This window comes from Gouania willdenowi, chromosome 7, assembly GCF_900634775.1.
Source record: "Gouania willdenowi chromosome 7, fGouWil2.1, whole genome shotgun sequence".
Taxonomy (NCBI): Eukaryota; Metazoa; Chordata; class Actinopteri; order Blenniiformes; family Gobiesocidae; genus Gouania; species Gouania willdenowi.
In genome coordinates, this window is record NC_041050.1 from 28,927,936 (window position 1) to 28,987,093 (window position 59,158).

Genomic DNA, 59,158 nt, shown 5'->3' on the forward strand with positions numbered 1-59,158 from the left:
AAGTGAGTTAAGACCGTCATTAGACCTTAAAAACTACTACAACTATGATGCATGTACTTAAAATGGGTTAAGAAGACATTAAGGCACAAAAAATTACAAAAATCAAAAAATCACGCAAAATTGGAAATAAGGCTTTAGTAAGACATATTTTTCAAAAATTTCAAAAAATAAAAAAGTGAGTTAAGACCATCATTAGACCCCTAAAACTACTGCAATTATAATGCACATACTTAAAATTGACTAAGAAAGCAGAAAGGCAAAAAAAATGACAAGAATCGATTCAAATCGATATCAATAGTAATTCCGATGTAGTCATACCTGTACTCCAATACCACAGTTCGATACCACTTGCATAACTGTAGCCTCAACTAATAAAATTGAAAGTGTCTATTGGTACGGTTCCCGTACAGACAACCCCCGGTGCTATTGGTACGTTTACCGAAGTACACGTCTTAGGGTTAGGGCTAGAATTAGGGTTAGGTTATAACCCCATATCGCAACAATTTTTAGGGTTAGGGTTAAGTTTACGGTTAGGTTTTGTCCTAAACTGGCCAATGACTGACTTTATCACGTGACCTAAACTGGCCAATGAGGGGTGCTGCGCATGGATAGTATGTAGGTATATTGATACGGCAACCGTACAAATAGCTACTGCCAATTAGATTTGATTGATCATTTATGGCAGTTTGGCTGTGTAAAAAGTTAGATGTTAATAGCACCATGGGTGTGTACAATAACTTTACTGTATTAGACACACTGTATTTGAAGTTGTTGATTTAACTGTGGTAGCTGCATTTTTTTTATTATTTATTTTTACAAAATATGTATTGTTCTATGCATCTGTATGACTCTGCGTTAATGTTTTGAATATTTGTGTCATTACACTGCAGCATTTGCAAGTCAAAATTGTAGATTGTAGACAGTACCTATAGGAATTACATACCCGAAGCACGATTTTGATGTAAATGCGGCTGGCTAATCCTGAATTTTCCAGCTGGAACCACTGATCCATGGTGAGTTCAGGGGCCACCAGAAGACGGGTCAGAGGAATTGTCAAATTGCCCAATGACTGAGCACGGTCGTCATCTTTCACCTTATAACATACACATGATATAGATTGTGGGATTTTACCAGTGACAATGGCATCACAACTTCTGTTGATTGAAGGAATTTAAGGTATGGATTAAACACGTTTATCGTGCCGTACCTGGATGTCGATGTCTTGCTTGCGGGGATCCTGAATGAAAAAAGTGAAGGCATCTTCCCACACTGGGTTGTTTGTGCCATAGCAAGTCTTTAAAGAATATAGGAAGACAATCACGATTTTCAGCTTTTGAGCATGAGAAGTGTGAGTATATGTGTCCTACCTTGCTCTCTTTAGTTGTATCCTGAATAGAAATCTGCACCACTGGGCTTGGGTCCTTATGACCTTTTCTCATCTTTAAGAGAGAAAAAATCAAACCAAAAATGAAGTGAATTATTAACTATTTATTACATGAATACATCATGTGGTAATGTAAATGATAATCATACAGGCAGCTCATGGGCTTGGTCCAGATAGATGGCCAGGATAGCAGCAGAGGGAGGATCAGCAGTCTTAGTGGTTAAATTCTGGTTCCTCTGAATCACCTTAAAAATAATAAACAGGATTGGTGTGAAAATGGAGCAAGATATTTATTGTTTAATGAGCTAAGGATACAAAACATAAATGCATATATACAGTATATTTTTACTAATCTGGTGTTTTCTGATCTTAACTTTATTGTCTAACACAGGGGTCAGCAACCTTTACTCTACAAGGAGCCATTTTGCCTCATCTCACCTGGATTAAAGTCCTCCTGGAGCCAAAAAAATACATTCTCAATGAAGACAATACAGTGAATTAAATTCTATACAGTTAAAACGATATAGAATAATGTTTGATTTCATTTGACTTGATCATGTAAATGCAAACTTGAAAACAGTTTAAAATAAAATTGACATCAAGAAATAAAACAGTATCTTGCATCTTCGAATAACACAATGTTATATAAAGAAGATTTTTTTTAGTTAATGTATTTTAAGGGCCACAAAAAGTAAATTTGATAACACATGATCATGTGGTCAACACGTGCTAATTGCTCTTTTCTTGTCACACATTAAACATGCATATTTAATCAGCACATTGGTGGTTAAATGAATCTGTTCCCACACAATTAAAATCTCTATTTTCTTCCAGAATAGTGTTTTTGTTGGTTTAGTTATCTTACCAGGGATTTAGAACTTAAGGTCAGCCACAGGTGCAGGAAAGTTAATGTTGCAGGAGGTGAAGTAGGAATGTGGCTGAGTCATTGCACAATGTGATTTATTTTAGGTTAACAAATTGTTACTGTATATCTTTTATTTGTCATTAATCATTAATAGCCTCTGTAAAAAAAAACAAAAAAACAATTCATTTCAATAGTTTTTTTTTAAACTATCGGGAGCCATTGCAAAAGAGTCAAAGAGCCACATGAGGCTCCAGAGCCGCAGGTTGCAGACCCCTGGTCTAACAACAGAGAACCAAATAACCAAACTTTATATATATATATATATATATATATATATATATATATATATATATATATATATATATATATATATATAGATTTAATGCAAAAATATCATTTTTAAACATCACTTTTTTACTTAAGGAGTCAATATATCATTGTTTAACATCTCTATGCTGTCTAGATGTAATTTATGTATTAGTAAACTTTCTTTTTCCTGAAATTGTGAATTTCAGTTTTAAAGCTGCAGTTTGTAAGTTTTATTTTGTTTTATTTGGTAAAAAAATCCATAATCATCTTATGATCTTGTATTGTAATCTATATTGTAATCCAAAGTGTTCTTCGTGGACAGTGAATCTCTGCTCCTTCTCCTGGCTCTGTTAATGAGCTTTAAAAATACAGTCAGAAATCTTTCTACCAACAGGGCGATCCCATGAGCTGTTTTAAGTGTTACGAGCTGCTCGTCAACAGTCGATACGCGTTCCCGAGAGTAGGGACAGTCCCATGGCTCGACATTCCACACGGCAAATCAAGAGGAAAAAGGAAGACCGAGGTGGAGAAGCAACAGAATAAAGGCACAAACGTGTTCAGGAGGAACGCTGTCCACAGAGTCGGTCTGTGCAGCGACCTGTGAGCAATCTGCTTTCAGTCAGTGCAGTTTGCTCTGAGTCAGAGAGAGAGAGAGTGAGAACAGGCTGAATAAATAGCTTATTAAAAATGATCTAAGGAGGAAAGAACAGACCCAATTCATCTGCAGTGTGGGCGGAGTGTGTCTGCTCTGATCAGCTGAGATCAGCTGCTGCTCGGCTGCTTGTGTTTGAGGAGCAGGGGTGACTCTGAGCCTCCTACTATCCTCACAGCAGCGAGTGATACGTGCGTCCATGTCTCTAAAACATCAGAGAACTTTCCAATAGCACAAGATGAAGTTCCTACATTTGTTACTAGTGGAGAAAACAGTTGCAAAGAGTTCCACAGTGTGCGCGTGCACGCACAGCTTTAACTGATGTAAAATGCACATTAGAATTCCTATTTTTTTCCTATACTCTGGCTTGTTGCTCAAAGTTGCCTAATCTCACCTAAAATGGCATGATCTTAATGTTGATATTTATACTCTGTTCCAATGTTTTTACTGTTTCACTGAAACATTTATCAAACTGTCTGTTTCACTGGTTTTAAATCCTGCACTGGTTGATTTTAATTTATAATCTTTGTCTAAATGTTGTAATTTTAGGAAACTTTAAGGGAATTTTAAGTAACAATATTGATGCACTGTGTTCTATGGAGTGTCATAGGTTTACCTCAGTGAGAATGTCAGCAGAGGACAGCAGGGACAGCCACTCCAGCCTGAGGTGGACATTACCAGAAGGGACGTCTCTCAGATTGAACCACTGTGTAAACAAACAGAGGTTAGATTCAAAAGGGCATTTGCTCCTTTGACTGAATTATCAAGCCTCAGCAGGAAGGAAAAGACATCAGGAGATTAGAGGAGATCACGAGAGTGCACATGACTCTGAAGTCATGTGATTAGTGCTTTCCTGGGCAGATGTTATTTTTTAGAACAGGACATTGAAGTGACTGATTTTAAACTGAATTTGGTTTTGAATAACAAGCTATACTCACGTCATCAACAACTCTGGCTTTCTTTACAATGTCAAGATCCACCTTGACCCTGAAACATACACACAAAGAAAAGACAAGCAGAAAGACTTCAATAAAGTCATAGAAAAAAGACACACAATGGCTCAAAATATCAAAGGAATCATGGTTCAACACCACAACAATCTAGAATGGATGTGATATGAGAGGCACATGGTGATACGGTGAGAATGAATAAGCTACCTCCCCAGGAAGTCATCCTGGTCGGGGTCTTTGTCAAACACTTCCACTTCCAACTCCTGACCAGGTACTTCATGGACAATCACCTGACACAGACACAGACACCAATAAATGGAAAAAATACACAACACGCACAACAAATCTCAATATACACGCACACAAGCACACTAGGGCTGAACGATTTTGGAAAATAATCTAATAGCGTTTTTTTTCCTCAATATTGCGATTTAATATGCAATTATTTTTTCAAGGGCCTCTTGTCATGTATTTTTCAAGCAAGCAATAAATCAATCTGTTTTATAATAAAAAAAATTCAGATTTATTTAAACAAATTTAAATAAATAAATGTAAACAAATTTAAATAAATAAATTTAAACAAATTTAAATAAATAAATTTAAACAAATTTAAATAAATACAAAATATACATTTTAAAGCACATATTACAACAATAAAGCAAACAAACCTGTGGCTTTACCTCTTCTTAAACACTCTCTGACTTACCTTAACAGTACAGTACAAGACAAAATAAAAACAGCCATTGAGATTAGAAAATCGCGTTTTATGATATCTCGATAATATCGCAAATACAATTAATCGTTCAGCCCTAAGGCACACACATCACAGAAGGGAATGCAAACAAAATCACAATGGGAGAACTTTTCACTACTGTGAAAGGCACAGCAGATGCAGACATGTTTATATTGCACTCATAATTCATAAAGTGAGGGACAAATAGTGTACTGGAGCAGTTTTCGTGAGCCATGCTGATCTCGAAAACAGCAGCTTCCTGTTAACACAGAAGAAGATAAAGCTTCCGGAGAACTGTTTATCTCTGAAGCAACAATGACATATTTACTATAGCAGAGACTCGGAGTGATCCTATCAAGGAGGCTGACGCTAAGCTACATCTGTGATATAGTCAGTGCAGCTCTTTGATATCAAGGTGAAGCAATAAATTTAATACATTTGTTTCTTTATGTCCAGCTCTTTTACCTCATACATCTCCCTCCACTGTGGATTCAAGTTGCTGTCCACGTGATGAGAGGTGAAGATCTGTGTTCCAACTCGCAGCACCGCGTATGGGTCGGACTTTCCATCGATAAGGCCCTTAATGACTGTGTCTTTGGCAGTCAGGTCCTCGGCCTCCAAGAGATGTATGCGCACAACACCCTACAGTGTGTGCACATGTGCAGAACAGCATGAACACATCAACAGAATATCACTCGATGCGTGGTTTACTGAGACAGAACTACATTAGTCAGATGGAGAAATATGAGTGTATTAGTCCAACATTGGTGCATTTTCTTTGAGGTTGTTCAGACAGTTACCCTTGGGAGAGGGGAGCGGAGCTGAGCAACGTGCAGGTCCAGCCACCAAGGGAACAGTGAGACGGTGTTGGGTAGCACCAAGGTGAGAGGCTATTGCATCCATTATCATAGTGTCCCGACATGGCACTGCAAATGCACGCAAGGATAATGTTGGGAACACACACAGAGAGGACATGAAGACGTGACTGATGACCACGTGTACATGCATTAATAACATGATATCATCATGTTGGGCAAGTTTCCTCATAAAGAGGAGACATACACTACAGACTAGAGCAGTGGTTCTCAACCTTTTTCAGACTGCGACCCCCAAAATAAAGGTGCCAGAGACTGGGACCCCCACTGTAACTGAAGGTGATTGAACACAGACATGAACATTGAAGAACAGTCATGTGGAGACAGGGCCATCTATAATGGGGAATAAATGGGAGAGATTTTTGGGGTCCATCCATAAAGTCAGCAAAATGATGGTCCATTGTTCTATGAATCTGTGATAACACATTTATTTATCTGAATAATATCCACTGTTATCCAGGAATTTTATTATTATTTGGCCATAGTATATAGTCATTAAAGATATAAATCCTTGTCTTAATCAGAAATAAAATGGATTAAAAGTGACCAAAAATGGTGGTGAAATGGAAATTTTCAAAACTATATAAATTGGTTGAAAGTTGCAAATTAGAGTGCCAAAAAACAGATAGAAAAAGTGGTAAAAAAGGGTTCAAAGTGTCAATATTGGAACAATTGGTAGGATTAATTAGTTTTAACTGGTAAATAATAGGCATGACAAATCATAATTATGGTTAAGTTGGTATCAAATATGATGAAAAGAGGTTAAAAGTGACAATAATTGGGCAACATTAAGTAGAAAAAGTGGTGGGAAAGGGTTATGATGCTGAAAATGTCTTGAAAGTGGAAAAGGCGTTGAAATTTGATGGAGAAGTGGCAGAAATGGGAGTAATGTAGCAAAAAAGCATTAAAAAGAGCAAAATTATGGCATGAAAAGGTGATGAAAATAGGTAAACAAATGGCCAGTTTGGCGTTGCAAAAAAGGGCAAAAAAGTTTCTTGAAGACATATGGTGACACCCCCACCCAGTGTCTTGCAACCCCAAATAGGGTCCCGGCCCCGAGGTTGAGAACAACTGCACAAGACAACAACATCTTCAATGAGGCTGTTCTTATATCCTCATATATATCCTCATGGAAATGTGTTCTTATAATGGATAATATATATCACACTGATATAAATAGATATTCAGTGATCAACAACTAACAACTGTAACATCATAAAGTTTTAACATCAAAGACTGAATCAACACGTTTGTATTAATTATTTATTATATTAATGTATTATGTTGTTAAAATATGTATTTATGAACAAAAAAAACAACAACAGTGAAAATCAGAGCTACTAATGCTAACTTAAACAGGCGACTGTAAATGCATGCAGAATAACTAAAGCTGTAGGACAAAAACGTGTGATCATTTCATCAAGAAATACATTTTTTTTAATTTGAAAAGTTAATCTGAAAAAAATTCCGTCAATCAGTTGATCATTTTGAGGAATGAGAGACAAAGTATGTCTCTGTGTGGGAAGTTAGGAGACAACCAGGCCACTAAAACAATATAAATAAAAGTCATTATATGTGATTAAATCCTTTACTGATTTAAGTGACTGAAGCTAGACTAAAAATTTTAAAAAGTTAAATGACTATGTTTGAAATGTTTAAAAAAAAAAGACACATTTAATCAACAGACTAAAATTTAAGAGTGAGTTTAATTTAGCTGATAAAAAAAAAGGATTAGTTTGTCTCTGTTTGTTTCAGTGAGATTAATTAATCTATTAAGCACTTGAACTGTAAATAATGTTGAATTTCACAAAAGAAAACTCTTCAACGGTGGCTCTCAAACAGTTTTAAAAACGTTTTTTGTCAACTGGAGCAACGGTGTCACTTTTATCTTCCAGGACCTTTTTCGATCTGTCACTTCAGTTTCACTTTCGACAGGAAATCAACCAAACCGCATAGTTTTCAAATCCTTCTCTCACAAAAGACAGAGTCAGTATGCTTATTACTACACAAGTGCACAAAGAGTAAGAATTGAATGATTAGTAAAAACATTATGCCATTGGACCCTATCTTTAATACTTTTAGTTACAATCAGAATATTAGCAATAGTCTAATTTAACAAACTGCTGTTTGGTGCATTTAGGTGTGTCATCTAATTGTCTTAGGTTTGTTTAGAATTTAAATTCGCAAATAGAAATTAGATGGAATGGAAGTCAATAAAATACAATTCAGCATTAGGAAATAAATTAAATTTAGCATTTGACTGTTGTGTGTACATTTGCAAAGATTTAGGCTGTGCTTGAAATGTCCCACTCTGTATTATACACTACAAACTCAATGAGAATATATTGTCTACTATATACTGAGTATGATTAGGAGGATGACTGTTCACACTGAAGTATACTTCCAAGTTTCCCAAGATGCATTTCGAGCCTACAATGACCAAAAAACGCACTTGATTCGCCACCTTTGAAAGTTCTGAAGTCATTTTAAGCGAGAAAGTGACCAAGTAGAATATCAACACGTGGCCGTTTGATCCATAAAACATGCATGTACACATTTCATTCCGACATTTTGGAGATTTTCTGAGACCCACCATTGTGTTACTGACAAAACTTCTGGTTAACTTCAAAACAAGAGCCCTATTTACAAAAGCGTTAAAAAAAAACTACTGGAAGACACGAAGAGATGCTTTTGATTTTTTGCTTGAAGCCAGTGTCATGTACTGAGTGCGCATCGTACTGAGGTTGTCTATGCGCATATATGCACATCCGCATCGGAAAATGAATTTTTGCTAAAAAAAAACAACTATTAATTTTTGTTTATTTTCGTTTTCAAAGTGAATGGACACGTGTTTTATTTGTTTATTGGATTATGTTAGGGTTAGGGTTATAATATAATCTCAGTACGGAAGTAAACTCAGACCGTGACCCCGGTCCCAGGACGACTTTACATTCTGCTCGCAATGCATCATGGGGCGGTTGAGTATGACGAGTGTGCCCACCGTGCATACTTAAAAATGCCCTGATATAGTATGCATCCGGGTATTTCTCCATGGTTTCATATACCATCTAATGTGAACACACTACATACTAATTTTGACGTCAGACTTGGTATGAATTGTATTAGTCTTATTAGTATACGATTTAAAACACAGCCTTAGACTTCAATAATGCTCCTTGCCCTTACAATTAACACAAACATCTGGCAGACAAAGCATGTCACTTTGGCCTACTGGTTCCAACTGGAAAAGGTAAGTTAGAGTTATTCCATTCACAAACATTTTAAGGTCATATAAACTTACTTCAGCCCAGGGATATCCAACAGGTTGGTGAGTCCTGTCCAGTTGATGAACAATTTCTACACAAATCAAAGTTAGATATTAGGGAGGTGAATAAGGCTAAGCTGGAGCGTCTGACGTTGTCATGGAAACACTCACAGGTCTGCGAATGAAGAACATTGTGATGGCTCCTATCAGAGGGATGTCTCCAATCAGAGGCTCGAGAATAACCCGCAGCTTTCCATGAAGCTACCACAGATAACATGTAGCTTTTAATATCACTGGAATGCTCTAATCAGACTCAATATGGTTTACCTGTATTCCCTTCACTCCAGCTTTGCAGAAGTACTTTTTAATTTCGACATTGATCTCAACGTCTCCGGCGTAGCTGTGACAGGGGAAAGGGTTTATTGTAAATATATCATACTCAAGTAGAAGTACTGTCACTTGATTGAAATTACAAGTAAGTCATAAATAAAATACTCAAGTACAAGTAAAAAGTATCTAATGTAAATAGTACTCAAAAAATAAAAGTTACTCGTTACTTTCACCCCCATGTTTATTGTTGGTAATAAATCTTGCCACGGTTCCCTTGCATACAGTAAACAATAAACATCTCATGTGTAAAGTTAAAAAGGAGGGGAAAAAATCTTGGACAACTGGAACTTAGTTTATTTTCCACAAGGCATAAATAAGTGCAATTCTTTTTAAATAAAAAAACACTCGAAATTTTGGGCTCTAAGTATAGCTATACATTTATGAAAACTCTAAAACTGAGGAAAATAAACCTCCATTCAATGCTGTTTTGACACCTTGCATTATGTTTCATTTGGTTGGGCAGCTATGATTATATATATATATATATATATATATATATATATATATATATATATATATATATATAATATATATATATATATTGTGTAGTTGTTCTGATCCCAGTGTTCCATTTAAATGAAAAGTTACTGTATTTTATGATTCCTATGTTCTTTGTCCTGTATGTAATCCTTTTGTATATTGTTTTGTGTCTCGCCATGTCTCATTGTTAAGTGTGACATTTTATTACATCAGCCTGTCTAGGGACAACAGATGGAAATTAGCCGTTGGCTATAATCTGGCATATTTACATTTTTTTTGAATGATCATTAATATGTACTGTCCCTACTTAAATAAATAAATAAATAAGTTAAATAAATAAATATTTGATTGTCGTCTGGTCACTTCATTTTTTTGTAGTTTCACAAAGTCTGTTGATCATTTTAAAAGAAAAAATAATAACAATTTACTCAGCAATGGTTGGCTGTAGGAATGTAACAAATCACTGTACTTAACATACTTAAGTACAAGTTAAATTACTGATTTAGAAATATACAAAAAAAAAAGTACCCATAAAAGCAACTCAATTACAGTAATGCGAGTTACTTTCACCACTGAATTTTACTTTGGCCAGACATACTGAGCTGTTTACACTTTCTGTACTGAAAACCATGTCACGGGAGGACTGACGACAACACCCTCTGTGGTGGCGTGCTCGCTGTCACTCGAGGCTACTGTATGTTTTGTTCTGTTTTATCCTAATTTATCTGACTTGACCTGACAGCTCAACAAGTGGAGTAAACAGTAACACACATTATGTATGATAAGTTGTGGGTGATTATACCTGATGAACAGATCCAGCATGACTTGTCTCTTATCTTGTTCAGTGTGAGCTTTAACACCGACCACCTTCAGTGCCTGTGAACACAGCAGCTGCTTTTATATCGAGAACAGTGGAAGTCAGAAGATGCTAGTCAACCCTCTGGAGAACATTAGCTTTGCACAGAATGAAAGACAGAAGGATTCAAATGAACACTGCAAACAAACAAAAGGCAGTGAACGCAATTGGAATATTACCAATAATTTACACTATTGAACACTGAAAAACATCTTCAGCTCATCACACTTTGCAGTACCTGGTATATTTATTGGATTGCAATTGGTGCATGCGTTTAAAAGCAGAGGATGAATCATTGTGTTAGTTAAAGGCCATGTACAGTAGATATACTGTAGTATTGTACCTTCTCTCCTAAGTTGACTTTGGTGAAGCTGAGAGTCTGTAAGTGAATGCTGGAGGCACGGATGGTGGGAGCGATGGTTTCCACCAGTAACTTCTCCAGGTACTGGCCTATAAAGGGCCAAGCCTGCTGAAGGATCTACAGATGAAACACAACACAGTCACTCAGTGTTTTCCTACTGATGTGGATAGGATTAGAGCGACTGAAAGCTGTGCTCCCCATGGGTTCCAGCTCTGGAACTCACTCACTCCTGACCTCCGAAACGCAGATTCACCCACCATTTTCATATCCAAACTCAAAACCTATTTGTTTAAACTTGCCTTCTCCCTCTGATTGACATTTTTCCACTGAACTTCCATTATTGTCCACCTTATTTTGACTGTATTTTTTGTTTTCTATTGTTTTTAACCTGTTTTCTATTGTTTTTAAACCTGTTTTTTTTTTTTTACTGTTTTTAAACCTGTTTTCTATTGTTTTTAAACCTGTTTTTTTTTTTTTACTGTTTTTAAACCTGTTTTCTTTTGTTTTTAAACCTGTTTTTAAACCCGTTTTCTACAGTATTTTAAACCTGTTTTCTACTGTTTTTAAACCCGTTTTCTACTGTTTTTTAAACCGTTTTTTTTTTTTTTTTTTTTACTGTTTTTAAACCTGTTTTCTATTGTTTTTAAACATGTTTTCTGTACGGTGACCTTGGGTACCTTGAAAGGCGCCTTATAAATAAAATGTGTTATTATAGTTCCTAGAAAACTATTATTTTAAAAACTGGCTTAAAACAGAATCCTCCTTTGCTTCCTGTTGATCTGAAACAGAATTTACTAACTGAGTGATTTAAAGTGATTAAACTAGGCTGATAAAGTGTTCAAAAGGAAAAAACTAAAGGCTACATAGATAATATTTTTAATAATAGATTATATTATTATTATTTATTTTGTACTTATTATGTACTGGTGTCTCTACTGCAAAGGTAAATGAAATTAGTTATCTGTGTACATCACAATAATTGTTCACTTTTTGTCCAATTTTTTAATTGAATTTTATTTTCTAAACTGCTTTCAATACTCTTATTGCTGTCTACCATATCTGTATGCAAGTTTTACCAAAATATGTTTTAATAAGAAATTTATTCAGCTCCCCTTTGTAAAAAAGAAAAAGGAAATGACAAACATCCAAATATGAATTACGAAGCAAGATATACATTTTTGAAATTTCAAATTCTAATTTGTCAAAACCTGTTAAGTAAACAAATAAAGGACGGTAAAGATATTACCTCCTTAGTGGAGGTAATGATTCATACACAAAACAATAACAGCAATAATTCCTGTATTAATGTACTAATTTTTTTTCTAATGTGGCCCTCGGATCAGGAAATCCCATTTTTGTGGCCCCTGCTTTGATAAAAGGCTTTTTAATTTATTTCAAACGAACGAATAAAACAAATATGAAAAATGAATGAACAAATCCCAACAGAAATATCTATAAACTAAAATAAAAAATCAATTTCATTATAATACACCTTTGACTTGTTCAACCAGGGACAGGAAGAAGCCCAGGCTGATCAAATCCTACCCCCATTTTTCACCATTAACAAATGCAAAATCCAATAAAATACACTAAATGGACAAATACTCCAAATAAATACTCTAATCGAGCTATTAAAAATAACAGAACAAAAAAACAAAATGAACATGCGTATTGTACTTCTCAAAGACATATCGTTTGCACATTTTTAAAAACTGCATTTTCTTCATACTTTGATCATTTAATCAAGGCCGTTCCACAAAACTTCCTCTCATTTCCAATGATAAACCAATGAAAATGTACAAAGAAGAACATCCCTGCATGTGATTCACAGTGTGAAGATACATTGTGCTATTGCTTGTGGTTAAAAGAATATAAAATGTTTAGAAGTGTCCTGATAGAGCCATAATCTGCAAAGTTTGAATAGATCGTGTTAAATTTCATTATGGATGGATGGATGCATGGATGGATGGATGGATGGATGGATGAATTTTACTCAGTCTAAAGATGATAAATTCTACATTTCAGTGTGAAGAGTAGTGCAGACGTACTAACTGAAGCTGGTTACTCCTGGTCTCTAATAGTAATAGTTAAGGATGTCCCGATACAACTTTTTCACTTCCGATACAATACCAATATTGCAGCCTTGAGTATTGGCCGATACCGATATCAATCCGATACGATATCTGCACGAATCATGTATACTTTTATTACCTATTTTGTAGTGTGGAATGTTCGAAAAGGCTTGATCAAGTGATGTTACTCAAACAGAGAACAATAGTCAGTAGGAATGATAAAAACTGACCCAATTATTATTAACCAATTGGTTACATACACTTTAACCTTCAACATAATATCTACAGTTTTCTACAGTTGAATAAATATAATATAATATAATATATATTGGAGGTTTTTTATGCAGTCTGATATTCGTTTTCTGGCTGATATCGAACCGATATTCGATATCAATATCAGATCGGGACACCCCTAGTAATAGTAACAGTCTAACAGTTCTTTATATCCTTTAGTCTGCATTAATAACGATGCAGTAAGGAATCAAGTATCGACTATAGTCAGGAAGGCATCAGAGAGAGGAAAAGCAAAAGATGACTTCAGCAATATTCCATCCCATAATCCATGCTTCCATCAGTGAGTTTATTATAATCGTCCCTCTTAAAGGGCGTGAGGTATTAGTATTCATCTCCACACTTCCTGCTGCTGCTGTGAGGTTACAGGCCTGACAGAGACAGAAACACAGCCATTCACTTTGAGTCACTCCTCCGTCCTCTTAATTACAGCAGCAGATAATCTGCTCTGATGCTGAGGCTGCAAAAGGGGCGTGGCCCTGGGGTCCACGCCAGCATTATTCATCTGAATAATGAATGTGAGGCCACGTCTAAAGGGATCAGGGCATGATCGTGAGTGACATACAGGATGTTGAACAGTGCTTTGCAGCATTACCTCTCAGATGTAGACTGGAGTTTATTATGGCCTGGTGCGTTTCATCATTAAGTGTGTTTACAGGGGGATCCTCATGTCATCTGGGTACAGTGAAAGTCATGAACATCATGTGATGGATGAGGTGGATTATCTGGAATTGCCTGCTGGAGTGAATGTGTGTGTGCGTGCTTTGTGCTGAGTGACATGTCAGCCTCACCATGATAAGCAGGTATAAAAAAAACAATAAACATACAGTATGCATGCAGTGATATTATGAGTCTGAGAGAGACAAAAACAAACATACCTTATTGAGCCACTCCACTTTTTCCACATCCGGGAAGTTGACCTGTGGACAGAGACAGAGACTTAAAACATGACGAGTCTCTGTGAAATGCCCTTAAACTGCTAACAGTGTGGGTTTGATTCTCACTAAAACACATAAAGCAAATGTGTCAAACTTAAGGCCTAAGGGCCAAATCCGGTCCTTTGGAGCATCCAATTTGGCCCACAGGAGAATGTCAAATCAACAAAGAACATGAATTATTGTGTAAACTACCAAGTAATTCAGTTCTAGGTATCTCAGCCTCTCTAAATACACAATTTCAATAAAATTTCACAGTATTTGCAGGGCCAGCAGTTTACCCATGCTATTATCCAAGTATTTCACAAAAGTTCCCTAAATTAAATAAAAATGAATCACAAAATAAACGGAACATCCTACAGGAACTGTCATGTAGTGCTTTGATATTGTTGGTGCCTTACATACTGTACTTTACGTATTGTTAATACATGGAAATGCAAACCAGAGCACATTAATTCGGAAACTACTTGTGTTCCTCCCTAAAATCTGTGGCCCACTTGAGATCAAACAGCTTCATAGTTGGCCCCTGAACTAAAAAGAGTTTGACACCCCTGAAATAACGGATCCTTAAGCCTGGTCAGGAGCAGAAGATGATATTCATGTTCTTGAAACTAATTATTTCAGAAGATACATCACATAATACACATATACTGTATACATTAAAAGTTCAAGTGAGAAGATTTGGCTTTAAGATAACACTTCCAAGTAGGGGTGTACATTGCTATGTATCTGACGATACGATATGCGTGTCATGATACAATCTATCCCGATACTAAACGATACTATAAACATCGCTATATACCCTTTACAAGTACAAAATGGCATGAAAGACAATTTATTTCATTTTTTTTTTAAGTAAATGGAAACTAACTGTAAATCAAGTACAAATATTAAAAACAAGTGGTATGTTTATCAAACTGTCAAATTAGATTTTTCAAAAAAGTTTAACTTTTGCTTCTACAACAGATTCTGGTTCTGTTACGTAGTAATTACATACATCTAGAAAAGTGCTCAGTATGTTTTATTAAAATAAAGTGCAATAAACTTCCAAGCTAAAATGCATTGAAGAGTGAGATAGTTTAACAAGGTCTGATGTGGTTCACTCTGACACCTATATGACCGGGAGTTTACGTGCTAGGCACATGTTAATGCAGTTAAAAATATATATTTTGACATTTTTTGGATCAAAACAATAAATGCGCGGCGTATCGCGATATATCGTCAAATCATTTTTTTTTCTCATACTCTTACTTCCAAGTCTTTCTGTTTTTCCCAATGTGTAAAACTGTTTTGTAACACAACAATTAGCAAGAAATGTCGTTTCGACACTTGTTTTTTCAGGAAGCCATTACACATAAGATAAGTGTCAGATATGAGATCAAACACACACACACACACACTGCTGCTCTCTCTCCAGATATGGTGGTCCTCATGGCCACTCCTCTGCTCTCCTCCAAAGGCTGTTTATGACTCATCATGTTTTTGGAGCCCGTTAAGGTCAACATCAGCCCCAGTTTAGCTCAAAGGAAAGTAAACCCTCAGAGACTCTGATGCTGGATGAAAATGTTGGACCAGAAGGCATTCTTATAGATCATGTGATCTACTTTTACACTTAAAGAGAACTCATTTGTTGTGGTGTTTCACATTCCTCAGTGGCAGGAGTTCAGATTAATTCCCATGGCACTGCACACTGCAAGTGCTGAGGACAGCAGGGAACCAGAGGACCCAATGGGAACCAATGGGAACACTGCACACATTTAGAGAGACGGCCACTCAGAGAATTGCTGTCTCACAGCAAGAATTTGACAAATATGCATCTTGTCCTTGAGTGTGTGTGACTCCACAGTCTAACACAGAGGTTTCCACCCTTTTTTGGTTCATTTTCATATAGCACAAATTTAAGATATTTTTCTTTTCTAGAATTTGTTTTTTTCATGTTTGTTTACAGTGTGTTACAAATACAAAGTGGACCAGGATTAGTGCACAAAGTGACAAGATGAGCCACTTCAGATATTTCTATAATGCATTTTATTTAGACTAGATTACATTTGGAAAAAGTTTAAGTATAGAACACAGTTGTTTGATATTGTGTGTGATGTGTTTAATTGAAAACGACTAGTACTATAATATAATTTTAATCAGCAATTTTTTAAATTTTTTGTCACAATTACTAGACCAGGGGGTCACCAACATGGTGCCGGTGGGCACCAGGTAATCCGCATGGACCACAAGAGGTGCCCTAAGGCCTGTTCTTACAGGAGCACTATAGTAACCAATGAGCTTTGTCCAAATTCATACTGCTGCACTTGATACGTTTTTGTATTAAATGAACCATTTTTAAATGTTTGTTTTCATTGAAACAATGAGATAAATGTAAGTGTTGCATTTAGAATTTTGTTAAAGAAGTTGCGGATTGTGATAAGCTTTGTTTTTAATAAATGCAAAGTGGATTTTTGTAAAATATTACAAAATTGTTAAAATGTTACATGTTTTACGATTACTTAGACTGAAAATAAAACGAAAATGGAAAAAAAAAGCATTGAATGTTGAAACATTTCCTACCTTTTTAAAGTACTGCTAGTTTGATTTACTTATTATCGTACACTTTAATTAAAGTGAACATTTTGTATTAAAGAAATGTATATCAAACTTAGCCCTTCGGATTATTCACTAGCTTTGTAGTAGCTCGCAGTTTCATAAAGGTTGGTGACCCTTGTACTAAGCATTTCAGGCAACCCCATTTTAAACCCAAGCGACCTCACATTGGGGACACGATCCAAGGTTGAAAAACACTGGTCTAACATGTTAATAGGAATGAATGTGTTTTACTCTGAATTACTTTCTCTTTCAATGAACTCATTCCCTATTGCTCTTATTAAATTCACTGGGTTTTCCCATAATCTGGATATACAGTAGCTGAGAACATGGATCCAGATAAGTGGAATCATATTAATAGAAGCACGAAACTGAAATATTACTGACTGCATTGAGAAAATGTGCAAACCCAATCTCAATCTACTCCCTGGAGGAAAGTGAAGTCAATAAGATCCTAATTATGGTGCAAAGTAGCTTTAATGCAGCTGGGATCAGCCTCACATCTGGTGCAGATGTGAGGGGATTTGCTCCCTGCAGAGTGAGGACTGTGTGTGAGACCATCCTTACCCATGGAGGTAAGTCCCGCTTGGCTCTGAACACCATCTCAGTGGTGAATTCCCTCTCGTTGTCCAGCAGATACATGGCAGACTTCAGCCTCATCACTTTCTCCAGCCGGCTGTGTTTCCATCCCATGTAGACCATGAGCCCCAGCAGCACCACGCTGATGCTGAAGCCGTAGTATCCGGCCAGGTAAACGGGCAGCAGAGCACACAGGCATTTGGCAAAGGAGCACAGCATGGTGAAGGAGCGCACACCGGGTGGCTGGTGGCTGGGTGCAGGCTGGGCTGCGGGAGTCGTGCTCGGCTCTGCATCAGTGGCTGTCATGGTGAGATCAGACCTGGCGATGATCGGCTTCTACCTGCTTCTTCCCCAACTTACCACCGTTGTTTCTATTACTACAACCACCCAGAAAAGTCAGCGGTGTATTGCAGGCGTCATGGTCACGACTTGTCTTCGAGGTTGTCCTGTAATGGGATATTCCTCCTTGGTTCATGTGTGCGTAAAGCTGGTGTGGGTGAGCGCAGCGCAGCGCAGGGCCAGGACCGGAGAGGGCGGGCTTCTTCTCACGCCAAATCCAACAGAAACCCGAGAATTCACTTGTGGCGTCACGCACCGCCCCGGGCGCTGTATTTCTCAGCCTTCGTGTGATGGAAAGGGTCGGATATACATGACATTGTTTGGTTTGATTAGGATGTTTGTTGTCAACGTGTAAACGAAAACAAGAACACACACGGCTGAAACATATACAGCCGTGCACGGGGCTGTTAAACCCGTTATCTGGGCTTTACATAACCGGATCTACCGTTGCGCGCGCAAGTGTCGCTCTCCACTGCAGAGCTTACCAACAGGTTCACACACACACACACCCACACACACACACACACGCACGCACGCACGCACACACACACCTGCAGAGACTGATCCTGCAGCAGAAGGGAAACCCAGTGCATGTGCGTCAATGCGCATTGTGCACATGCATTTTCACCATGGATCGTTGCCACCACAGACTATCTTATATCTTATCTTCTATTCTGGGCTTTATTCCTGACTGTGCACAGAGCTTCTGTTTAACCAGCCCAACTCATGGTTGCTTGGATACCGCCTATGTGCTTTACTGGAGGCTGAGAGGCTCGGGGTCCATCATGTGCAGCAGAGATGAGAGTGAAATCAGCAGCCATCATACAGTCATGATGGCCTCTGAGTCACTATGGAGGACATAAATGTGCACCACTCAGCTTGTTTGGATTCAAAGATTTATGATACCACATTAAGTCATTCGGTTCATTACTGTAATTGTGAAAGGAGATAATTAAGGAGGAGATCACTTGTAAAATCAGCATTATAGCTGCAGCAACAACAGAAAACAGAGGATGGAAGGATGGTGGAGTAGTAAGAGCAATGACAGAAAGGGAGAAGGACTTGGTTAATAATTCAGTATTGACATGAATGCATATACCATATGGGGGTTAAAATGCTGAAAGCGAAAGAAAAGTCACCCTGGTTCCATAAACATTTAATGCAGCATAACAAAGGAAAAGAGCCAGGTCTCAAAATTAAACAGATTTGTTGGTCATGTTTAAAATAATAAAGTGAGAGTTTGTTTTTGGATTTAAAAACCAACAAGAGAAGAGCCTGAAAGCTGAACACTCTGGATTGTCATGAAATTGGGTTAAAATGTTCTCAGTAAGTTTATTTCTAATTTAATAAGTTCACCAAAACTAAGGTAGTATTATTCTCAGTGTCAGATTTAAAAATGAATGAAACTGATACTCTTTCCGCTAGAATACTTCCCTATAGGGTAAAGCTCAGCACAATTACTATCATATTAGACCATGGCTGTAAAATGAGCAGATATATCTGTGCTGAATCACAGCTTCTCTTGAACTGGAAAGAGAAAAAACACTTATGTTGTATTAAGCAGAAGTTTGTGCTGCAGTCACAGGACGATGAGTCTCTGCTCTGATGTTGAAATTGGATAATGCTCCAAAGGTCACGCATAAAACCAATCTTTGTGTGCAGTCAGGTTGGATGCATCTGATTGTTTCATAATAGTTGTTTTCCTATTAGAGCAATAGTCCACATGAGCAGTTTATTTTCCTTAAAACAAACCAGTGCTCAAGCTTTACTCTGGCTCAGATCTATAGACAGAGCATGCAAAGCTGTTCCAGCATCAATTTCATATCATAGTTAATGTGTATTATGTATGTGCAAGTGCCACTAGTACTACTAACAGGCTTAAAAATATTCCCGATTTTTTTCCACTTCCTTTGACAACCCAATCAGGCTTTTTCATGTCCAAAACTGCAGCTAAACTTCACCTTTCCTTGCCTTGTAAATGGATCATGCACCATGTTGTTCAATGACAATACATGTCACTTTAGTAGACTCAGTTAAGCAAATAAATCTTGTTTTAAGCACCCTGACTAAACTGGGATTAATAATTACACTCAAAAACATTGAAGAGGATTAATAAATGGAAGTAGAGATAATTCTAAGCAGTTGTATGTCAGCAAGTTAAGTGGAAGCTAGCTGCAAATTATATTTTAAGCAGGATTCTTTAAGTGTCATGTCAGGTGATAAACCATTTAAATGAGCTTTGTCCAAAATTGACAACTTTCCTACATGTGTAAAATGTCTGATAGCAGGGAAAAATAGCCTGGAAATCTATCTGTATTAGGACAGGGCGATATATCGAGTTATCTATTTAGGCAATATAGAAAATTACAATATCGCATAGAGATAATAGATTATTTTTTTAATAGTTTATTTTGTTTTAAGAGTTGCTGCTTTCTCTACTTCTCAGAACGAGAAACAGTTAAATGGATTTTTGAGTGCATCCTAAACAAGCCCCACTAAAGAACTCACTCACACATGCTGTCCTTTATAAGAGAAAAAGCCAAAAGTGGCACATTTTGTGTAACGTTGAATAAATGTGCCTGTGTGGCATTTTGCATTAGCAAATTTCACCCAGAATTGTCTTTGTGGTCAGACTGAATCTGAATTTAAGTTATCAAGATTTATGCTCATCATTTTGACAAAAAAAATATTGAAATAAGTTTCGGTCCATATCGCCCAGCTCTAGTTACAGCTGGTAGAGGGGCCCAGTCTGGAATTGTTCTTGGCTAAGGAAAAAAATTAATTGAATATTTCCTTTGCCCAAGCTGTCATATTTGATGTATTTACCATTTTCATGTCATGTGACCAATGACAGTTTTGTAATACTGACCAGCCTTAATACCAGTCCTGTGTGCTCTGGCTAATAGCAAGTGATATGCAGTCATTGGACCTTTCCTATATTCCTTTAACTTCATATGATACATCACGTAAAAAGCAAACTCAAAACCACACACGTTAACCAAAACCTTTAATCACAGTAAAAACAAAAACATGACAAAAGTTGAGGAAATGAGACAAAGTCCAGATTGTCCCAGAGGAATAGCTGGACATCCAAAGGTGTTCAACCAGTGGTTTGCAATCAGTGAGGTGCCATGACTCCAACTGATATGGTCCCAAAGCTGCCCATCAGACCATGTGATGTCAAAGAATGGCAGACTACTTGGACCTCTGCCTCATCTTTCGCCTTTTACGCTTCAGCCTGCACAAAACAATAACAATCATACCACAACGAGAAATACATGCTTAGAAATTGGCTCACGTTTTGAATTCTAAGTTAAATTTGGTCCCGAATCACTAATTGACCACTGAATTTGGAGTTATACATGAGATAAAAATGTGGGATTGCATTGGAGAAATAATGCTTACTCCCCACACCAAGGTGCCACCCTTAATACAGTGCAAAAAAGTATTGCAATGTGATGCACACCCTATAAAATAGAAAATCACATTGTCCAGTTTTATGCATCTTTTTTCCACTTTTTATTACGTTTTCCTTGACATGGTCATAAAACACTTCCCGATAAAACTGCCACTTTAACACGAGATTAAACGGGACAATCCCTTTTTACAAACACGTTGTTGAACCATGAGAAGAGAGTGGGATACAGAATACATGTTTATAGGACACAGGCTAGCAATCGAAGCTACCAAATTTGAGTTGCGCAAGCTCATTGTCGTTGCACCAGAATCTTACCTACGCATGCGCTTCTTTCTCCACTGTAAAACAAAACACAAAGAAATGTTATAAATAATATGTGAGCAGATGTATTGCCTTTTTAAAACCACCCAAATAAAAAAAAAAACTTTCGACAAGCTATTCTGAAATAATGCCAGTAGAATTTACGCTGACGCTAGCTGTTAGCATAGCTTAAACATGAACGCAGCCCACTGCCTCAAACAAACTCAAAATACAAACCTTGGCCCTCATCTCAAAGCGGAAAGTCTGAAAAACGAAGAAATATAGTTTTAATCAATTTGATGGATAATTAGAGGGACGATGGATTCGGATTCAGAGACGTGCAAGTTTTACTCACCTACGCTATGAAAGGGAGTCAATGGAGGAAGTACGTCACACACATGCGACGTTCTGTAATGCTTCCCCCAGTGGCTGATGGGAAATGTTTGCTGCATTCCCGACTACTCGATATTTAATGCTTTCTCGGAACAGGGCAGACCAGAATATTATTAAAAACAAAGGTCATTATGTTGGCGTGATTAAAACTATGAACATTCAGAATCGTATTTAATTGGCCCAACAAGTCAAGGGAACATTATGAAACATTTCGGCAACTCATTCAAATGTAGTCGCGTACACAGAGCACAAAACACCAGGAAATAACATAAATACAGCCTGCGTTGTGTTCCACAATATTGGTAAATAATAATAAATGTAGTGATTAATGGATGTCATTTCGTAATGATTTTGGCAAATAGAAATAATTTTATTCAGTTATCCGAGTTGTCTGGAACTCAAATTAGTTCTGAATATAACTTGCAACCAAATAATAGTAATTTGACTGCCAGTTAAAAGTTATAATAATAATAATGCAGCAGTCTTTATGCATATGGAAAAAATAAAGCACTAAAATATATCAACAATAAACGTGTTTGTTTGTTGGGCTGTTATTGCAACATCTACATTCATATTTAAATCTATACATTCATATAACGATGTAATATATCGTAAAGTATACGGTCTCGATACCTGTACACATAAAACTGTAGACTAGCAGGGAACAAAATGAGTAAACATTTGGGGTGGAATTTTAAGAAGAAAAAAAAAGGTGAAAACTTCTGCAGTAATTAAATATTTCTAGGGTTAATGTGCTGAATGCTTTCGAGATTCATTGCCTATAAATTAAACCTGTTTAAATGAGTTTAGTTTGTCCAGATTTAAAGTCTTTCTAGTTTACAGGCAAAATGGATACATAATCACTTTTAAATGACCCACCCCCCTAAAAATAGAAAAAATATTTAAACACTGATAAACCAAATTGTGTTGCTACTTGTAAAACCTCTGCAAGTCTAAGGCAATGTGTTATATTCAAATATATTTATACCACAAAAAAACCAAGCCTAAAACAAAACAAAAAAAGTACAGAATACATTTTTTTTTAAATAAAAAGTACGATGGAATAAAGATAAATCAAACTGGTAGAACCACTGACCTCTGAGACCAGTTTGGGACATTATTTATTATCACTCTGCCACAGTCAAAACTGTATCATTTCTTTAAGCTTAAATGAAGAACTGTTTGTACAACTGAATGAAATAGTCTAGGATGCATGAATGGCCGAGTGATTCAGATCAAGCTACACATCAATCGTTCATACTGCCAGAACCTTGCTTTAACTTCAACCAAGCAGGGGAACAAATGACTCAAAGGCAAACAGATAGGTAATGTGAGGTGGTTTTTAATGTTTTAAAAAATAAGCTCTGAAACTGGTAGTTGTTTTACAAAAGCATCCATATATCTACCACGTATGGAGATCTTATGTAAACACAGACTGTCAGGCTTGGGGGTGGCACCAGACACGATGCTGAAGCCTTGGCAGGAATAACACCAATCCATAACTAGGAAGAAGAAAAATCATATTTACGAGCCAAGTGGCTGGTCCTAAAATGTCACCTGGACTCTGTTCTCGAACTAGTTTGTGCCTTGTAAGCAGAAATGATCGTCTAGTTGCACAAACTTAAACATGTCTGTACTTGTGTTGCATTCATCTTTAATTATTACTATGACAATCTGTAAGATTATGTTAAATGAGATCTGGGTCCAAATGCTGAATTTAAGCTCATTCAGAGATTCATAGCTTCAGGTGAATGAGCCCTGAATTCCACACAGACACAATGTGCTTTCATCATCCTTCCCAAGCTGCTCGGCTTATTACCGTACATTTTAGTTTTCACATTTTCCTACAATGCAGGTGGAGAAGGACTAAGAATGATCATTTATACAATGAAATGTTTCAGTGTCCTCATACAATCGTATTATATATTCTATGGTTCAGAAAATGGGGGTTGTGTCAAACAAGAGAAATGATTGCTAACTTGTTATTTGAATGGCAGAATTTAGGAGCAGCACCATCCCAGACTGACAGATTCAGAGGTGTTCACTGTTGATGTTTTGCCCACAAGTGCCTCACACAGTCGGGACAGATTTTGTGTCGTCTGTTCTTTCGGTCGTAAGATTTCGGTCAAAACTTTATTGGAAAAAAAAAAATTTATTCTGCATCTTCGGTTTCCATCGCCTGTCCTGTGGCGTTTTCAACTGTCTTTGAGGCCTGTGCGACAGAAAAACCAAACATTAACACAACATTTTGCTTATCCATTAAAATAAGATCAGGGAGGGATGTCACACTCGCCTTCTTTTTCTTCTTCTTTTGAGTCTTGCGGCTTGCTGAGCTCTGGAGTAAAGCCTGTATGAGCACACACACAAAAATAAATTACTTTCATAATCTAAGTGTACAATACCTCTAAGTGTAATGGCTTTAAAAGTGCAGAGTCAGCCAACAGTAAAGTGGCCAATAGAGTAAAAGCCGTCCCTTCCCATCCATCAGACACGTTTTACCTTCAGCTCTGCGTCCTCCACCTCGTGCTCAGACTTGTACAGCTCGGGCTCAAAGAGGCTGCTCGTGATTCGCAGAGGTCCGTTGGCCATTAGCAGCACGGTGAACTTGAACTGGGCCACAACCTCACCTGAAAGTCAAAGGTTTGAATCATTTAGAATGGATGAATATGAATTTAGCAGTGGAGCTATGCAGTGTGTGCATAATGCAGGTGAATAACACTGCCACCAAATGTGTAAAGCAGGGTTGGGGTCAATTATATTACGTAAGAGAAAAACATGTAAAAAGGACAAAAAGATAAAAGTTAGCAAACAATATAGAGGATGAGGGACAAAATTATGGAATTATAGTAAGTAAAACTTCCCCCCACCCATTACATTCTCAATTACTTAAGTTTAAATTCAACTAATTTGAATTACAGAGCCTGAAAAAAATACACCCATAAAATGTAACCTTCCTCTTGTGTTAGCATCTCTTATAATAACGGGTCAGTTTTGACCCATGTCTTAAATCAGCTGTAAATTACACAAAAAATATTACCTTTCATTCAATTTGTTTTTCATTTCTTGGTCACCTCGTTAGGCTTCCTAATCAAGGAAAATATTAATATTAATATTTTTGGTGTGGGCATCTGAGCCTATTTTATTTCTCCTTGATTTAATTTTTTTATAAAAAAAATAGTAAAATGATCCTTAAGGGAACTGACAGGTAGTGGGAAAACTTGCTATGAAACATATTTTAATAATTGTTAATAATGTTGTGCCGATACCGATACTAGTATCAGGAGGGGCACAGATACCGCACTAAAAGCTGGTATCGGCAACTACTAACACGTGGATACGTTTACAGCTTCAAAAGCAGCGCCTTGTGCTTTTCTCTCTCACTGCTGCCCTGACTCTGATCTGAAGTACGTATGGTGACATATTCAGTGCATACCAAGGCAAGCTATTGCCATTGGCCCGGAGCTGCCGCTCTGAACCAATCGCGACGCCGCATTTTCATGTTGCAGAAAAACAAAGGAACAATGTCGGCGATTTGGAAATATTTCAATATAGAAACTCCAGCGAGTGTAACAGCCACGTGTACGTTTTGCGGTCTGAAAGTTTCCAGAGGTGGCACTAAAGCGGACAGTTTCAATACCACAAACCTGATTAAAAATTTGAGAACAAACCACCTGAAAGAGCAAGAAAGAGTTTGAGGCTGAGGCAGCTGCGAGCAAGAGTAAGAGGGACAGACAAAAGCAACAAACCTTGGTCAGTTCACTCCATGTAAAGGAGCAGTGGGATGAGAAAAGTGAATGAGCCAGAAAGACGTCTGAGAAAATCACCAAAATGACTGTGCTGTGACCTGCCCCTCTTTGTTGACAACGTGGGATTTCGGCTTTTTATGGCGCATGCAATGCCAAAATACAAGGTTCCAGGCTGCAAATATTTCACAGAGATGGCCGTCCCTGCACTCAAAAAAATGGTGACGGAGCAAGTTTCAAGGAAGCTAAAAAAAGGTACAGGCCATTAGCTTCACCACAGATTTATGGAGAACCAACATCTCCCCACTTTTGCTGCTTAGTTTAGGATGCTGAATCGTTCAAACAGAAAAGCATGGTGCTGCACGAAAACGAGTTTAAAAGATCCCACACTGGTGATGAAATAGCAGGAGAATATGCTGCTTCACTGGAACATCCCCAAATCAAAGGTAACGTTAGCCTACTCATTTCTAGAATTAGCTTTTTTCTCCTGTGTTTCCGCTTGTCTTTTATTGAAAAAATACCGAGCAAACTGTTTTATAAGAACTGTAAAAAATACACATTTTATAATATATTACTGTTATTCTTAAGTCATTATACAAGATATACACATTTCATAATGTATTACTATACTTATAAAAGAGATGCATATTTTTATAATGTATTAAAATATTTTGTGATTTTTATGATTTTTACAATCAAGTGAGTATGCAATTCTTAAGATATGGAAGAAATACAGTTTTTAAACACTGCAGTATCGGTATTGGTTGATACTATGCAACCGGGTATCAGTATCGGGACAAAAAAAAAGTATCAGAATAACAGTAATTGTTAACTATGTATGTGTAAGACTTATAAGACTTACATGATTCTTTAATTGAATTGTAATTTGACAGTTTTTATAGAATTTCCAAGCCAATTACAAAGTCAGTTTTCTGAATTTAATTAATTTTAAAATATGATTATAACAGCAACAGCTTTTTTCATAATTATAATTAATTATCAATTTTGCAATTACATTTATAATTGATACCAACCAAGGTGTAAAATACACGTCTTCACTTTATTTACAAACATTCACTAAGTTGAGTGTTTATTTCGTCACCTTCTTTCTCGTGCAGCACACTGAAAGGCTGCAGCAGCTCGTGTTTGGCACACTCAACCACCCCCAACCTGGCCTTGGCTTCGTCCTCGAAAGCTCTGAAGAAGCAGCAGAAAACAATCACAAGACATTAGAGCAGGGTGACCATTTTGAAAATAGAAAACTAAAAAGGCAAATGAAGCTGAATGAATACCTCAGAGTGAACGGCATTGTGTCAAAGCGTCTCTCTACTTCGCTGAAGAACGCCCGGGACGTCTTCATCTTCAAGCCGTACACCTTGGAAGGCTCTCGTTTGTACACAGTGGTCCTCTGACCGCCGTCTTTTGCCTAGATCACATTAGTATTTGCTTTAAATAATTGTTTGTGTTTTTATTACTAAGTAAAGGTAATATCAGTTTTTTTTCTCCTCACTTTCCCCTCTCCAGTGCTAACGAGCACATCCACAGCATAAACCTCATGCACTTCAAACTCCGCCTTCTCATGGTCCTTTCTATGAAAACGGACAGAATGCAATATTGTCCTTTGCTCTCAGGATTAAAATCTCACATTTTAATTAGGTAAAAAGAAATTGGTGCCAGATGTTGAAATAGCTGGTCACTATTATCAAACAGAAGTGGTGCTACAGGGTGAAAGATGCTCACTTCTGCTGGTCCGTTGGGTTTTGGATGATTGTTTTCTCTCCATCAATCACGTGTTGTTTCAACTGATGGGATAGCATGCCTGTGCACACCCAGGGCAAAAATGAAGGGAAATGTGTTTAACTTACTTTCAGCACATGCAACAGTAAAAAAGAGTGAAACACTGACCTTCAATGGGAGAACACTTGAATGACTTTGCAATCTTGTTCCAGGCCTCTGTAACCTGTGCATTCTGATGGAGGAGATCATTCTGATCATATTTATGCTGCTGGGAACAAAGACTGACTGCTAGTGGCTCAATGGGAGATCCGTACCTGATTTCCTGGCTTGACGAGCCGGAGAGCAGCTTCAGCACAGAGGTGAGCGGCTTTGAGGACATCAGCTTTCCGTCCTGTCAACGGGTTGTCCTGCAGAGAGGCGGGAGAACAGAGTGGGACTGTCAAACACAGTCCACAGACACTTCTCAGAGAGAAACTGAGTCACAAGTCAACCAATTACCATTAGAACGGACGGGTGTAAATAGGACAATTATTATCACTGACAAATATGTTGCAAAAGAAGTCATCACAATTTTATTTTATTTTGGAACCTTGTTGTTATCCAGCATTACTCTTTGACACGAGTCCTTCAGGCGGTGCGGTTAAATGCTGCTGGACAAAACCGAATTAGTGCTTTAGTCTGATAGTAACTGGATTTTGAAACGCATGAAATGGACTAGCTTGATTTACACAACCAGATAAGGAGACTGCTACTGAGCCATTAGTGCATGTAAAATCTGAGCTTGATTTTAGTCAGACAACGCATCAAGTAACCAGGTCAGATTTTTTTAGAAGCAGTGTGAACACTCATATCTGGCCCATATCTGATTTTTTTAAATCTGATTTAGACCGTTTTTATATGTGGTCCTGAATCAGATACAGATCTGATTTTTTTAATGCGGCTTCAGTGTGAATGGTGTTTGATATGTTTACCATCACTTAATAGCAGCAGCAGCTGTAGCAGTGAGAGCAGCTTCAGCGCGGTAGGCAGGACCATGGAGCACAGGACAGCGTTGAAGCCATCCACTGTTGATACAATCCTGCTTGTGCACAATAAAATCAATTCTCCTTAGCTTTTAAACCTGGATTATGTAATTAGATCCACTGAATCTCTTGCACGCATTGTTACACCGTGCGTGTTGACCTTAATAGTTGTATGTTGGGTTCGGATATAAATTTCTTAATGCCGGATACAGGTTTGGGTCAAAGCTTTAAGGTTCATACCATAACTGGTCTGTGTTTAAAAGCCAATCAGCACCGTAAAAAGCCAAAACTTAATTTTTGTCTCTTTTTCGTCCCCTGCATCTGCTTATTCATTCTCTGGCTCCCACTGCACAAAACTTTAAGACAAACGGGAAAATGGTCAGTTCAAGCTGCAAACAATTCCAACTAGAATCTGATACTAGTCACATTTTAAATGGTAATGCTAACTGCCAAATAAAAATATTGGATCGAATACAAAAATCTGAAATGACCATTAAGGCTTGCAATGTGAATGTAGCCAAAAAGAAATTTTAATCTGCTATCTTCCTCTTTGGGTTAACAAGTTTTGTAAAGGATAAAGCGCCACCTATCAAAGTGGAGTCAAAGACAATAGCAGAGGCCCTGAACTCCCTGTGAGCATTGTTCAACAGCTGTGTGCATGGAAACACATTCAGTATGCTATATTAGTGGTAGAGACATACCTTGGTGACTCCAACAACAAAGCTGTGAGCCACATTCGAAATAAATCCATCCACGTGCACGCCCAGATCCCTGCACAGTAACACAGCAGAAAACATGATGACTGCAGGTAAAGTAGAACAGTTCTTGTATTGAGCATAGAGAGGACTTACACTTTGATGAGGTCCCCATCCTTAAGCACCACATCAGGGTCACTCTTCAAAGGAGAGTAATGGCATACACAGTTGTTCACCGACACACAAGTCGGGAAAGCGATACCTGTGAAAGAAACGGTAAAGAAGGAACTGAGCGACAGATGCAAACAGTATTCTTGTTTTATACTGTGTATATCTTTATCTATATGTGACCTTTCTTCATTTCTTTTTCCTTCTTAAAGATTTTTCCAGTTTCGGCCACGATGAAGGCGTCTCCCTTTTCACAAAGACTGAGCACGGAGGTACCAGCTGTAGCTGCCGCCACCACCGTCTTCAGCGCCTCTGCAGGATTAGGAAGATAAGAGGAGAGCGTGTTAGGGTAACATGATATGGAACATAAAGAGTGTAAATAGTGCTGCGCTGCAAACTACAGTATATCCATAACTATCCGTTCATCAATGTATGAAACGGTCTTTTTGTCAAGAAAAAAAAGTTCAGGTATTCTTATACATGTGATCTTGTGCTTCCTGGCCTTATGTGACACAGGCCACTTTAACTACGCTCACAGAATGAAGAGCAGAGTGAGTCATGCTTTTATGCTGGACATTTCTGTCTGTAGACGTGGGCTAGTGGACGCAGGAGGGGGTGTGGGCCTCATCTCCAATGTGCACCTGTGATTAGAAACTTTAACAGGGGTTTTGAGACTATGGATTTGACGGCTACGATGTGACATCCTATGGTCAGCAGCAAAAACTGACCCGTGAAGTCCAATACAATAGTGAAGCTAGTGGAGTGGCATTTACAAAAAACGGTAAAAGCAATTCTGATAGCGTACCTTACAGTTGAATATTGGGTGGCATTGCTGGGAACTAGTCTAAAAAACTAACCTACTGAACCCATACTCGCCACAACCTTATAACTGAGCAGGATAGTTATTTATTTTAACTCCATGAGTGATCAAATTCACACAGAAGCAAATACAGACCATGTTTTTATCTGGTCAAACTAAGGCTGAACAATTAATTGCATTTGTGATTTAAAACTCGATTTTCTAATTGCAAAGGCTGCATTTTTTTTTCTTTCTTGTCCTGTCTTGTACTGTTCAGTTAAGTTCAGAGAGTGTTTGAGAAGTGCAGTCCACATGTTTCATAATGAAATGTGAAGTTAGTTAGATTTTTTGAAGAGGTAAAGCCACAGATTTGTTTGTTTTGTTGTAATCTGTGCTTTCATTTATTTAAAGTTTAAATAAATCTGACATTCTTTATTATGAAACAGATTGATTTATTGCTTATGTTCATTGAAAAATACATGACAAGATAAATAATAAATAATCACATATTAAATCGCAATTAGATTATTTTCCAAAATCGTGCAGCCATAGCTCAAGCCAAACCGATGTAATGGTTCGTCAAAAAGACACTAAAGTAACCGTCTAAGGGTCTATGAAAGTCCATATCTCTGCGGGAATAATTAAAACTGCCATCTTAATGATAATAACAATAATACTGTTGTCCATTAGCTGTAATGTCAGAGTTAATTGTTAAAGTATATGCAGATTCAAAACTTAAGAAAATGTGTATTATAATATTTAAATTAAAATTAAAAAAAAAAAATCACATTAGTTGCTTCAAACCTATGAGATTAAATATTCTTAAGGTTAAGTGCAGTATAATCAATAAATGCCAAGTCTTGTAACCATAAATTACACCTGAATCCTTGAACGTTAAAATCAGATTATAACGCCATAAATGCAGATAATCTGTTTTCTAATATACCTGGATGTGATATAAAGTGATCCTTAAAATCCCCACAAACGGTCTTATTCTTAAATAAACCAGTGGCATTCAGGCTTTGGGTAGAGATAGAATTTCGTGCACTCCGCCTGCACCAACCACATGCTGTCATTCATCGTTAACTTGTCATTGTTACATGCTACTAGCACACACACAGCTAGCATGAGCCTGCTAGCCCGTTAGCTTACACACTTAGCAATCTAGCTAACCTAGCGCCCGTGACAGCTACGTGGCTATAAGCACGTGCAAAACACCGCATAGAGAACATCTACCTAAATAATTAACCTCCATGTGCTGGGTTTTGTGTATTAATGTTCTCTCTGTGTGGGCTGAACGGGCGTAGGTGGAAATGCTGCGGCACATGGCACAGCTTCTGCCCGGCTCTGACTAGCTAGGAGCGCATGGAGCACCGAGGAGCTCATCCAAACGGTTTATAAACTCACGGTTTGCTATTTCTGCGCCCATTTTATACTTGGTGACGACCAAGTCATCGGCGATGGTCTGCTCCTGTGTCTCTTCATCTCCAGACATGTTGGCAGTGCGTCGGCAAAGTCTGAGTAACTTTTTCCGGCGGGTGTCAGTCTGTTAGACACAGGGTGAACCACGCTAGTCTGCGCTCCGCCCGACTCCTTCCGACTCCAGCCGAGAATTACCGAGTTCCAGATCCCGCCTGCCGCCAAAGATACTCTGAGGTCAAGATAGTTCACCCCCGCTGTTTTTCTTGTGCGGAACCAAAGAACACACGCAAAAACATTAGCTTCGATTTAAATATCACAATAATATGAATGCGTTTATTTTATTTCATTTTCTGTCTAAAATAATAACATTGATGTTATAAATGACAGGTGTTTTTTGGTGTGTTTTTTAAACTTGTATTATGTATTTATAAATTTTTAACTTTTTTTTTTCAAAATGTTAAGTTAAAATATCATTACCCAATGATGTTGCGCTATGTACGCAAAGACAGAGGCGAGAGCCCTTGTCCTAATTTTTGTCAAGCAACACTGCTCACTACCACATAAATTAATATGAAAATAAAATCCTCGAAGACCAGAGTAAAATGATATATTTGTCATTACGGTTACACATATCAGGCGCCATGTCAAGTTTAGTGTTATCGAACTATTTTAAATTTAAATCAACGAATCAGGCTTAAACCAGATTACTTAATATTAATACAGTTGTCAAAAGGAGTGACCTATGTACGCACTATCTATCACACACCCACACACACACACACACACACACACACACACACACACACACACACACACACACACACACACACACACACACACACACACACACACACACACACACACACACACATACACACAAATAAGATAAACCTCAATGCATTTTTGTTTATGGCTCTTCTTTATTTACATAATAAAATCGTAATGTAAAGTTTAGGGTAATTCATTTAACATTTCATTCAACATTTTTCGAATAAAAAAAAAATGTCAGAAATTCCAATTCAAATAACTGTAAGATTAAAAACAAACAAACAAAAACAAACAGAGAAACAGCAGGAAACAGCAGTGTGAGTGTGTGTGTGTGTGTGTTTCTATATCCCTGTCTACATAATCAGGTGTGCACAGCATCTGGTGTGAGGAATAGCCTGCTGTGCCAGTAGTCTGGGTTGTCAAACGATGTGGTGCTGCTGGGTTCTCCCATGGCAGAGCCCACCTTGATGTATTCCTCGATGCCTATGCACTGCACTACACCCATTTCCTCAGAAACAGCTTTCTCTTTCACTGGGTGGTCCTGATACGCTGCATGATCCCACCCATTGGGCACCACCTCAAATCCAGTCATTTCCTCGTGCACCTCCAGCTTTTCGCCTCCAGCTGTCAGCACATCTGGCCTGGGCACTGCTGTGTTGCACAGATCCTGTTGAGGAATGGCTTGCTTATTTGAGGTGTGGTGCTTCTGATTTTCGTTCTTTTCCTGGGGCTCATTATTTACCTTTCTAATTCTTTGGTTGTTTTTCTCTCTCTCTGCTGCTGCTGCTTCGTTTTCAGGTGTTAGTTCACCTTGTGTCTCTCCTGCTGTTTCAGGAACCTCCGTGGAGTCAGAGCGCCTAATATCCATGTATTCATACCTGCAGGTTTCCTGGACAACAACGATTACTTTGTCGTCCACAGCTTTTCTCTCACCCGTAAAGTCCAACGTGACCTGAGATTCATCTCCTGTGGATACATCACAAGCCTTGAGTGCTGCTTTATTTTCCACACATGGTATTTGTGTCAAAGTGTCTACATTGGCTCCGTCTGGCACTACAAAGCCTGGAGAGGGTAAAGGGCACATTTCATAGCAAATGGCCATCAAAGGGTCATCTCCCTGCAACGAAGCACTGCTGCTTGAGAGAGGAGGGGCTCCACACTCTGAGCTCATGGTCTCATATTCCTGTGGGGAATTTTTCACCATCAGGAACAAACCTTTCTTAAGTCTAGAGCTGGAACGAGAGATTCTGGAAGCTGTGATGAGAAAATTGGAGAAAGCAGTATTTAAAAGAATGTAACAAAACCAAATAATAGAAACATTTTACACAATGTGGGGCTCCTTTACCACTTTCCGATGTATCAGGTGACCCAGGCAGGACGTAGCCATAATGGTCAACCTCCTCCTCCTCCTCTGCCGTCCACACTTTATAAGTCGAAGGGCTGGATGCAGTGGAAAGCTTTCTTTGTCGGTTGAGTGGCACACGTTGGTTATTTCTCTCTGAGCCACAGCGGGCTCTGTGAAGGCTGCTGCTTCGTGAACCATTCTCATGAAGTTCACCCTCCCGCCCTCTCACTCTGAACTCTGACCTCTCTGGCAGAGTCCGCACGGAACTCAGACGAGACCTGTGAAACCATAGCTAGGAGAGAAGCAGGGTAAGGAAAGTTAACTAAAAAGTCATTTTTTTCACCCATTAAATATAAAAAAAGTCAAATTGAACTTTACTTGAACTCAAAAATTTAAGTATTGAATATGTTTGTCTTAAATTTTAAACTTGACTTGTTTCTGCTTTAGTTTTTGAAATTCTGGAGTGCAAATTTTAAAAAATGATCAATTTTGTACCACACATCTTTATACTTCACAAATCTGAAATATCTTTAAAGCTCTGTTATGTACCTAACTTTAATTCTATTGTTCTTCATTTTAAATCCTTGACTTTTGAAAGAGAAAACTTTGAAACAACACGACAATATGATAATCTGTAATTATTTTTAAACATCAATCAGCCTTCTATATAATATTATATTTCTTTTATATATTTGTGTTAATCTTATCCATCTTTTATTTAATTGCCACTTCATAAAATACAAATATAATTTATTTTTAAGTCGGATGCCTTTCAAATCATCAAACAATTTGGAGTTCCGTGAATGGAATACTTCCTTGACTATAGTAATTACCCTGTCACAGTTTGTCAACCTCAACTAAAGAGATTATTATTGCTTAGGCATCTTCTAAATGAGTGGTTTGCCAACTTTTTTTGGCTCAAGTACCCCCTTTCTCTATATATTTCTCTACAATAGAGAATAATGATGGAATAAATGAGTGATAACACATTTTTAAAAATCCTAATGCAAATAAGTGGAATGAAACAGTTTTCTGTGCCTCCTGAATAGATTTATTTCTGTAGTTTTTGTTTTATAATTTCCTGGACCAGGACTGACCCTTGTATTTTTAGTTCATCATCATTATTATTATTATTATTATTATTATTATAATTTTTAACTAAAAATAAACATTATAAATCACAATTTTTTTATGTTTTTGGTTGTTAAATTTTCACTTTCTCCTTCTCAAGTACCCCCTGTATTGCCATCGCATACCACTAGGGGCACATGTACCCCAATTAGAGAAACCCTGTTCTAAATCACCTCTCACTCCTACCCGTAAAAAGTTTACATATGTTAGTCTTTCAGGTGAGCCTTCTTTGCAATTTTGGTAAAGTATTCGCTTGAGTGGAAAATAACCATCAAAGTTCAAAAGCCGAACAGGCCAAGTTGGTTCTGATATGATGAAGACCCAAGGTTTCACAGCTGCTCTTTGTTATATTTTATTACTTTTTTTTGTGTGTGAACAACAGCTCTTTCTGTCCCTTTCTTTGAATTTTGGGTGTAGTGGTTGCGTATGACACCTGACGGATGCTGTCTGCAGGGCTTGGTATCATCGGCAGGTATCCTAATTGTCCAGTCTGCGATGCGCCACTCTACAAATTCGAAAAAGAAACTCATAATGTTATGATTCGTCCACCAAAGTATAAAAGGTCCTAAGGTTAGATTCGACCGTGTTATTTACTCTGTACGAGTTGATCCGTGATCGAGATAGGCTCCAAGATGGAGAGTGTTGAAGTGGAGGTGTGGTCAAACCATCATCCAATCCATCCTCAACCTGGTCATCCAAATCTTCATCCAGAAGTCCTCGTTCGGATTCTCGCCGATGGATTTCTCCTGGAGTAGCTTCCCCTCCTTCCAGCTACAGAATTATATTAAAGATTCAATTTCAAAGTTTGTTCATTGACCATTGATAGTATGATAATGTTCTCACCGGGATTACTAGATATCTTGGTGGATCCCTTGCCATGCGAGTGAAATCACTAGCTAGCTCTTTAAAGGTTGGCCTGATATTCTCATCAATCATCCAACCTACAACAAAGAAACAGAGAACACTTTGTAGATGAGCGTTTTTTATTGATTACGAGTGAGAGCTTGGTTGTGAGATTGATTTTCTGACTGACATTTAACCATGACCATGTAGACGTCTATAGTGCAGATCTGCGGCTGCGACAAGCGCTCGCCCTTCTCCAGCAGACTTGGTACTTCCTGAGGCGCTACTGATGCATACGGCTCCGCCCCAAATGACATCATCTCCCACACGGTCACTCCTGTCCACAAAGAGGAAGGCACGTCATACAGATGCTTTACTATAACTAAATATTACAATATTTTAAACAGCTTACCGTAACTCCAGACGTCACTTTGATGACTATATCTTCGAAACAAAATGCTTTCCAGTGCCATCCACTTTATGGGTGTCTGGGATGGAAAGAAGCAACTCACTGGCCCTGCTTTTCTTTAGTGTATGTTAATGACAAGTCAAAATATATGTGCCATACCAACCTTTGTTTCAGTGTAGACATACTTCTTATCATCGGGGTAAAGGAGGTCTGCTACACCATAGTCCGAGATCTGAACCTGGTAGTCATTTTTCAGCAAGACGTTTCTTGCAGCGAGATTCCGGTGGACCATGCAGTGTTCCTCCAGATAATACATTCCCTGGAGCACAAACATGCATTCATATTTTACACTATGGAATATTTCACTTCATTGATGTTTTAACAATGCTTTAATTCTACAGATTGTACTCACTTTAGCAATCTGAACACACCAGTTGAGCAGGCGCTGGGGATCCAGGCTGTTTTTATGCTGCTTTATGTGCTCCAGTAAGGATCCCTGCGAGCTCAGCTGGGTCACTAGTTGTAAACTGGGGCCTGGACAGATACCCAGTAGCCTAACAATGTAGGGGTGGTCCAGGCCGCCAATGGACAGCATGTGCTGCACAGCAAAACACATCAAAGTTTCAAAGTTGGAAAAATGATTCTTCTTAAAGGAGCATAGGGCAGGATCTAGAAAGCAGACTCTATTGACACCACGGTGTTTAGTGTAACTGCAGCCATCAGCCAAGCAAGAGCGGGAGCACGCATCAACTGTTTGTTTATTACTGGAGCACAGCTGATACTATGGATATAGGATGTATACCGGACGGAACGCTGACGGGACCCAACGGCACCGGACGGGTCGAGTTTGGACAGATTTTTAGAACTGGTGTTTGGGTTCGGTCACATAATGTTGTTTGCGGGCAGCGTTCTTTATTTCCTGCTGCAGCAGCCATAGCTGCTGTAGCCCTGAAGATCACAGCTTTATCTTTCACGGTGCAGGGAGAATGGAGCAGAGGACAATTATAAAGGAATACACTATTAAAACACTCCTTTTTCTGCACAATAACATGGATTATCCTTGTTTGATACGTGGATTATGTAAATAGACTCGATGGGTGTCTTGTGTGCACTGCACCCCTGTTTGTGTTTGACGTTTGCTTGTTACCCGTGTGCTGATATGATGTTGACCTTAACAGTAGCTTGTTAATAAAATTGGTGCTTACCACTAAAACAAAAAAATGAGGTTTTAACTGTTGGGTTGGACTCGGACGACAAAATGCGGCCTGATTCACTCTCCAACTGTGACACAGTTATTTATTTACTCGCAGTTCATGTGACTGTTGACTGCAAGTCCTGTGCACATGCCTCTGCATGCATCAGTGGAACCAAACAGTAGTTTAGTCCATTGTGATTGTCTTTTTTCAGTCTCCAAGCTGTCTTTTTCTCCTTTTTCTTTCCATTAGCGGGCAGCCTCTCCAAGCCGCTGAGAACACGCACCAGCGTCATTTGACGTCACCATCAGCGTCACTTGACGCCACGTCCGCAGGGAACTATACTGCTGTTCGTACCCGTAACAGCAGTACAAAATGTATCACACAATCTTTTCAAGGCAATAGGTAGAAAAATGTGTGGACTCATTCTCTTTGGTTTAAAACGCTTCATCAGCCATTAGCATTTAAAAACATGTTTATTTTTTCTCAAATCCTGCCCTATGCTCCTTTAAGTTGTTCATTGTTAAACACTATTCTAAACTGTGATAAAGTTTGCTGAAGTGTGTAAGAGACTCACATCTGTGATCTCGGTGAAGATCTGCCGCCCTGAGCTATCCTGGATGGTTTTAATAGCCACAGGAATCTTCACTGTCTCTCCCTCTGGTGTCCAAAATCCCTGAAAAACAAACCAAATGTACAGGTGTCATAATTTAGCTCATACTGGCTGTAAAAATTGTCTCACCTTATGCACTGTGCCAAAAACTCCTGAGCCAAGGCTTTTGATTCTTTTTAGCTCTGATGGTCTAAGAATCCGGGGGTGAGCTTTTGTGCTTTTCTCTCCTGGACCCAGAGGCTCAAAGCTCTGCCAAAAAAGAGTAGGCCTTACAGATTGGAATAAAAATGAAACCAAAGATATGCCCAAAAAATATATATTCTCACCTCTCCGCTCTCCAGGTACCTTCTCATGGCTCTTTTATGACGTATGGCGAGGCCTCTGTGATACAGCACGCCAAGGAAAAACATCGCCAGGCAAAAGATCAAGGCAGCAGGGACACCCAGAGCAATACCTGTGATCTGACCACTGAGGACAACAGGAGTGAGAATAAAATGAAGAGATTTATAATAATGGAATCCACAGATAGCAGCAGAATGAGAAAATCATATTTTTACAAATGTATCAACAACAATTGTCTAATGCAGTGGTTCTCAAACTTTTTTGGCTTAAGTACCCCCTTTCTCTTACTTCTGAATCCAAGTACCCCCTTTGTTTGACTATAACATTTTGCTTACAAAACTATTTAAAAACCTTTATAGAGTATAATAATAGAATGAACGAGTGATAACACATTTTAAAGAATCTAATTTTGTAAATAAGTGGAAAGAAACAGTATTCAGTGCAGTGGTTCCAACCTTTTTTGGATCGTGACCCCATTTTGAAGAATTTCAAACGACCCCGACAACATTTTTTTTCCTAGAATTAGTTTCTGATCATATTTGAGCTCAGATCTTTTTTTTTTTAACAACTGCATTTTAGTTGAACTAGATTTATATTTCACAAAGTGAAAGTATAGAAACACAATTGTTTAAGATTGTGTGTTGTTTTCATTTAAAAAAGAATAATAACTAATGAGGGTGTGCCAAAATATCGATACGACGATATATCGCAAGGTTTCGTCTAGCGGTACGAACGTTATTTTATTTTTTCTCCCCTTATTACACAAGGTAAGTATAGGGCCCTATAAAATCCACGTTAACAGAATCGTGGATGGAATCAAATGGACAGAATCGGCATGAAATGCATCACCGTGAGGCAAGGAAGGTTTTTTTTATTGGGACGTGTTTTTGGGGAGCGCTCATTAGGTGCACCGCCCTCTCTCTCCCATCTTGGCTGCATTAAACACCACCTAAACCACCTGAAACCCCGTCTAAACTGCCAAAAAAAACTACGCAAATCGTCACTGACTTCTAAGTACAGAACTGACCAGTGCCTGCTTAACTTTGCTGTGCCTGTGAAGCTCTATCCATTTTTCTTCAAGCGCTGAGGCATTCTGAGCAGCTTCACCTGCTCCGAGTGTCATCAGAGCAGGTGAGCTACAGAAGATCCGTGAGAAAAGTTGCGTGTTGTTGTGGACGAGACAATGCTTTGTAATTCCTGTGAAATGGACTCAGTGCAGTCAATAAATTCTGAATTTCTTCAGTGACACAGATATCGTAATGTATCGTGGATGAATTTTTCCGCGATATTTCCCTGCATCGTGATAATATCATATCGTTATCATGGCCAAAAATATCACAATATATCATACCGCAAGGTACCTGGCGTTACCTTGCCCTAATAACAAAAAAATTTCTAAAACCTTTTTTAATTTTTCAGACATTTCAGGCATTTCAAGGTTGAAAAACCCTGATTTAGTGGCTCCTGATCAGATTTATTTCTATAGTTTGTATCATTTCCAGTCATCCCACGCTTGGCGTGGGACCAAGACTGGCACTTTATTTGTTAATTTTCGCTCTCTCTCAAGTGCTCCCTGTAGTGCTATTGCTTACCCCTAGGGGTACACGTACCCCCATTTGAGAAACACCGGTCTAATACATGCATGAAATGAGTAACAATGTCATAAACAGCATGGTCTAGAAATGCTACACAATATCTTATAGTGCACTTCAAACTTTTACTTGAGTACATAAATTCTGCTAAACATTGGTTTTACGAACATGATTCAAGAAGCTCATAGAGTGAAAGGACAGACTGACTGAAAGAGATACTGACTTAAATGAGGGAATTGTTTACCTGCTAACTGTAAGCCTAGCAGCCCCTAAACAATCCTTCAATCCTGGGCCAGAGCACCTAAAAAAGAACCAAAAAAACAGACTGTGTCAACTAAAGAATATCCATTGATTAAGAGGTCAAACACACCAACCCAAATTTCTACAGATATCAGATGAGTCTCACCCCTGGGAGCAGTTCTGATGACACGGTTCACAGTGGCCCTCCTTGTTGGGATATTTAAAGATCAGACCCTTCTGTCCATCATTGACTCCAGTGGGACACAAAGACATGCAGTAAGGGCCATCTTGAAGGCTGGCACAAGCTACACATTCATCTGCGCCCTAGCAGGAGAGAAAGGAATATGAACATTTATAGGTACAACAGAGGTGAGACAAAATGAGCTTCATTTACCTTCAAAGCATAAGCTGGATGCAACAACAGCATCCAAAAGTACAATACATAAATATTTCTTAAACTATAATCGCTGACCCAAAGTGATTTAAGGGATGACTTTTCTAAATTCTTCTTCTTAGTGACTGACTGTTAAAGGTATTCTTCCAATTTCTGTTTTGGTCTTGAGCCAAAAATGATTTGAGAAGTTTTACAAGATTAAGGTTCAACCATTATGTTTAAACTTGTTTCTAAAAGGGAAGGCGTTTAAATTGTCAGCTTTTCTAATTGGAAGGAAAAAGATTTCAGAGGAAACTTGGCCCAATGTGAAAAGTAATTGGCCTTAACAACTGCAATAGAGCTATTGTGATCAATGGTCACAGCAAAAGAAGAAATGTTGGCCTGCTCCTCTTTGCGGAATTGCCAGTGTATATTGTATAATGTACTGTAAGACTACCCTTTAGTGGTGAGCAAATTCATTAGATGGACAGTCGCCCCACTCTAGTATAGACTTAAGTGAATTTCATTAATTGATTTACATCTGTGACTGACTGTTGCTCCCTCTGATAACTGATGAAAATGAATAAGATAGATGTTCTTCTACATTGACTGTGACAGCAACACGCAATATTCAAAGTGTACAGCGGATCAAGATGCTATAGCGGTACACTTGTGGATAGCCCAGTTACTAGCATGGCCATGGATAGCAGCACAAATATGAAATTCAGCCAAACACTGCAGAGTTCTGTGCAACTACTCAGCTTCACCCTTCTCATTAAAGTTGTAGCGAGTCGTATTTCACAGATTCATGGTGATGAATGTGTTGTATTACTGGTAAATGTTGTCAACAAATGTTTGGTAGATAAAATAAATTAAAAGATTGGTTTCTCAGTGAAAATGCCAGTAGGCTAAATAATTGAAAGAAGTAGAAGAAGAAGTTTTTTTTTTTTATTACATATTATTCTTCAACAGGATTGGTAAAATTCAGGGACAAATTTAACTGTAGGGCTACACTGTATATGACATTACATTATTGTGTTTTCTTAATAACCCATCATACTGCTCACACTGCTTCACACCATTTACACTGATGTCCACCCCATACATTGTGCGACCAGTTTAAGATGAAACCTCGTCTGTAGTGGTAGCATTTCAGAGCATGGAGGAGACGCAAGATGTTTAATATTAACCTAACCACGAGGAACGACTGTATCATAGTGTATCATGTTTTTCCGGCAGTCTGTGCCTTCTCCTCACCCTCCGAGGGCTCTCTTTCCTGTTTCAGGTGTCTTGATGCTGGAGCTTGCGGTTCCTGATCAATGGTTAGCGGCTCAACTAGTCTGGAACATTAAAATGGACAATGTTTTTATCCTATTCCGTTTGCTCTTCTGTTCACTAACCCCAACCAGTCGAAGCGGATGGCTGCCACCTCTGAACCTGGTTCTGCTGGAGATTTCTTCCTGTAAAAAAGAGTTTTTTCTTCCCACTGTTGCTAAACGATTGTTCAAGTGGATCTTGTTGGGTTCTTTCTTTCTTACTATGGACTCTATATTTTGCCAAGCATTTTGAGATGACTTTGTTGTAATTTGCGCTATATCAATAAAGTTGAATTTAATCGAATTAAGTGTGAAGGAGTAGGCTTTAGTTTAAGTGTCTAAAGGGGTACGGGACTGTGAAATGTTTGGGAACCACTACTCTATTACCTTTGGGCAATGCATCCATCATCAATATTACCTCCTCCAATGAGGTACTTGACAGATTTTGACAAAATTTTAACCAAAGATAGACCTTATGCCATGGAAGATTCCTTTGAATTTTGGAGGGGATTTGGATAAATATACGAATTCTGGATCAGTTTGAAAAATAAAAACATATCTCTCATCATTAATATTTAACAATTGGGATAGTAATATCTTACAAGACTTTAAAGTTCGAATGATCATGGCACCATGATCAGGATCACTGATCCAGATAACTGTGAATATCTGGCAAAGAGGAGATTTGGTGTCTGGCAGATTTTTGCGCTCTCTCAGTGCTCTTATTTTTTGCAGTGATGGCATAATGGTTAAAGAAGCAGGATTGTAATCGGAGGGTCACCAGTTCTAATCCAACCTGGGTCATCATCACTGTGGGTCGTTGAGAAAGTCCCTCAACCCTAACTGCTTGTGTTGAAAGTTGCTTCGGAAAAAAGCAACTGCTCAATGAAATTGTAAATTCTCTGCAAGAGGACTGTTCATAATTTTTTGATTTACCATTCTTATTGCGAAATACAAGTATAGATATAAAATGTCCACTTACATAAGTAGAACTTATGCTAAGTTTGTGTGAAAAGGGGCATCAAAAACTGTGCTAAAAAACAGTTCAAACAGATCTCCATGTTTCTTAGTATCTAAAAGTGAACTATTACCGGTCCGGTACAGGTGGCTTCTCGACTCTGAACTTTACACTGTGGATGACAGGCGATGCACTCAGCACCGGGACCGGAGAACTCTCTTGGAGTGCTGCAGACACAACAATCAGAAGAAACATTGTCATTAGTTCAAAAGTACATTCCCAATGTGCACAACATAGATATATTAAAGTTGCTGACCCTGTGTAAAAGCTGCAGCTGCCCACACAGGTACCGCCCCGACTGTAGTTCCTACAGGAGAGACACTGGCTGGGCCCCGGGCCCCAGCAGCCTGAGTCTGAGCACAACGGGTCACACACATGACCTTCTGCAACTGCACGAAGAAAACAAAATACAACAAAAACACACATAAAAAACACTTTAGATACTAGAAAATGATGGGTAAGAAAGTCAGATAGTGGTCCAGCTGCCTCACCACACTCTGCCAATGGCCTGTTGTTGTTGAGGTTGTTGACGCGAACTCTGCGACCTCTGAACAGCTGCGCCCAGTTCACAGTGTGGTAGTAACAGAGGTTGGCATTCTGACTGATATACACGCTGCCGTCACTGATTTCCCCGAGAGAGCGCAGACCGAGCGAGGTCAGGGTGGGGATGCGCATCACCATCAGAGAAAAACGCCTGACGATGGAGAAAGTCAGAGAGAAGAGATGAAAAAAGGGAAGTTTTCACCCAAACATCTTCCTAATGTACACACACACACACACACGTACATACAAAAACACTATAATCATTGCTTATCTGCCCTATAATGCATATCAGAAGTGTACTTGTTAAGGGATCTCCCTTGAATAGTGGTAAGACTTGAAAACACAGACAGATCGATCAGCTCTTCAGGCCAGGACTGGATGTTAAGATGATCTGAAAACATATGAAATCAAATGACAAATTATATTATATTGCATTACATTAATGATAAAACAAAACAATTCAACAAAGCTCTTGATGTGTACCAGAAGTTATAGGTCTGTGGCCAGCACCAGAAAACAAATCAGACACCCCTCCCCATGCTAGAACAAAACACAACTTTATTTAAAAAAAAAAATACAATATATGAGAAGTGAGAAAATGACTCTTGTGGTCCCTGCAGTTGGTGGTAAAGGTGGTTTTGAGCACATTTTTGTGATATACATCTTGGTGATGATTTTTGCGATTTATTGAAAACACGCAATTATCAAATAAATATATTTCACATTTTTTTAATGTCATATTTGAGTATTTTAACATTAGGAGGTAATGTTAGTTGGGGGACTAAATTCATGTAATAATTGTTGCTTTATTATTTTAGGAGCTTGGGGAATGGGCTGGGATGATTTTAAGATCTTAAATACTGTAGTACTCTGCCGTGTATATTGACGATGTTATGGACAATGTTGCTCAAAATTCTTCCCAAAGTCAAAATATTTTTTGCTCTTAACCTGTCGCTTTTTGTCATTTGACGGCCATAATAGATTTCGAAGCCACCCAAAATGTTTTGTTGAAGATGTGTCTCATCATTGTTGACATTTTTATAGCAAATGTGATGTAAAAAATGTAAATTTATTTGATAATTATGTGTTAACAGTTTTACCACTTCTACATTTAGTGGGTGAATCTAATCCAAACATTTGATGCGATCTCTTTCACCAAAGACTGGTTCAGTGATTTCAAACACGCTATTTCAGATAAAAAAAAAAAAAAAGTTAAGATTTGGCTCTTCTTTGGGTTGGAGCATATACCATCACACCACCAATGAATTATTTAATTCCACATAACAAACCGGTTATTTCCCTGACGGTGCGGAACACCTCCAACTTTTGGGCGTCCAGAGGAGGAATATTTTTAAATGGATCTCTGTGAAGGAAAAACAGATGACAAATAAGTGTGCTACAATGGTATTTGATATTTCTTGACTTAAAAAAAAGTCCATTACCCAAGAATCCCTGTGACCAAGAAGTGAAGGCTACCCTGGATCTTTGTGCAGTTGATGAAACTGTCAATATTGCTGGAGTCCACGGTCTGCCTGTGTTCAGCACCAGTGCCTTCACACACTGCAGGGAGGACAAGAACAAGGTTAAGCTCTCTGAAGGCTAACAATGTTCTTCCTACAGTATATGAGCGGAGGAGTGTAATGAAATCCACCTTTAGGGCAGAGTCCACTGCAGGGCTCACACTGCCTCTGGCCTTCCCTCTCCACCTCCATCTTCCCTGGAGGACAAGCACTCACACAGGAGCTGCCATCCACTACAAAATGAGCTAAAAAGATAAAAAAAAAATAAAAACAGTTTGACGGCAAAAAATCACATCCTAAAAAGGCTGATGATCAAATCTTTACTCAGGTTTATTCCGATAATGTAAACTGTAATTTATGTATTTTAAAAAACACAATTACAATTGTTATCTGATTAAAGATGACAATGGTTAAATAAATAAATAAAATTATTAAATAATAATAATAATAATAATAATAATAATAATAATAATAATAATAATAATAATAATAATAATAATAATAATAATAATAATAATAATAACTCACTGGGACACTGAGAGACACAGATGGAGCCATACTGGTATTTGGCATTGGGGTTGGTCTCCATCTGAAACGTCTGCTTGTTATAGATGAGAGTTTTTGGACACTGAGGCACACACGCTCCGGAGTCGTTGAAATGACGACATGCCTTTGTAGGTGCACACACACCCGCACAAACAGACAGTTACACACAGACTGTCAGTACGTAAAAGCCTAAATTTTGTCTAAGGGTTCAGTGAGTTAATAAATCACATGTGAAACCTAACTCAATCTTAAAATTGTACAAGTCAGAATTGAATAGATAGAAGTCACATTCTCCCACTGTCTGAAAACCAACGTACCATTTGTTTAACCCTCTTATTATCCTCAAATATTGCTAACACATTTTACTTTTGGGGTCAATCTGACCCCAGGGATATTTGCCTCTAGAAAATAATTTAAATTTTTGTGTCAGGCACTTTGTTTATTTGTTAAATACAGAAAAAAAACTCTTGATAATGAAAGCTTGCCCTGTTCTCTAGCACTACCATCAGGCCATTATAATTCATTTATCTTGAATAGTTTTCATCCAAATTTTCTAAAATTTAGTGACAACATTAATGACCCCACGATTATGAACCAAATAAAATATTTTTTATCCAAATATTTTCTAACTAGGGGTGCACATTCATGACTCTCACAGAATGAACCATATTGATTCATGTAGGTGACCACTCCCCCCCTTCCTTTCCTTTTCCTTTTTTGTAACATATTTGGGTTTATTCACTATAAACATATGTATCAACTCAAAAGTAACAACTAAGGCCACTCATGGGTCACATGCAGACAGACAAGTTTTACACAGGTAAAACAGCTTGGGGTCAAATTGACCCCAGAGGAACACCAATGCATGCAATTTGAATTCAGCGCCTTGAAAAAATACCATCATAATAATTTTATGCTTGATCAGTTGGACCCATCAAATTAGGAAAAGTCATGAAATGTGAAGCCAAAAAGAAGCTAAACTTTTTTTTTTTTTTTTTAATGATAAACATTGAACGGGGTCAAATTGACCCCAAGGATATTAGCAGCAGCTGGAGGAGCAGCTGTCACCGCCGCCATCCTCTCCCCGCCCCCGGAGGCTTGGCACTTGGCCCTCCACGACGCGTCAGTGGCGCTCCCCCCCACTCGTCGGCCCCTTTTGCCAGGGTTCGGCGCGGCACCCGGGATCGGAGCGGACGGGGGATGGGCGACCTGGCGTGTGCGGGGCGGTGTCCGACGCCGAGCGTAAGGCGGGTCGGCGGAGGGGGCTGGGTCTCGGCGGCATCTTTTTAGCCTACTCAGAAGCAGTTTTAAACTTTTTGCTTGCCTCGGCCATGACCAGGAGTCGAACAGGCAAGAAGTATGAGTATCTCCGAGCCTGTGGTCATGTGACTGCCCTAAAGTGATACGTTCTCCAGGTATTCTCCAGGTCACATGACCTGACAAAAAACGGTCCGTCTCTCCAAATTTACATAGTCGGTATTTGAAAAGGGGAAGCCCCGCTCGGAGCAATACTGTCAAGCACTGTATATTGGCCTGAGGAATCATTTAAAATAACTCATATGGGTCATCTGTTTAGGTCACAAAGTCCGCAGTGTGCCTTTAAATAAAGCATTTTCCTCAAACGCACTTAGAAAATTCCTTCAGGTAAATTAAAGACTGAGGTACGTACAAAACAGTCCATATCCAGGGGGCCTCTGCAGCCGGCTGCACACTCTATGTGACAGCAGCCTCTGGGACTGGTTCCAAAACAGCGACCATTACACTGTGGAGCGCACACCGTCTTTGTCACTATGAGAAACAACAGGAGAAAGATGAAGGTGAGTGTGTGAACAGCTTTGGTGTGTCTATAAAAGGAAACATTCAACAAAAAGAAGAAAATAGGAAGCGAGAGTTAATACTCACAGATCTGACACTGCTTCTCTTTTGGCCCCCAGCAATACTCCCCACATGATTTGTGACAAGAGCCTGTCATGGAAGACGAAGGACAGAGAGACATTAGAGGAGAGAGAGATTGTGCAGAGATGGTTTGAAACATGGGAAGATCTCATTGTGACCTTGTTCTCCGTTATACTGGATGTCAATAGGAGCACTATTATCCTGGAGGATGTCTTGCCAGTAGATCCAGGGCCCGTAGCTCAAATATTTGTTGTTGATGATCTGAACTCCTCCCTTTAGAATTTCTATGAAAGAAATGCTGAGGAGTCACGCAAGCTTGAAGGAAAACTAATGAGTCAGATTTGTTTCAAGTTACCATTACGAGTGAAAGAAAGACAGACCTCAACCCACTCTGAGAAACATTTAGGAGGTGACAAAAAGAGATGCTACAGGATGTCAAGATAATCGATAAACCAGAATGATTAACAGACAGTGATGACACCAAAATAACAGTGTTGATGATTTGATGCTTTTCTGTTTCTACACTTTCCAATCATATAGTAATTGTTGGAGCAACAGTGCAGTGCTAAACACCTTGGCCCTCATTTATCAACCGTTTGTACGTTCAGATCTGAGTGTGCTTTCGACCAAATTTACACAATCTTCGGTATTTATCAATTCTGACGTGATCGTACGCTAGGATCAGATTTCACGTCAGGTATGACCTCGTGTATGCAAACCTGAGTGTGTGTGTCATTTAAGCATAACATGACACACATTAAAGCTGGGGTATGTAAGTTTTTTTTTTGTTTTATCTGGTCAAAAATCCTTAATCATCTTATTATATTGTATTGCATATTGCAATTCAAAGTGTTCTTAGTGGACAGTGAATCTCTGCTCCTTCTCCTGGCTATGAAAATGAGCTTTAGAAATACAGGAGCGTGACGTAGGACTTCAGCCAATCAAAGATCTTTCCACCAACAGGGCGATCCCATGGGTTGTTTTAAGGGTTACTATTGGCTGCTCGAGCTGCTCGTCAAAAGTCAATGTGCGTTCTCGCTCTGAGAATAAGGATAGTCCCATGGCTCTATATTCCAGATGAAGTCTCTAATGAGGTTTTTGGCACAGCGGTTACATGGCAAAGGAAGACTGAGCAGAAGAAGCAACAGAATAAAGACACAAACGTGTTCAGGAGGAGCGCTGTCCGTGGAGTCGCTGTGTGCAACGATCAGCAAGCAATCAGCTTTCAGTCAGCACAGTCCGCCCCGAGTCAGAGAGAGAGAGTGAGAACAGACTGAATAAATAGCTTATTATTAATGAACAGACCCAATTCATCTGCAGTGTGAACGGAGTGTGTCTGCTCTGATCAGCATGAGATCGACTGCTGCTCGGCTGCTTGTGTTTGAGGAGCAGCTGTGACTCTGAGCCTCTTACTGTCCTTACAGTAGCGGGTGATACGTGCGTTCATGTCTCTAAAACATCAGGAAACCCTCCAATTGCTCAAGATAAAGTTCCTACATTTGTTACTAGTCCACGGAGAAAACAGTCGCAAAGAGTTCCACAGTGTGCGCGTGCACGCAGAGTTTCGTTCAGGAGTGGAGGGGGGAATGTGGAGCGCCTCATGATTCTACAAACCCCAGCTTTAAGGACAGATAAAAACAGATCATTAAAACAAATTAAAATGAAGTTAAAAAAAAGCCCACGTTATTACTGATACCTGCACTTTTTTGGTTTTCCTTCAATAAATGCACTGCTTTTAGGCTGTGGGTGAGTACATTTTCATTTAAACCCTCATTAGGCATTTTTTAAGTTAGTTATTAAGAATTTCATTCAAACCTCAGCCCAAGTCTGTTCCAATGCTGAAACGCGGTTTGCTGCCTCCGTTATTCTCTTGAGCTTCTTAAATTCCAGTTTTCACACAACCAAAAAGCACATCTTTGTTTTTCTTCTCCTCAGCTGTGAGGGTGCTGATTGTAATCTCGGAAACATTTATTTACTTACCAATGTTTGTTTGACCTCAGTGGGAGGGGCCTCCAAACTTGGAATATTTGAGGGCGTAACATATAAATGACGATCAAATTCAGCCGCCGCATTTATCAACACCTGATCATTTGTACGCTGGGGTTGGTCAGATACAAATGTGTCATAACTTCCATGTTGGTCCTGTCATACGACACAAAGTGCACTTAGATTTGCACCCGTTTTCACGCAAGGTTGATAAATGAGGGCCCTTATGTTTACAGGAGTTTTCTATTAAGATACGAGCATTATTGAGTCAGAGTTTGAGTGTAGTTGAGTAGACGAAATCTGGTATCAGAAAATAAGAGACAAATTGAAAATGTTCAGCAGAAATATGAATATAATTGTCCTTCCACATTCCGTGATAGTCCTTATTTTGGCTCTACTTATCATCCCCCCCCCATTGTCAGCATTCTATGTTTCAGGTTAACAACACAATACTCTTCTCACAACAAATACGAATGTTTTTTTGCGTGCAGAAAATAAATTAAAACATTTATGATAACGCATAATTGTGAAGGTCACCAGCCTGCCCTAAGGAAGGGGGAGCAAAACTTTATTAGGGAAGAAGATGTAAAAAGAGAGGGCAGTGTTGCGTCTGAGAGTGAAGGGAAATAAAAGAAAGAAAAGGGGTTAGATGGAACAAGACAACTGATTCAGTTAGATGAAACAGATGTCATTAAACTGTTTCAATTAGAAGAAAACAAACCTTTCATTTTCATGACAGATTTGTTGGCAGTGGAGTAACTTAGTTCTTGCACTTTAAATCATCAAATTAGGTCCAGACCAATAGACATCAAAGAAGCTCACAATGTGCTACAATGAAGTTGGGGATTTTCTCCAAATACACCTTTTATTACATCTTCCTGTGCTCTAAAAGATTAAATGACTGCACATGGTCATAATTCCTATACTGTTGCATTAACCTGTCAGATTGGTGAGTCCCAGCTCCCGCAGCCCATTAGAGCCATCCTTGGGGTAGTTAAAGAGAACTGAGAGGGCAAAACGTCTCTCATACAGACTGTTGCCTCTGATGACCCGCAGTCGACCTAAAGGAATCTCCTGAAAGTGGTTCATGCCGATGAGGACGTATCCAGTCACCTCACGGATTGTCTGAAGGATAGATGATGACAACCATGAGCATGTGAGAAAGCAGATCTTTATTTGGACTCTTTTAAAAAATAAATGTTCACCTTGAGATAGGAAAAGTCCCAGTTACTCTCAATTTGAGTGATCTCTAGGTTTCCCATGACGATCTCACAGCCATCATAGCGGTCTTTGATCAGGTTGTACTGGTTCTCCTGAGAGCCAGTGGAGCTCAGACCATTGTGTGTACCAGCACACACCTCTGACAGAGGGAAAGATTGACAATGTTTAGCTCTGAAAAACAATATATCTCACACTGATGCATGATTAGGACTATATTTCATGCATGGATATCAATCCATGATCCCATCATTTATTAAACATATTTTTTCCTTGGCAGGTTAAGACACTTTAGAAATAAACAGTCAGTTGACTTTGTAATTCTAAAAAGTAGATGATGACATCATGATTTCTCTTAACAATCAGCTAATTTCTGTGAGAATTAATCCACACATCGGTAAACTGTTGCAGTTTGCATGTTCTTCCAAATGAGTTATCGAGTACTATGGTTAGAGCTGAGTAAAATAATCGATTTAATTGATCTTGAATTCATTTCATTGAAATTTTACAAAATCAATTTACAGGCGCTAAAATCGACCACAACAAAGTCAACTACTGCACATGTGCAACGTGAGAGTGTGTTCAGTGCAAACATGGCAGATGAAGCTCCGTTGGGTGAGATGCTCCAACTCAGGTCAGAAGTTTGGAACCATCTTATCCATGTAAAATTAGAAAGGTCGGTAACACTTTAGTTTAGGCAACACCTTTTAACCATTAGTTAGTTGCTTCATTGCATGCAAATTAGTAACATATTGACTCTTAATTAGTCATTATTTAGTACTTATTAATGCCTTATTCTGCATGGCCTTATTATACAACCAGTAAGCCATTAACTAAGAGTTTTCCCTCAATAACCTCAGAATTATTACTTATTAGTAGTAAGTAAGGAAGTTGTTGTATATGAATTATGATCTCAAAATGCTAGGGTTAGGGTTAGGGCTAACGTATCAATCGTTCATTCATTTTTCATTATGTAACAAAATCATGAAAAACAAAAAAAAAACACTCATTATTTGATATTTGTTTCCAAAACCAAAATGAAAAAACGGAAAACGCCTTGTTTTTCAAATTCAAGCTCTTTTGCTTCGGTACAGAAAACGAAAAACGGAAAACAAACACCTTTATTCGTTTTCTCCATTACCGATTTGCCAAGGTACGTGACCCGGAAGTGAAGCGTTACACATTCCGAGTTATCTTTAGCTTTGCAACACTTAGGAGTCTCTAAATCCTCTGAAATGTAAGTGAGGAGGTTCTGTGCCCAACACCAGCTAAAGCGAAAAGGACACAATTCGGATGCACAGTTGGAAACAGCGATCTTGTAATGCCGAACTTCCGTTAGCATAGCCGTTAATGTCGGATGAGAGTACACTTCCGGGTCACGTACTTTGGCAAATAGGTAATGGAGGAAATGAATAAAGGTGTTCGTTTTCCATTTTTCGTTTTCTGTACCGAAGCAAAAGAGCTTGAATTAGAAAAACAAGGCGTTTTCCATTTTTTCATTTTGGTTTTGGAAACAAATATCAAATAATGAGTGTTTTTTTTTTTGTTTTTCATGTTTTTGTTACATAATGAAAAACGAATGAACGAATGATACACGGATTAGCCAATATGTTACTAATGCTAACAAGCAACTAATTAATGGTTAATAGGTGTTCCCTAAACTAAAGTGATAACAAAAGATGAACACTGAATGAAACTCGAATCGTGATTAATCGATCCAAGACCTTATTAATCGAAATCGAATCGATTCAGGAATCTGTCCATGATACCCAGCTCTAGTTATGGTGTGCTTCTAAGGCCCCAAAACATGAAAGCCTATGCTTAAGTTTCTAAATGAACCACACACACAAAAAAGATGTTTGCAGTGTGTGTATGTGAGTGTATTAGTATATCATTTTTAAAGGTAAGCCCCATTAATATAAGCATATGGATTACAAATACTTACGTTACTGAAATTGAGTTGCTTTTATGGGTACTTGTACTTTTTTTGAGTGTATTTCTAAATCAGTAATTTTACTTGTATGTTTTAAAAGAAGTAAAGTAATGTGTTACATTTCTACACCTAATCGTTACTGAGTATTACTTTTTTATATTGTTTTTTTTTATTTATTTCTGTTTCATGGTCTCATATTGAACATAATCCATATGTTCTTAGTCATGCCATTTCTGAGCAGTGCCATTTTTGCAATTTAATTATCAATTACGTGTTTACAATTACAATTGACCCAAACCCTGGTTTCAACTTTATATATTATCTCTCTGTAATTGCAGGTAAAACTATGTGTTTATGCCATTAACTAAGTCGTAAACACACTGTAATGGTTACATGACAGCAGGAATATATAAGGATGGTGTAAAAAGAGACAATAAGGTAAAGATTAGAAGTTATTATTATGGCTTGTGTTGTGTCTTTTAGTGAGTCTTCCTGGTGTGTTAGCACAGTGGTTCTCTAACGTTTTTGGCTCAAGTACCCCCCTTTATCATACTTTAGAATGCAAGTACCCCCTTATGTCCGACTACAACATTTTTCTCAGAATTCTGTGAAAAAACAACTGTAGATCATAAAGATTGAATGAATGAGTGATAACACAGTTTAAAGAATCTCATTGAGTAAATAAGTAAATAAACAGAATTTAGTGCCTCCTGAATAGATTTATTTCTATTGCTTTTGTCATTTACAGTCATCTCCCTCCTGGTGTGGGATCAAGACTGACCTTTGTATTTTCCGTTCATAATCAAGATCATTTCTATATATTTTGTGTTTTTGGTGTCATTTTTTTTTTTGTACTTTGTTGTTGTTTTTCTGTTTTTTTTAAATTATTCAGCATATTTTTATTTTGTTTTGTGTGTTTTTGTTGTCGTTTTTGTGTGTTGTTGGTATTATTATTGAAAGTATACTATCTCATTGTGTGTGTTTTTGGTGTCGTTTTGTATGTTTCTCTGTTATTTTTGTCTATTTTGTAGTGATCTTGTGTATTTTTGTGTTGTTTTTGGTGTTTTTTTTTGTTGTTTGTCTGTTCTTTTTATTATTCAGTATATTTTTCTCCTATTTTGTTGTTTTTTGCTGATAATATTCAGTGTGATGATAACTTTTAAAAATAAACATAAAACCCCACATTTTTAATGCTTTCATTTGCTAATTTTCCACTCTCTCAAATTCTCCCTGTAGTGCCATTGGGTACGTTTAGGGGTACACGTACCCCCATTTGAGAAACCATGTATTAGCAGACATGAAGACATGAGAGTTTGATGTGAATCATCGTGAACCAGGCAGCCTGTGACTGTACAGGCCTGAGGAAAATAGGAAGGGTTCAGGGAGCTGTCTTCAGACAATGCCCCTCTTTGTGGTTACGTTATAAATGTGGACAGTGTGTCTCACACTGTGAAGAGTGATGCAGAGACAGATAGTGCTTCTGTGTATGTGTGTGTGTGTGTGTGTGTGTCTGTAGTGTGACCATCTCTGAGATCATACCAGAACACAATGAGCCATGTGTGAGGACTTTCTGGCAGTGAGACGGAAATCTATGATGATGGAAGAGGACGTACATAATTTCTTAATGACCACTATCACTACTTTAGTGGCTCTGTCCTTTAACGCAGACACGCAGCTATAAACAACAGGCGTCCTACATCAGCAACTGTCGCTTGTAAATCTGCGTCTATTTTAGTTTCACTTTGTATGGTGCCTGATAATATGTTTATTTGTGTGAAAGCTGCAGAGGATATTAAGTGTTCAGTGTGCATGCAGATACCACTACACAAATACATTATTTATAATAAAGCCCTTTTTTTATTGTCCATGACAGTGATTCTCAACTGGTGGGTTGGGACCCAAAAGTGGGTCGCAGACATGAACTGGCTGGGTCACGGACAGCTGGTCAAAAATAAATTAATACTTAATATCTCTCATGTTGGACTTGTCTTTTATTTTGAAAGAAACTTTTATTTTGACAGGCATGCTGTGAAATACATGTTATACAGGAAAAAAAGAGATTTATGGTTTTAAAAAGATTACATATGTGTTTTCAACAGCTAATTGAGAAAAAATTAATTTGTGGTTAAATTCTATAAAAAAAAAACTGGGTCACAATTTAATGACCGTGGTAAAGTGTGGGTCCCAGGGTGAGACAGTTGAGAACTCCTGGTCTATAACACAAGAAACCTATATCCCCATCATGTAAACAGGACAGTTTAAGGCTATAAGTAGATTCTACATGTGATTCATTAATGAATTACAATAAAATAAATTTAAATGTGACAAATATTAGTAACAATTTTTACATAAATTGTCATATATGCACAGATGCATGCAGTGTTTTAAGTAAAGCTTAAAAACTTCATAGCAGCAGCTTTTGTACCCTGTAGCTTCGAATTACTGCAATGCAACTTTTAATTCTTATATGCAAAGGTTTATCATGTGGTGATCTGAAAAAGCTCAAGATTAGTTTTTGCACTATGACCAAAGCAGAAACAATGTGGGGGATTCATGTTAAATCTTCAACTGACTCTTTTCAATATAACATGCAATATGCAGAGTGACTGCAGCAAAAACTCTTAGTTTAAATTGAAAAGTTCTCTACCTTCATGCGTTTGGGAGATGGTTGTTTGTAGTTTGCAGATCCAAGTCAGTAACAGCAGTACGACTTGCCTCAGGTCCATCATGTCAGTCCTGCTCACCCAGATGTTGGCACATCACATTCACATTAGGTTTGTTGTACAAGTCGAAGCCAGAAGTCAGAATAAAAATAACGAGATTAACAAAAGTATAAATCCAAATGTATCGTCTACAAAGGCAAGATACCAACTAAAAGTCTGAGCATGTTGGAGCTCATTGTGATGACGGGATTCCTTCCTAGAGAGCGACACGTGATTGGCCAGTAGCCTGATTGACTAGCCAATCAGAGGTTGATCCGTCATTTTGAGTTTCCTCCCTTGAATTGCGTCCAAAAAATGGACTAAAGCACATTTTGCATGTTAAATGGTCAAAACATTACATGTAAAAATAATTAACATGTATAATGATCTAAGAACAAACCAAATAAGTAGTATTTATCAGCTGAAGCAGAAGCTTTAGAACAGCCTGGACATCACGTTTGTCACATTGTGAGCTGTTGTTTATGTGCTCTGAGTTCCTGCAGCCATGCAGCCGGTTCCCCTTAAAGAGCAGTATTGTCCCCCCGCTGCAGCTTAATCGCTTCTTTGATGCACATGGCACAGCTTGTCACAAGGAGCACATTGTCAGATGGCCCAGTGACTTTTGAACCCATCCCAAGTGCGTAGTTAATGTGAAAACAAGCCCCCGGAGAAGGAAAGTTTCAATCAAATGAAGCTGAAAGTGAAAATGGACAAAAAGTTGATGAGAATGATGTCCCCAAAGAACAACAACTCACAAGAGAAAATAAGCGCTTAAAATAATGGAAAAAAAAAAAAAAAAACAAACAAAAAAAAAAACCTCACATTAAAATAAAAAAAACCTCACTCACTTATTCTTTTAAATTTAAAACTTTTAAATGTAAAAAAAAATCTATCACTTTTAAATAATGGGGAAAAACCTCACTTTAAAGTATTGTAATAAAAAACTAACTTTAAAAATGAAACATTACTGTAATAAAACGCACTTTAAAATAATGAGAAAAAAAGACTCACTTTAAAATAATAATTAAAAAAATCAATTACTATAAAATAATGAAAAAAGAAAAACACATTTTAAAATGATGAATAACATCATTTTAAAACAATAAAAAAAACTCACTTTAAAAGAATGAACAAAATAATTTTAAGATAATAAAAAAACACTTTAAAATAATGAATAAAATAATCTTAAGATAATAAAGAAAAAAAATCACTTTAAAATAATGAATAAAATCATTTTAAAATAAAGAAAAAAAATCACTTTAAAATAATGAAAGATTTTAAAACTAACGTTAAATAATAAATAAAATCCTTTTAAGATAATAAAGGGAAAAGTTTAAATAGTTAAAAAACAAAACAAAAAAAAAAAACTCAGTTTAAAATGTAAGTCCTCTCATGCATCATGGTAAGAAGGGATTTCAAGTATTTCAGATTGTTGAGGCTTCCCTGTCCAGCAGGAGGAGACAAAGTATGACTATCTGTATTACCTACACAGCAGCTGTGGGGCCTTTTTGTAGTGAACAGTCAGTGTTGAGGGTGCCCCAGTCCGGTCCTAGAGAGCCCCAGTCCTGCGTATTTCAGGTACCCTGGTCCACCATGCTTGATTGTATAGGCTTGTTATCAGGCTTCCTGTAGACGTGCATGATGGCACAATCAATTCATTCCATTTCTGAAATGTATTTACTTTTTTAACAAGAGCCATACTCTGCAACCTTTATTCTCAAAGGAGCCATTTTGCTTCATCTCACCTGGATTAAAGGCCTTCTGAAGCCAAGAAAAATACCATCTCAATGATGACATAGTGAAATTCTATACAGTTAAAATGATTGAATAATATTCTGGAAATATTTTTTGAGTTGATGCATTTGAAGGGCTACAAAAAATAACTTGAATTTGATAAGATCAAAACATGCTAATTGCTAATTTTCATACCACATATCAAGCATGCACATTTATCCGACGCGTTGGAAGTTATATTAATCTGTCCCCCACACAATTCAAATCTATATTTTCTTCCAGAATAGTATTTTAGTTGATTTAGTTATCTTATCAGGGATTTAAAACAAGGTTAACCACAGGTGCAAAGAGAGTGGATGGTCTGTAGATGTTGCAGGAGGTGAAGTAGAAAGGTGGCATAGTTATTCATTTCAATTCAGCTTTATTTATATAGCGCTAGCAATTTGCACAATGTGATTTATTTTTAGGTTGACAAATTGTTATATCATGATTTTATTTGGTGCCATTTTTATTAGTCATTAATACCCTTTGTAAGAAAATAACAATCATTTATTTGAATAATTTTTTTTAAAGCTATTGGGAGCCATTGCAAAGGAGTCAAAGAGCCACATGAGGCTCCAGAGCTGCAGACCCCCAGGATGGATGGATGGATGAATAGATGAATGAATGGAATGGATGGAAGGATGGATGGATGGATGTATGAATGAATGGCATGGATGGCTTTGAACCATATACTGTCAATTCCTTTTGATTGTAGCCAATGCCATTTGTCATAAGAAACCATTCAACTTCAGTATGTAATAAAACAGTTATAGTGGTAAAAACAGCATGGATGGCAGTCAGTATCACACAGTTCAAACGGATGAAACCACATTTAAAGGAAGCCTATCTGAGTCGTGACGATGCAGAGGCATCAGCAGAGATCCACCATCATGGTGAGGGCCTCCGTCAGCACTGGTGGCCCTTTCCTTTCTGAGGCAAACAGTCAGGGGTGCCTGCTGTGGCCTTTAGCAATTGCCACTGCTATCAGAGATTGATGAATTGATTGTGGGGCTGCTGCCAGTGTGTCTGTGCCCTGGGCGAAGGTGCCCCGGTTACGGGTGGGAATCTCAGCTATGGCATCCACCCTGGGGCTGCTATTGTAGCCATCCAGCAGGGGGCCCGGGGGGCTGGTGGCCCTGGGATCAGCTCTGACTCACATACTGCTGTCACACCCTTGGAGACACAGCAGCACTCTCCCCTGCACTGACTTCTGATTGGCTCAGTGCAGCCATTGCACAGGGAAAGTGCCTGATTGTGCCAAACTTCTCTTAATGACAGCAGTTAGGAGCAGACAAAGGAGAAAGGCGATGTAGACCACAGTTCGTCCCACCCATTTGACCTGCTCTTTCCCTCCTTGTGTCCCCCACTTCATCTCTATAAACAAGCTTGTAATGAGTGTTGTTAATTAATTTGACATTACTCTTTGCTGGCGACTGGTTTGTTTGGATAAAGCTGTTTATTCAAACTAAGTCAAAGTTGATCAACTCTTAAGTCCCACTTCACTAATACTGTTACAATTAGACATCACAAGGTTTGTGTACGTATAGGCCTGCTGAAAAAAGTCAATGTGCTAAACTTATGAGATCAGAAACCGACTGTAATTCTGGTTACAATGTAAAAACTGTTTGAGAGTATTAAGAAAACAAAAGCTACCATTGCAATAAAACAAGGACGTCTGCAGAAATTTCACCTCTTTACAATCACACAGTGACTATTGTCAGGTCAGGAGAAGTGTGTTACTCTAGGTGTAGGAGCATACACATCTAAATGTAAAAAAATATATCAGAACAACAGGGATTTGTGTTTGTGACGAAAGAGACCCCAACATATTTATTTTTTGTTCTAAATGTACCTGGAGATCTCTTTTCATCATACATGGACGACAGCGAACCGTCATGTCTGAATTATTGGTAAGACTGACTTTTGTGTTGACATTTTACTGTTTAATTAATCTTTTAGTAGGACTTTACTGTATTTTTATTGGGCCATTAGATTATGATAAAAGAGAAAAATCCCAGAATATTCAATAGGCATCTTCAAAATCATCAGTACCAAAATAATTATTGAAAAATGTATGTAAATGAGTTCAAATAGCACATGAGAAGCAATGTTTCTATTTACGTGCTTACAAGCACAACTTCTGCATTCAATTTCAAACTCTAAGTTTTTGGAAGTTGATTAAAGTGTAAGTACACCCTAAAACCCCTTTTTTCTGCTGAATACATAT

General features: G+C 38.1%; 3 protein-coding genes and 1 long non-coding RNA gene across 6 annotated transcripts; all 4 read right to left on the reverse strand.

Annotated features, from left to right (window-relative positions):
* Positions 1-672: 672 nt before the first annotated feature.
* LOC114466926 (extended synaptotagmin-1-like) lies at positions 673-18,398 on the reverse strand. The gene is given in 19 exon segments (XM_028452801.1): positions 673-690; positions 944-1,093; positions 1,208-1,294; positions 1,368-1,439; positions 1,534-1,629; positions 3,827-3,916; positions 4,149-4,197; positions 4,368-4,450; positions 5,359-5,535; positions 5,694-5,732; positions 5,734-5,808; positions 5,810-5,819; positions 9,070-9,125; positions 9,205-9,294; positions 9,361-9,433; positions 10,706-10,779; positions 11,103-11,237; positions 14,362-14,403; positions 17,581-18,398. Coding segments are annotated over 19 exon segments (1,734 nt in total). The 5' UTR covers positions 17,899-18,398.
* Positions 18,399-20,921: 2,523 nt separating this feature from the next.
* LOC114466905 (uncharacterized) lies at positions 20,922-22,083 on the reverse strand. Its single transcript, XR_003674479.1, has 4 exons — positions 22,005-22,083; positions 21,887-21,913; positions 21,665-21,687; positions 20,922-21,169 (listed from the first exon to the last, which is right to left on the reverse strand). It is a non-coding gene; the product is annotated as an uncharacterized LOC114466905 (long non-coding RNA).
* A 1,281-nt stretch (positions 22,084-23,364) lies between these two features.
* Positions 23,365-31,820, reverse strand: pa2g4b (proliferation-associated 2G4, b). Its single transcript, XM_028452776.1, has 13 exons — positions 31,614-31,820; positions 29,591-29,719; positions 29,396-29,501; positions 29,246-29,315; positions 27,837-27,929; positions 27,691-27,754; positions 27,526-27,604; positions 27,296-27,374; positions 27,078-27,211; positions 26,888-26,982; positions 24,542-24,669; positions 24,336-24,389; positions 23,365-24,254 (listed from the first exon to the last, which is right to left on the reverse strand). The coding sequence occupies exons 1-13, from the start codon at positions 31,699-31,701 to the stop codon at positions 24,195-24,197; spliced, it is 1,179 nt and encodes a 392-aa protein (XP_028308577.1). The 5' UTR covers positions 31,702-31,820; the 3' UTR covers positions 23,365-24,194.
* Positions 31,821-32,545: 725 nt separating this feature from the next.
* Positions 32,546-55,360, reverse strand: erbb3b (erb-b2 receptor tyrosine kinase 3b). Of its 3 annotated transcripts, XM_028453178.1 has the most exons (29): positions 55,101-55,360; positions 50,508-50,662; positions 50,241-50,427; positions 47,475-47,600; positions 47,323-47,385; positions 47,090-47,208; positions 45,403-45,544; positions 45,006-45,119; positions 44,797-44,914; positions 44,644-44,717; positions 43,655-43,745; positions 43,303-43,505; positions 43,068-43,200; positions 42,885-42,978; positions 40,271-40,428; positions 40,109-40,165; positions 38,257-38,398; positions 38,060-38,179; positions 37,895-37,993; positions 36,537-36,722; positions 36,288-36,443; positions 36,128-36,203; positions 35,906-36,052; positions 35,716-35,813; positions 35,467-35,643; positions 35,306-35,377; positions 33,742-34,033; positions 33,139-33,650; positions 32,546-33,063 (listed from the first exon to the last, which is right to left on the reverse strand). In XM_028453178.1, the coding sequence occupies exons 1-29, from the start codon at positions 55,180-55,182 to the stop codon at positions 32,758-32,760; spliced, it is 4,299 nt and encodes a 1,432-aa protein (XP_028308979.1). In that variant the 5' UTR covers positions 55,183-55,360; the 3' UTR covers positions 32,546-32,757. The 3 variants fall into 3 exon arrangements, with proteins under 3 accessions (XP_028308979.1, XP_028308978.1, XP_028308980.1); XM_028453177.1 differs by having other exon boundaries at positions 32,546-33,650; XM_028453179.1 differs by lacking the exons at positions 32,546-33,063; positions 33,139-33,650 and having other exon boundaries at positions 33,867-34,033; positions 35,232-35,377.
* Between the last annotated feature and the right edge of the window lie 3,798 nt (positions 55,361-59,158).

What these genes read in the sequence shown, in the direction of transcription:
- pa2g4b (XM_028452776.1), bottom strand. Translation starts at nt 31,701, where the DNA reads ATGTCTGGAGATGAAGAGACACAGGAGCAGACCATCGCCGATGACTTG. An exon ending in ACAATGCCGTTCACTCTGAG is followed by an intron (nt 26,983 to 27,077) that starts GTATTCATTCAG and finishes CTGCTTCTTCAG; the next exon opens with AGCTTTCGAGGACGAAGCCA. An exon ending in AAAAGAAGAAGAAAAAGAAG is followed by an intron (nt 24,255 to 24,335) that starts GCGAGTGTGACA and finishes TCTGTCGCACAG; the next exon opens with GCCTCAAAGACAGTTGAAAA.
- erbb3b (XM_028453177.1), bottom strand. Translation starts at nt 55,182, where the DNA reads ATGATGGACCTGAGGCAAGTCGTACTGCTGTTACTGACTTGGATCTGC. An exon ending in GGGACTTTTCCTATCTCAAG is followed by an intron (nt 50,428 to 50,507) that starts GTGAACATTTAT and finishes TCTATCCTTCAG; the next exon opens with ACAATCCGTGAGGTGACTGG. An exon ending in CATCAGAACTGCTCCCAGGG is followed by an intron (nt 40,166 to 40,270) that starts GTGAGACTCATC and finishes GTTCTTTTTTAG; the next exon opens with GTGCTCTGGCCCAGGATTGA.